Below are 60,948 nucleotides of genomic sequence, written 5' to 3'. Positions count from 1 at the left end.
ATCAGAGCTGTAGCCACCATCCAATGCCACAGCCACAGCAACTTGGGATCTGAGCCATATCTGCCACCTACACCACAGCTCATGGCAATGCCAGAGCCTTAACCCCCTGAGCAAGACCAGGGATTGAACTTGCAACCTCATAGCTCCTAGTTGGACTCATTTCCGCTGCACCACGACGGGAACTCCACATCAGTATATTCTTTTGAACTTCAGGTGGAAGTTAAGAAGGTTAAAACCTTGGGGTTCCTCCTGAACTCATGGAGATTCAGGGTCCCACAATCTGTTTTTATTCCTTAATGTTGTAGATAGACACATTTAAGGGGTTATATCTTTTTCTGTGACCACAACTTGTACAGGAAAGGGTTAACTCAGCAGGTCTGGATGGCTCACACCCTGAACATTCTAAGCAAAAACCTGTGTCCGGAGCTGGCTGGCTCCAGGGAGATGACCTCTGAGCTCCTGGAATGTTCTGCCTGATAAGAGCTTTTTTTTTTTTTTTTTCTCCTCCAAGCCTAAGGGCTGGGCCATACCATGTGACCACATAAGTTTATCCTGATGTGATGGATAGTAAACACCCATTTTTTCACTCTGGGTTGGGGCTGGTGTGTGAATGCCTGAGGTTAGTCCCATGGGCCCCCACACACCTCCAGGATGCATCCCCAGTAACATCCCTGGATACAGAGGCTGCTGAGCATCCCTGGATGGCAGCACGTAGCCTGCATTGTGCACATTGTTACTGGAGAATTAAGTGTATTCCCTTGTGACACCACCAAGAGGGGGCAGGTGGAAACTTGAGCCTGGTTTCTCCTGGACTTTACCCCACATGCCTTTCCCTTTGCTGATTCTGTTTTCTATCCTTCTGTTGCCATAAACTGTAACTAATGCTCTAATAGCTTCTGAGCCCTGTGAGTCCTAGGGCTGAGGGTGGTTTTGGGGACCCAAAACCAAAACCCAACTCAGATGCAATCATTTAGAAGTATTGGTCTTGAAAACAAACAATTATGGAGACCAGAGCCTGTGAAGGTGTTTCAGGGGCAGAGTGCAGTGGGTTTGAAACCAAGCAGAGCCCTGTGGGGCTCCTGGACACACAAGCCTTTCTTGTATCCCCATTTCTTATTTTTAGGGAATAAGCTTCAGCCTTGACCTTCCTGTGTTCCAAAGGGCAGGTTGGAAGTGTTGCTAATCAAGGGAGGGAGGGCATGCAGAGAATAGTGAGGAGCAGTCAAGAGGCACTGGTGCAGCCTTAGGGCAGGGTCCTGGTTCCTCCTCAAGAAATATGCATAACAAGGAGTTCCAGTTGTGGCTCAGCAGGAACTAATGGCTAGGACCCATGAGGACTTGCTTTGATCCCTGGCCTTGCTCTGTGGGTTAAGGATCCAGCATGGCTGAGAGCTTTGGTGTAGGTTGCAGATGCAGCTCAGATCCTGTGTTGCTGTGGCTGTGGTGTAGGCCCACGGCTACAGCTCTGATTCAACTCCTAGCCTGGGAACTTCCATATGCTGCAGGTGTGGCCCTAAAAAGACACACACACACAAATACATATTCACACACACACACACACACACACACACACACACACAACATCTTTGAGCTCTTCTGCAGAACCAAAACCCCCAACAAATGAAAGATGTTAACTACTTGATGAAGCATTTTTCATTCCAGAAAGAAGGAGAACCACCTAGAACCAGCCCTGGGGCCATTAAATACCAGCTTTGAAAAACAATACAGGCTTGCCTCTACTCTGATCCTTATCTGTGGCCCTATTTTCCACTCCCCAGACTATAAAACCACCTCCTAATCTCTCCCAAAGGAGAGCACAGTCTTTATTGCCTGGCAAAGCATAAAGCTGTCTTTTTCCCCTTCACTGCAAACTGTCTCCACCTTTCTATTTGGCCCTGGTGGACAGAGGCCAAGTTTGGGCAATAGGTTCTGGGAGAAGGTTGGGTCTTTCCTCTTTACTGAGATTAGAGATGATTAGAGCCAGAGTTGACATGCTGGGGAAAGATACTTGTCTTCTGAGGCTAAATGTATCTCCATGTTCCCAAGGGGAGGGGATGAGGTAAATAAGAGGTAAGTATGTAAAACTGACAGTTTTGCAGATTTAGGGTTCTAACCCTGCCCGAGGCAACTTGTCCATCAGCCTTGCTGGGACTGGTCCCTCTGGGGATCAGGAAAGGCAGACCTGCATGGAAACAAGGCAAGAGCTGGGCCTTTCTCATCTCCTAAGACCAGAGGAATCTCTTTACATATTCCATTTTATAAACAAGTGAAATTAGCACCTAGAATTTCTGAGATGATTAATAAGGTGGATTTTAGACCTGGGACTTCAGGGTTCAGATCCTGATGCTGCTACTTACAGCTGTGTGATTTTGGCAGGTCTATTCCACCGGCCTCAGTTTCCTTGTGTGTTCAGAGCAGGATCTGGAAGCTTGTAATTGCTTAGTCAATGCTCATGGTGGGTTCTCTTCTGGATCATCTGATCAGCAGCTGATGAGCTATCCTAGCTGTGATGATGGGAAAAAGGTTTATTTTGCCTAAAATAGCTTCATGGAAGTAAAAGAGAGAAAGGGAACTGGATATACTGGGTCTGCACTGTGTAAGTCTATTACAGAAATTTCACCTGGATACTAGTTCTAACATACGCAGTTCAAGGAGGAGAATTTCTTTAAGGCAAACATGGTGATTTTTCCCTTTCTTCCTTCCCCACGGGGTCCTTTCTGGACTCTTGCCTGAAGCTTTGATAGGGGCTGCAGGCCTGCCACTGGCCTGGATGAATTTCTTGCTTCAGTGGACAAGCAAGGGTGAGACTAATGTCACCCCCGAGACCAAGAGAACAAATTGACACAAGATGAACTTTAATCATAGGCAAACTCCAGGTTTCAAAGAGTCTCTTCCTTTAACATGTTCAGAATAACCCCCAAAAGAAAAGCTAATTTTTACACAGATGTAAAAGGCCACAGGTTAGCCATGGACTGCAGTATCCTTAGTGGGACGAGGGTCTGATGTGACACGGCTACGTTTATGAAGGGGCTAGGCGGCCTCTCCATGGTACAGTTAAAAGAAAGGCATAAGGAGGCATTTTATTTCTCTGGGGCCATAGGCTCCATTTCCAAACTCTTAAAAGTTATAGTAAAATTGAAATGATAATTCCCAGCAAAATTTCTTTAAGGAAAATTCAAATGATATTCGGCAAAAAAAAAAAAAAAAAAAAAATTGAATTGAAAACAAAATAACACCCAAATGTTGGATGACACAGGCAAATAGCATACATTGCAGAAGAAGCGTGTGGAAGTCCATGTAAATCACATTATATTGATTATATCCTTTGACCCGGGAATTCTGAGACTCTAATACAGGGGTTGGCAAAGTGGTCCAGGGGTCAAATCCAGATGTTTTTGTATGACCAGCCAGATAAGGATGGATGTACAGTTTTTTTTTTTTTTCTTTTTACAGCCACACCTGCAGCACATGGAAGTTCCTGGGCCAGGAGTCAAATCAGAGCTGCAGCTGCAAGCCTATGCCGCAGCCATGGCAACACTGGATATAAGCCACATCTGCAACCTATGTTGCAGCTTGTGGCAATGCTGGATCATTAACCCACTGAGCCAGACTGGGGATCAAGCCTGCATTCTCACATAGAAAACATCAGGTCCTTAACTTGCTGAGCCACGATGGGAACAGCAAATTTTAACCAGTTATTAAAAGAGGAAGGTGAAGAAAATGGGGGAGGAAGAAGAAGACTGCATGGCTCACAAAGTCTAACATTTTTGCTCTCTCGTTCTTGCCCTTTCTACAAATTGGTCTATATCAGATCTTCCTTAAGGAATAATCCAAAACATGGAATATCTACACGAACAAGGATGATCTTTGCAGTAAGTTTTTCAATAGTTCAAAAGATTAGGACGAATTTAAATGCCCAGGAGACCGGAATAGTTAGGAAACTACTAAGTACTCACCTGAGGATATTTGATCACCGATAAAGCGATGGCTTGTAAAGGCCACCGGTTCATGATGTGAATTCTGCCCACCCTAGGAAGACCTCACGGACCTCCACGGCTCACAGATGTCCTTCTCCTTCCTAAGTGCTCAATGCAGATGTTGGATAAAGCGCACATGACAAAATTTGATGATGTTCTGCCTTGAGCTTAAGGAAGAGACCCTGACAGCTCCCGATACCTGTGCTCTGGCTTTTTGTAGCAGGGAGGTGACCGAGGGTTGCACTGCTTATAGGGGAGATGTTCTATTCCTTCTCTCTTAAGGAAGCTTTCCCTTTTTTCTGGCAGCCTGCAGGACCACTTTCCTTCAGCCTCTGCTGAGTATGGTGTAGGTGGGTGGGATTCATGTGCTCCTTAATTGATGTATATGTCTCTCTGAACCTGGATGCTGTGAGGCATGTAATGCATATATCTCATTTCTGTGGCTTTCATGGTTATTTCTGTAAAAGTCTGGCCTCAGAGCCTTGCTGAGGAATATAATCGGGGTCACCTTTTTGTTTTGTTGAAAAACATCAGCTGGAGTTTATATTGCTTGGGAAAAAACCTTAATCATTTCAGTCTTTCCAATGAGGGACTTGAGAGGAATTTTCTAACCCATGCCCGGCACCAGTGATTTCTTTGGGATCGAGCGAGACACAGCAAAGATCTCGATAAGATCTATCCCCTCTGTCACTCTAAACCCTGCCATGGTCCCCTGGTGCCTGGAAGATAATGTCCAAACTCCACTGCATGGAGCTAGGTCTTGTCCCAGTCTCTCTGCCTCAGTGGTATGCCCCCAACACGCAATATACCCTTGCTTTCTTCTGCAATTTTGCATATTTGTCACTTCCTCTGAGAGTCCTTTGTTGATCTGGTTAAGTAGCAATCTATTTTTCTCACCCCCAGTACTTTTTCTCCTATATTCCACATCTTTATTATAATTGGAAAGCTTTTAAATGTCTTAATTACTCTTTATTTTTTTGTTTTTATTAAATTTTTTTTTTTTTTTTTTTTTTTTTTTTTTTTTTTTTTTTACTTTTTAGGGCCACACCGGCAGCATATGGAAGTTCCCAGGATAGGGGCTGAATGAGAGCTGCAGCAGCCGGCCTACACCACAGCCACCGGCCTACACCACATCCACAGTGATGCCAGATCCCAGCCACATTTGCGACCTGAGCTGCAGCTTGTGGAAACTCTGGATCCTTAACCCATTCAACTAGGCTGGGGATCAAACCCACATCCTCATGTATACTAGTCAGGTTCTTAACCTGCTGAGCCACAGTGAGAATTCCTTAAATACATTTTAAATGCATTTATTTTCAGCAAGTGACTTTCCTACTGGATAGAATATTGCAGAACAGGAGCTGGAACCCACTTCTCCAGATGCCTAGTTCAGCGCTGAAGTTAGACCAGAATGCCTTTTCAATGTCATGCGTCACACATTTAATATTGAATTGGAGCTGGGTTTGAGTCCCGGCTCTGCCACTTATTCTCTATGGGACCCTGGGTTTTGGCTAACTTCTCTCTCTCTCTCTCTCTTTTTTTTTTTTTTTTTTCATTAGTAAAACTGAGCAGGAGCAGGGGAATCCCTTTTTATTGAAGGTTGCTGTGGGAATTAAATTAAGTAAAACTTGTAAGAGCTTGGTTTGTTGCCTGACGATTAGAAACTACTCAATAAATGTCAGCTAAATCCAGTTATGGGTGCCTGAATGAGTGGAATTGAGCTGTTGTGGTGACAGGCATTCTTCTGAGACATCCACGCCATAATCAGAAAGGGAGTTGATTTGGGATTCTCGTGAGTGGGTAGATAATAAATGCGTTGAGGAACTTTGCCAAAGAAACAGCTGAGTAAAAGGCTAAGTTCTTGGCTCACAGGGTTTTTAAAAATGGACTTCTGCATATTCCTAAGTTGGCCAAGAATGTGCTCAAAATGGAAGAATGGAAGTTCGCCACGACTGGGAGGGCACGAGAAGAAGGTGGCTGCTGTCTTTCAGGTGCTTTGAAGTTCTGGATGTTCTTGGAGATAACGCAGGATCCTACACTGAGCTTCTCTGTGGACTCATGACGCAGAGGGAGAGAAATCGTTAAAAGTTTAAGCCAAGTCTGTGCAACATTGAGAATCACCACTCCTCTCTGCAGACTCCTGCTTGGAGTCCCTCCTCGTCCCCAGGTTTCTTCGCCAAAGGCCTCTCCGTGTTCCCTGCTCCAGCACAGGCACTCTGCTTTGATACACAGGCACCCACTTCTGTCCTGTTGGAAAATACACATAAGCATCTCAATCATCTAATCAGTCCTTACCTTTCTTTCTTTCTTTCTTTCTTTTTTTTTTTGCTTTCTAGGGCCATACCCGTGGCATATGGAGGTTCCCAGGCTAGGGGTCATATCAGAGCTGCAGCTGCTTGCCTGCTCCACAGCCACAGGAACACAGGATTGGAGCCACATCTGTGACCTACACCACAGCTCACAGCAATGCTAGATCCTTAACCCACTGAGCAAGTCCAGGTATCAAACCCGCAGCCTCATGGTTCCTGGTCAGATTCTTTTCTGCTGCGCCAAGACAGGAGCTCCTCATTTTTTAACTTTTTATTATAGTTGATTACAATGTCTATTAATTTCTGCTGTACAGCAAAATGACCCAGTTATACATATATACATTCTTTTTCTCATATTATCTTCCATCATGCTCCATCACAAGAGATTGGACATAGGTCCCTGTGCTATACAGAGGAATCTCATTGCTTATCCACTCCAAATACAATAGTTTGCATCTACCAACCACCAAACTCCCATTTCATCCCACTCCCTCCCCCTTGGCAACCACAAGTCTATTCTCAATGTCCATGAGTTTGTTTGTGTTCTGTGGATTGACTCATTTTTGTCATATTTTATATTCCACATATAAGTGGTATCATACGGTATTTGTCTTTGTCTGACTTACTTCACTTAGTATGAGAATCTCTAATTCCATCCATGATGTTGCAAATGGTATTATTTTGTTCTTTTTTTATGGCTGAGTAGTATTCCATTGTATATATTTATCACATTCTAATCCATTTATCTGTCTATGGACATACAAGTGCCTGTACCTCTTTGAATGAAAGTTTTGTCCTTGCCTTTAAAAGGCCCTGCCCCATTTCGAACAAAACATGCAACCCAGAGTTTGGGGGAGGGGCACAGGGCCACACATAATCACAGGATTTGCCTGAGCCAAGACTGAATGTCTCTCCTTCTCTGTCAACCTGTGCCCAACCCTCCTTTTGTATTCCCTTTTCTCTTTGTTATCCCCTAGCTTTGGGGCTCATAGAGGTAGGGCTCTCCACCTCTGACCTCTGACTCACTGCTTGCATGCTCCTTTCAGTTCTGTGTATTCAACCTCTTGGACTTGGCCTCAGAATTCACTCCTCTGATCACACCTAACAGCTTGAAGAATAAAACTGGACCTCGTCACACTCATTTCCCTGCAGAGAAGGTGAGTGGGTTGAAGGTTATTTCTGTGCAGTGGTTTACTAGGGGTCCTTGGAAAACATTGCTTTTATCCCAGAACTCCCCAAGGTACAAAACATCCAAGTCACTGCAGAAGATATTCAAGAAAATAAGATCCCAAGATGAAAAGTGCTTTAGAAACATTTAGAAATTTTGCACATTCTCTCCTCCCTCATGCAGAGTCACCGTGCATTTGACCCTATTGCAGGCTTTGGAAACTTCTATTGTGAAGACACTTCTTAATGTGGTATTTCCTAGTTGTGCTTGAGTGAGAGAAACATTTTTCCGGAAAGTGCTTATTAACAACCCAGAGAACTAATGCTTTATGGAGAATAAGCTGATGTCCCAGTGGGGCGAGGGTGGTACCATGGCAGATGCCTGTCCACACAGTGTCCCCACTTTTGAAGGATGTATAGTCGTTTTCCATTTACTCCCTACCCTATCACACACAGAGGTTCCCCCATTATTTACATCACTCACCAGAAAGGTACATTATTTTTAAACAGGGAGGAACCTATATTAACACATCATGGCCAAAGTCCATGATTTACTCAGGGCTTACTCTTGATTTTGTACAATCTGTGGGTTTGGACAAATTTATAAAGACATACATCCATCATTAGCATATCATACAGAGTATTTTCATTGCCAGAGACATCCTCTGGGCTCTGCTTTTTCATCTCTCTCTCCACCCTGCTTCTGGCAACCAGTAATCTCTTTACCATCTTTATAGATTTGTCTTTTCCAGAATGTCATGTACTTGGACTTGTACAATATGTAGCTTTTCAAGTTGGCTTCTTTCACTTAGTCATATGCATTTAAATTTTCTGTGTGACCTCGTGACTCGATAGCTCATTTCTTTTTAGCACTGAATAACACTGCATTGTCTGGATGTACTGCAGTTTATCTATTCACCTACCGAAGGACATTTTGGTTACTTTCAGTTTTGGCAGATGAATAAGTATGCAAGAAACAACTGTGTACAGGTTTTTGTGTGGCCATAAATTTTCCACTCCTTTGAGTATACATCAAGGAGTGAGACTGCTGGATCATGTGGCAAGAGTAGTTTTTAGAGACACCGTCAGACTGTCTTCTAAAGTGGTTGTACCATTTGGCATTGAATGAGATGTTCCTGTTTCTCCACATCCTTTCCAGCACTTGAGGCTGTTGGTTCTTAGTTCCATTGTGAAGAGGACGTTGAGACTCAGGGTGGTGAAGCAGTTTTGGAGAGGTCCTGGTTCTGGTATTGGAGAGACTGGGTTTAATCCTGAGCCTGCTGACATCCCTGTGGGTGTGGACTCAGGTGTTCCTACTGACAATTAGCAGTGAGGACCATGCCATCTTATGTCTAATCTGCTGGTGCTCCCTGGCAGAATAACAGGAAAGGGGCAATGTCACCTCTCTGGATGACTATCTGGGGCTAAGAAGGGAACCACCCCTATGTTATTATGGGGTTGACCTGTGAGTCCAGTCTGCAGAATCTACTTCTAGAGTTTGCTCTTCCCTCTCCTTCCCTGAACACCTGCAGCCCACCTCTAAGACATGTCAGGTGTTTCTTCAAGAGGTTTTGAAAATTCAGACTATTTTTGTCACCTCTGTCTTTACTGCCCTAGCTCAGTTTTAAACTTTGTACCTCCCTCTTCCCCAAGCCCAGGTTTCTCCCCCTCCCCAGTAACCACTAATTTGTTCTATCTATGAATCTGTCAAGCCAACAAATTTGATTGCCAAGATATCATAAAGGTCCTTTAGCTGGTCACTTCCATTCTTACTTTACTACAGTCCATACGGTAACAATAAGAGTGATCTTTTTGTGATAAAAATCACATCATAGCACTTATTTTCTCAAAAAACCTCCAAAAGTTTCCCATCACACATTGAATCAAGTTCAAAGTTTTTATCCTCATCTACACGAATCTGGCCCCTGCCAACATCTCTACTTTCACGTTACTTTCCCTGGGGTTTCCTGGGGCCATCTTGGTTTCCCCCCCAATTTGTGAGCAAGCCCAACCAAGGTCAGCAGAGCCACCTAGCTAAGTCCCCAGGACACGTGAGCAGCACAAGCTCAGTGCTATATTCCAGGGAGATTTCATGCATGTTATAGGCACCATTTGGCAAGAAAGAGCCTATTGTCTATTACTGTACAGCACAGAGAATAAATCCAACATTTTAGAATAACTATCAGTGGAGTATAACCTTTAGAAGTTGGAAGTATCTCTATTGGACACCTGTAATTTACATAATGTTTTACATTGACTCTACTTCAGTAAAAAAAAAAAAAAAAGAATGTAAAAAAAGAACTGGTTGTCTGGCTTCCTACTTCACTCATTTATGTTTGAATGCCTCCTATTCAAAGTGGCTGTTCCGAACAGTTCTGTCACGGTCCATTTCTTTTTTATTATTTTATTTTTTAATAAATAAATTTTATTTATTTTTTGGTTTTTAATTTAATTAATTTATTATTTATTTATTTATTTTTGTCTTTTTGTCTTTTAGGGCTGCATCTGCAGCGTATGGAGGTTCCCAGACCAGGGGTCCATTCAGAGTGTAGCCACTGGCCTATGCCACGGCCACAGCAACACAGGATCTGAGCTGTGTCTGTGACCTACACCACAGCTCACAGAAACGCCAGATCCTTAACCCACTGAGCAAGGCCAGAGATTGAATCTATGTCTTCATGGATGCTGGTTGGGTTTGTTAACTGCTGAACCACGACAGGAGCTCCTATTATTTTATTTTTTAATAAATAAATATTCCTTGATTTATTGTTTATCTATATTGTTTATAAATTTCTCCAGCAATCCTATTTACTTACTTTGCTTCAGTTTCTTTTAGCAGTTATCAGTACCTAAAGCGATAGTACATATTCATTATCTACTTATTTATTATCAGTCTCTCTCAACAAGCGACCAGAGAGCAAGGGTTTTGTCTTATTCATTACTGTGTCCCCAGGCGCCCTAACGATGCTTGTGTGGGTCAGAGGCTCAATAACTATTTGTTGAATAAATGACTGGTTTTATTTTATTTATTTGTTTTATTTTTTTTCTTTTTCAGCTGCACCCACAGCATATGGAAATTCATGGGCCAGGGATCAAATCCCAGCGCTGCAGCCGTGACTTACGCCACAGCTGTGGCAATGCTGGATTCTTTACCCACTGCACCACAGTGGGAACTCCAGGACTGGTTTTAAATCCTTCTATTTCAGCCTAGATGTCACCGTCAGGGGGCCTTCTCTAACACCCCTACTCAAAAGATAATACACTTGGGCTTGGTACTTCTCTTATTCAGTAGTTCTTCCCTGTCTTAGCACTTTCATGCTGCTTGAATATTTATCTGTATCCATCTCTAGACTATAAAATTTCCTAGAGACCAGGGGATCTGTGTTGGTTGTCCTTTTATTCCCTAGAGCTTAGCATAAAGGCTTCATACATGGTAATAGTTGCTAAATATTTTCTGAAGGGTGAGTATATACTTAGCACACAGTCCATTCTGGGATGAATGAGTTTGTCTATTGAGCTAAGGGAGGAAGCAGATAGAGACAAAAATATCCCCAAAAGGAAAATAAGATGTCCTTATGTTCATTTCTTTTATCGGTGTAAGATCTATTTTATGACAATTGAAAATTTTACTTGTAGTTGGCTGAACTGTCTGCCCACAGCTGATTTAAAATTGTCCCTGAAGAGGGAATGACGCAGAAAAACAAGAATAACTGGTGTGGATGTGTGAATGATACTCCTCAATGACACTCAGCAACTTGCATATCAGTTACATCAGGCTCCTCTTAGCTACTGTATTTACGATGTGGACTTGAATTCAGAAGACTAAATATAGCTTCAAGAGCCCCAGGCAGTTTATAGGAGACATTGCCAAATGTTTATCTCATGGTTTCCATCAAGTTCCCATTTGAGCCTGATCTTTTTAATCTGGTTTTATCTGGATAAAACCAGGAGCAAGAAATATTTTATTAAAGATATCCTTATTTAAGGTTAAAAAGTACCTCCACCTGTGACTTATAGTGCAGAATATATTCAAAACTGTTTTTTTTCTGTCATTTTTCTCCCTCCCTTTCTGCCTTTCTCCTTGCCTTCTCTGTCTCTCTTTTTCCCCCTTACCCCTCTTTCTGTTTCTCTGTCTCTCCTCCTCCTCCTTCTTCATGGAAAACTGAAGCCTTGTTAAAAGTGTGGAAATACATCCACGACAGTAATTAGATCACTTGCCAGTGAGATTGCTGTCTGAAGTAAGTCCCTCTTCCAAAGGGCAAGTTGTAAAAGCAAGTCTGGGATGCCTTGCAAGAGTTCAAAGCTTTTATTCAGCTTTGGGAAAAGGTCCAAGCTCATGATGTGAAGATATCATCTGTCCCTTTGTTTTCTAAGTAGAAAGACCCAAAAGAAGACATGAGTAGCTAATGGAGTGATGGATTATTCATATTCGTGCACAATTACTTTTCTGATGAGTGTGGGTAATTGAAGCAGTTGAGGTTAAAATCCAACCTCCTTACATCTGGCTGGGAGAGTGGATGACATAATTGATTGAGATAGTTAGCATAGTGCCTGATACTCAGTGAGTGCTTGATAGATGCTAGCTGCAATGATTTTGTTATTATTGCTACTATTTACTGAGTTCTTACTATGTGCTAGATGCTCTGCTAAGAGCTTTGTATTTCTTCATGCCCTTTATTCTTAGAACAATCTTTTTAAGTAGGCATTCTTCCTTTTTTTCTTTCTTTCTTTTTTTTTTTTTTTTTTTTTTTTTTTAGCAGCCACACCCACAGCATATGGAAGTTCCTGGGCCAGGGATTGAGTCCAAGCTGCAGCTGTAACCTACACCACAACCGTGGCAATGCTGGATCCTTTAACCTACTGTGCCAGCCTAGGGATCAAACCCATGCCTCTGCAGTGATCCTAGTCAGTTGGATTTTTAACCCACTGCACCACAGTGGGAGCTCCTTGAGTAGATAGTCTTAGCACTTCCGTTTTACATTTGAGGAAACTGAGACAGACTGGATGATCACACAGCAGGTAGGTGAGTGGTGAAGTCACATCATCACAAACATTATTATTATTCTTATTATTATTTGGTTCCCTGGGGCATGTGGAAGTTCCTAGGCTAGGGATCGAACCTGTGCCACAGCTGTAGCCCTAGCCACAGGCAGTGACAATGCCAGATCCTTAACCCACTGCACCATCAAGGAACGCCACAAGCACTATTATTATTATTGTTATTTTTTTGTCTTTTTGCCATTTCTTGGGCTGCTTCCTGCGGCGTACGGAGGTTCCCAGGCTAGGGGTCAAATCGGAGTTGCAGCCGCTGGGCTACACCAGAGCCACAGCAATGCGGGATCTGAGCCGCGTCTGCAATCTACACCACAGCTCATGACAATGCCGGATCCTTAACCCACTGAGCAAGGCCAGGGATCGAACCTGCGACCTCATGGTTCCTAGTCAGATTCGTTAGCCACTGCGCCACGACGGGAACTCCCACAAGCACTGTTATTACCATCATTACTTACACCGGCCTTGGGGATTATTGCATAGCTATTATATAGGATAGGGATTTTGGGTGAGAGGATTTTAAAATAAGCTTTATTCAAATTATAACACGTGTTTAAGTTTATTAGAGAGAATTTGGAAAATTAAAAAAAAATTGACTTAAAAAAAGAAAATGACCCCCCCCCCCCAGCTAACTTACTCTAACAAGAAGACTTGGATTATCCTAATGCTGGCTTCAAACAAATTCCAAAAGAATGTATTTAGTGCCTTTTCAAGGATATTTCCATAAAAGTCAGCTTTTTTCATATAGAAAGTACTCCTATACCACATAATTTTGTACATCATCCTACCACTTAATGAATGAGTTACAATTTATCTATGTCTATTTACTTCTACTGGACTACCTCTTCCAGAAAAAACACTCCTTATGGGCAGCCCTCTTGTCACATCATCTTTTCTTTTCTTTTTTTTTTTTTTTTTTTGTCTTTTGTCTTTTTTTTTGTTGTTGTTGTTGTTGCTATTTCTTGGGCCGCTCCCGCGGCATATGGAGGTTCCCAGGCTAGGGGTCTAATCGGAGCTGTAGCCACCGGCCTACGCCAGAGCCACAGCAACACAGGATGCGAGCCGCGTCTGCAACCTACACCACAGCTCACGGCAACACCGGATCATTAACCCACTGAGCAAGGGCAGGGACTGAACCCGCAACCTCATGGTTCCTAGTCGGATTCGTTAACCACTGCGCCACGACGGGAACTCCCACAACATCTTTTCATCCTTTGCTCAGTACCTGCTACATAGTGGGTGCTCAGAAAAGATTTAAATACATACAAACATATTCACAACTATATGCTCAAAGTTTTCCTCTAAGTCTTTCACAAAATGACCTCAAAGACATGGAAAATGCAGGGGTGGTAAAATCTATTATATCCACATTTTTTCTTGCCTATCTTGCTTGTGCAGAAGGAAGAGAGATGTTAGAGAATGCCTGTAGATTGTCATAAACTTAATCAGAAGGTGACCCCAGAGGTACTAGCGTTACCGAAGCAAATCACATAGCCCCTGGCACTTGGTATGTAGTGACTGACCACACAAATGCTTTTGTAACTATCCCAATTTGCAAGAACTCATGGAAGCAGTTTGCTTTTAACTGACAGGGCCAAGAGTATATCTTAGTGTAGGCTCAGGGCTGTGTTAACCCTCCCACTGTCTGTCACAGTGGAATATGCAGGGATGTTGATCATCTTGATATACCAGAGACTCACACACTAATCTACAACACTGGTGCTTCTGGGCCCATTGGACTTAGAAGAACAGGAAATACCAACTACTCAAGACACATGTGAGCCAGTGGGTGGGAAAGAACTCCAATGTCTGATATCAGTAACTGTGTCAGTTAGGATTCAATCATGACAATAGCTATCCGTCATTTTAGCAGAGACAATTTAATATAAAGCATTGGTTAGACAGGAGGGAAAGTTGAAAAGGCTCAAAGGGAATCCTCTATATCACAGAGGTAGTAACTGTAGGAGGTAGTGCCCTGACTTAGGGAACAGAGGAGAGAGATTGGCGTTATTGGAATCTAGAATCTTAGCGGAGGAATCTCCTTGTGCTGGGCCTGGCCCTGGCCTCTGACAAACTTCAGGACTTGGGGGAAGGCCTTGCTTAGTTAGCGATATTCAAACCTCCTATTGAGGGAAGAATGAGAGAAATAATACTAGGAACTATGTTGGACAGATTGTGAGACTAGAAAATGAAGGTTCATTCAAGGTTGTTGGAACATCAATTTATACTTCCCCTGTTGGGAAATTTATTTGACTTGACGTATTTCAGGAATGGGATAAGGAAGTAAATATATAAGATGAGGTAATATTTAATAAAACATAGGTTATATTTCATGCAATCTCTCACTTTCATTCCACTTTAAAAATCAATATTGGCAGGAGTTCCTGTCGTGGTTCAGTGGAAATGAATCTAACTAGTATGCTCAGTGGGTTAAGAATCCAGCATTGCCATAAGCTGTGGTGTAGGTCACAGATGTGGCTTGGATCTGGTGTTGCTGTGGCTGTGGTGTAGGCCAGTGGCTACAGCTCCAATTGGACCCCTAGCCTGGGAAACCCCATATGCCGTGGGTGTAACCCTAAAAGGACCAAAAAAAAAAACAAAAAAAAAACAATATTGGCAGAGATGAAATGCCTACTGAAAACAAGTAGAAAGTCAACAGAAATGCAATGACTGATTTCTAGACCTGAGAGACAGCAAATCTTGAGTCCAGTCCATGGTGGGAAGTATGGTGAAGCATCTGGGCCAGGCAAGACCTTAGTTTGAATCTCAGCTTTATCACAAGGAGTGGCATTACTCACATTATTAAGCCTCCTCGTGCTTTAGCTTTTTCATAATTGTGGTCATTATTACACTATTACACATTGAACTCTAAAGAGTTAAAACAAAATGCTATTGAACCTCCAGCACTTATTATGTGGTTCATTGTGGGTCTGCTCCTCCTCTAAAGGGGATTCATATCTATGACCCACCTGCCTTTTTCTGATCTCTAATAATTATTTATGATGCTCCCTTTTTTTTTTTTTTTTCCTCTAGCAGATGCTGAGAGTTTGGATCTGTTTAGGGTGAACTCCTGGAACTACTTCACTTTCTTGACACACACATGAATTTAGGAATTCTACATCGAATATTGAATATAAAGGGTTAGAGGATGCCAAGCAGATGTCCTCCAGGAGTCCAATAGGCAGAGGCTCAATAAGAGTGGCAATAATAACAACCAGCACAGAAGTGACCCCCTAAAGACAGGAGAGAAGGCAAAGAGTTTTGAAATCAGATGAAGAGTTCTTGTTGTGGCCCAGCAGAAATGAATCTGACTAGTATGTATGAAGATGCAGGTTCGATCCCTGGTCTTGCCCAGTTGGGTTAAAGATCTGGCATTCTGGTAAGCTATGGTGTAGGTCACAGACACAGCTTGGATCTGTCATTGGTGTGGCTGTGGTGTAGGCCAGTGATTACAGCTCTGATTTGACCTCTAGCCTGGGTGCCTCCATAGACCACGGGTGAGGCCCTAAAAAAAAAAAAAAAAAAAAAAAAAGACAACAACAATAACAAAAGAAATAAGATGAAGATATGGAATTCAGAAGATACAGATTTACTTAAACTTTAGAAAAAGGAGTCAGAGAATAAGAATTTGTCTTGGTGACTCTGGGCATTTACCAAAGGATTAGGATTCCAATTTAAAGAGACCAAAATTTTATCCTTTTAGAGAAGGATAGGGCAATTCATCAGCTTTCCAAAGCCTGTTGAGAATATCTGTTTAACTCTTATCTGATACTCATCAGGCATCTGATTTTTTAAACTAATTTGCTTTCCTTAGCAGACTTGTACTCTAGAAAGAAAATGCCCTCTACTAGTGTCGTAGGTCATAGACTAGATCCTTCTTGCTTTATAGTTTAGTAAATAAACAATTGATTTCCTGTTACTTTTTTTTTTTTTTTTTTTTTTTTTTTTTTTTTTGCTTTGTAGAGCCACACCCACAACATATGGAAGTTCACAGGCTAGAGGTCAAATTGGAACGACAGCTGCCAGTCTACACCACAGCCACAGCCATAGTCATGTAGGAGCCTAGCTGTGTCTGCAACCCACACCACAACTCACGGCAATGCTGGATGCCCAACTCACTGAGCAAGGCCAGGGATCGAACATGCATCCTCCTGGATACTAGTAAGATTTGTTCCACTGTGCCACAACAGAACCTCCTGTTACTAATCAGTTTTGTATGAATTCAGCTGATGATGTCATACTGAGGCTTAAACTGGGGCAGGACTAGCATCAAATTTATTAGGGCTAGTTTCCCATATCCCTAGCATATATATGGATATGTTAGGGGATCCCCAAAGTCCTTCTAACCCCAAATTATCTTTCTTACCCACCTTTTATAATACCTGAAATGCTACAATTCGATTTATGCCTTTAGACTGTAGTTCCAGAAGTTACCATCAGGTGAACTCTATTCAAACTCACAAATTCTTATTGGGTAAGTCTTTAGTGCAAAGCATTGCTCTGAGTAAAGGAACAAAACAGAGATTTGGATGATGATAAAGTGAGCTTACCTCTCTCAAGAGCCACGAAACAAAATGTAAGATACAGTGAAAAGTTAATAGTATGTTAGAAAATTCTGAAAGGAATGATAAAAACCTTTATGAAATAGAAATTCAGAGAATCAAGGGGTCCGTGGATATGGGAGAAGACAGTGACTTGAATTGAGACTTCAGAAGAAGAGCGAGTAATCCGTTAGTCATCATCAGCAATTTAGCTTTGATCTATTAATTAGATATCCAGTTTCCCTGGAAAGAAGAGAAGGATATGGGATAGATGGGATGGCCCAGGGGGCTAAACAATGAGATAAATGTGGGTGGAAGGCCCTAAGACCAGCACCAAAGAAGGCTGAACTGTGACATAGCCGGAAAGTTTCCAAGGAGCATTTGTTTGACTGTTTGACTACCATCAGAGCTTTGTTGAACTGTGACCTGAAGTTACTTGGTGCACTTGAACCTCTATTTGAGTAAAGTGTGTGTAAGTAGTGGAAAGACCCCCTGTACATTACCTGGTAACGTCTTTGGAAATCACGAAGTAAAAGGCAAACTGGAAACAATCATGCTTAATATGTTGTAAGTAAATTGTTATTTATGGCATGTTTGTGTCCCTCTCAAATTCATATTTCAATATGAACCAACACCCCAAGGTGATGGTGTTTGGAGGGGGTGCCCTTGGAAGGAAATTAGGTTTAGATGAGGTCATGATGACGGAGCTCCCATGGTGGGATTAGTATGCTTACAAGAAGGGAAAGAGACTAGAGCTCCCCCCACCTTCTCCCCATCTGGTGGGGGCACAGCAAGAAGCCAGCCATCTGCAAAACCAGGAGAAGGGTCATGTCAGATACCGAATCTGCTGGCACTTTGATCTTGGATTTCCCAGCTTCCAGAACTGTGAGAAATAAATGTCTGTCATTTAAGCCATCCTGTTGGTGGTATTTGTTATAATAGCCTAAACTACAACACAAATCAATACCAAACACACTATGAAAGAGACTGCATTCCTTCAACATTTTCCAGAGGCAAAAAAACTCACAATAAAGACTGGCTATGGCTTGACAGGAAGAAAAACTCCTGTTTTTAGTTTTCCAGTCGATTTGACAATGAAATTGGAGTTTTCACACTTTCAGCTTTCTTTGGGTTGAAATCCCCGTTGTCAGGCAGGGGAAGAAGCCATTGTGACCCACACAGACTCAGGAGGGCATCTGGGTCACTCTGCCCAGGCCATTGCCATTCTCTTCCTCCTCCTCTGAAAGGAACAGAGGCTTTGACGTCAGGTGCAGATGAGTCATCTTTCCTCTCAGGGCCTCCGGATGGGATTTGCAGGCTGCCTTTGCAGGAGCTATTCTGTTTGTCATTCACAAAAAGTGCGTTGGAAAAGCTGAAGGGAAATGTTTGGATGAACAAGTGATTAAATTTCTATTTTCAAAGCAGAGAAGCCGCTAGCTTACTCACAAAAGCAGCCTCATCCACTCCCAGGCACCCTACGGGCACACAGTAAATGCTTGTTGATTGACAAAAGCATCTGCTGGGTCCTTGTAAATCTGGGTGTTGAAACTGAATTTTCAGATATGATTATGTGGTTGGAATACAGTGGTTTGTGTTTATTTATTCCTCGGAGCCATGGAATGTCACTTAGATTCATTGGATTTACATAAAGAAGTTAGTAACATTACTGGCCCCGTTATTATGAACATTCTGAAAGGAAAATGAATAAGGACCTTTCTGGAACTTTATCTGCAGGCCACATTCAATAGAAGGAAAAGTGAATTGTGTTCTAAGGATGATTCTTTGTTTTGCTCCAAAGCTCTCATCAATCTTTCAACCTACTTGAGAACCTGTTAGGGAAAAGAATAAAAATATCTCCTTACTTGCAAGCAATGTAGAGGAATGATCAAGAATGAACAAAAGGAAAGAGTGTTAGTCCTAGATTCCTCCATCCTGAGACAGGATATAGCATGATTGCTTTGCTCCCATGTAACTGGTAGGGAATCTGAGACCCAGAGAAGCATGGAAAATTAGCCAGGGATGCCTAGGAACTATAGTCTAAGCCTTCTTTTCTTCTTTACCCTCTTGGGGGACTCTCCATGGCTTTATATACTATACATGTTGATGACTCTTACATTTTTTTCTCTAGCTCTAGGGTCCAACTGTATATATAACATTGTGCTTTACACCTGTATGTGACAATCTGAGAGGTATTCTAACCCTCATAGTCAAAGTAGAACTTATAATTTGCACAACATTGTAAATCAAATTTACTTCAACAAAAATTTTAAGATTCAAAAACAAAAACAAAAACAAAGTGGGACTCATGACTTTTCCCTCCCAAACTTGTGTTTCCGTCTTCACCTTGAGGAAGGACCTCCATAAATCATCTTTGGTTTCCCTGTTCTCATTCTCTACACCCGATTCATGAGCAAGACTTTAAATTTCTACCTCTATTCTTTGTCCCTCATTGCCAAAATGATGGCCACAGAAGTATCTGCTTCATAAAATTATTGCGAAGAGCTTGCTACTCATAAGACATTCCTGGCACAATGGTACGTACTCAGTAATTACTAGTTGTCCCTGTTGTTAACTACATACCTGCTTCACATGTATTCGTTAAGTGACCAATATGTTAATTTTGTGTATTCCAGAAGACTTCTGCTGTGTCAGAGAGCAGCCCTTAAAGTGCACATTGACAGGGGTTCCTTCCTGGGGGCTGAGGGTAAATTCTGTCATTCTCAGAAGTGGTGTGGAAGCTGTCTGGGAGAGCTACAGCTGTGGAGAGAGGTGGGAGGCAGTGTGTTGAAATGGAAAGTGGTAATAATAGAAACTCATGTTTATTTAGGACTTATTCTGTGCTAAGTACTGTGACCCATTTTTCTATTTTTTCCCCACAAAATGACTGATGCATGACTGGGAAGTTATATTATGACGCACATCTTATGATTCCTCAGATGACAGAAGCTGTGTACAGTCCATTTTCCTACTTGAACCCACTTCTCATCCTCTACCCCCGTGCTTAGTTACTGCATCGTTACCTCTCAACCACAATGGCATTTCCTTAGGGAAGCCTCCTCCGACCCTCATGGAATCCTCCAGATCTCTCTGTGATATGTGGTCATGGCATCACCTATCTTTCCTTTCTTGCATGCATGGTAATTTACATTAATCTACATGCCTATTTAACTAATCTGCCTTCCTGACTAGATTCTATACCTTACGAGGTCAGGTTTCTGTCTTGTTTTCCCCACCATTGTAATCTCAGAGCCCAGCCACACTCCTTCCCAATGGTTGGCATGCAGGAAATACCTACTGAAAAAGTGGGCATCAATACTGCAGCAGAATGAAATTCTCCCCAAACCTAACTGTGACTCTTCTTTGGACTCTGAAAAATACAAAAGCCAGTTTTATTTGAATTGAATTTTTGTACTTGTCAACTCCCACACTTCTCATTTCCTTCCCAACTGATTTTCACTCTAGACAATGGTGAAAAACAAAATTTGTCTTAAGCTCTAGAAACAAAGAGAAGTCATAGAAGGAAGGAAATTGAAAAGAGATAGCACTGGGAAGTGAAAAATTAAACTAGGACACTTTCTAGCATCTTTAAACTTTTATTCTATTGAGAATATTTAAGAAAAATATAAATAATTGTATTTTCCTCTTTGAAACTAAACAGACACAGTCTCATCTGACTCCTGTACAGAATTATCTGTGCATTCATAAGAACCCTTTAGAAGAAAAGCTTGATATTCTTTAAAATTTTAAATGGCAGCAAAGAGAGGTTCTGCTGACAGCATGAAACTGTCATAAATGAAAAATAGTACCCCTCCAATTAACATTGTTTCTTGAGTCCAGCTTAACAACAACAACAACAAAAAAACCAAGGAAATTCAAAAGGAATCATCAAATAGCAATATTTTAATATTTTTTACTTATCATTTGATAACAAATGTCATTCAGTACTTTATTATTCCTGTTAAAGTAAGAATGACTTTAATTCACCATGAACCACACAAATGGTTTTAATCATTCATGGCAGTGATTTCCACTAGGACATATTACGAAACTAGCTGGAAGCCTGATGAAACTCAGAGGAAAACTGCAACATCACAATGATGATAATATCACTAGAGATGGCAAAAAGTGAAAAAATGATCAATAGAAACTTGTTTACTCACTCAAGTGATAGTTTATGGAGAGGAGAAATGATTCGGAGGGGAGAGATCAAAACACTGAGATGGTACCTCTGGACAAGTTCAGTTTGATTAATATGTGTCTTGGGGTATTCCTCCTTGGGTATATTTTATATGGTACTAATTGCACTTCCTGGATTTGAGTGAGTGGTTTCTTTACCATGTTAGGGAAGTTTTCGGCTACTATCTCTTGGACTATTTTTCCTGTCCCCTTCTCCCTCTCTTCTGGCACCCCTATAATATGGATGTTTGTGCATTTAATGTTGTCCAAGAGTTCTCTGAGACTCTCTTCATTTGTTTTCAATCTTTTTTCTCTTTTGTGTTCCACATCCATAATTTCCACTAATCTGTCCTCCACCTCACTTATTTGATCTTCTGCCTCCTGTATTCTGCTGTTAGCTGCTTCTAGTGAATTTTTTATTTCAGTTATTGTATTTTGCATCTTTTCTTGTTTAAGTTTTATATCTTGTATCTCTTTGCTCAGTGTTTCCTGTAAGTTATCCATCTTTGCCTCCAGTTTGTTTCCAATGTCTTGCATCATCTTCAGCATCAACAATCTAAAGTCTTTTTCCTGGAGGCTGAGAATCTCCTGATCACTTAGCTGATTTTCTGGGGTTTTTTCTTTCTCCCTCATCTGAGTTATAGTTCTCAGTCTTTTCATTTTTATAGGTTTTTGGTGTTGTGACCTTTTTCCAGATAATAGAGTTATAGCCTCTCTTACTTCTGGTGTCTGCCCCCTTGTGCGTGAATTTGGTATGGGGGGGGCTTGCTGTAGGCTTCCTGGTGGGAGGGACTGATGCCTGCCCACTGGTGGGTGGAGCTGATTCCTATCCCTCTGGTGGGTGGGGCTTTGTCTCTGGGTGACATTAGAGGCAGCTGTGTGCTTGGAGGGACTTCAGGCAGCCTATTTACTGATGGGTGGGGCTGTGTCACCAGTTGGATTGTTGTTTGGCCTGGGGCTTCTCAGTGATGATGCGTGGGGCCATATTTTCCCAAAATGGCCACCTCCAGAGAAAGGCACGCTGATGAATATTCCCAAGAACTTTGCTTCCAATGTCCTTCCCCACAACAACCCACATTCACCCCTGTTTTCCCAGGATGTCCTCCAAGAACTTCAGTCAGGTTTGACCCAGCTTCCTATGGAGATTTTGCTTTGCCCTGGGACCCAGTGCACGTGAAAGTCTGTGTGCACCTTTTAAGAATGGGGTCTCCATTTCCCCTAGTCCTGTGGAGCTCCTGCATACAAGCCCCACTGGCCTTCAATGCCAGATGCTCCGGGGGCTCTTTCTCCCACTTCCAGATCCCCACACGTGGGAGTTTGATGTGGGTCTCAGAACTCTCACTCCTGTAGGTGAGTCTCTGTGAACCAGTTACTTTCCAGTCTGTGGGGCTTTCCACCCGGGAAGTATGGAGTTGCTTATATTGTGTAATCGCCCCTCCTACCTCTTGATGTGGCCTCCTCTTTGTCTTCCAGAGTAGGATATCTTTTTGAAGGTTTCTGGCCCATTTGGGTGAAGATTGCTCAGCATTTGGTTGTAAATTTTGGTGTTTTTAGGAGAGAAGTTGAGCTCCAGTCCTTCTATTCCGCCGTCTTAATCCCATCCTCCACCTCTGGACAAGTTCAGAAGGAAACATGAAAGGTGTGAATTCAAAGACTGTAAGATGTGATCAAGTCTGATTGTGCAGAGGCCTATTTCAAATGTAAAGCCAAATCTCTTGTCTGGAATTTGAATTTTTCCTAGGCTTTAACAAGTTAATGTTTCAAGCAGGGATAAGATTTTCAGAAGTGTGTATGAAAAATATATTTGCCATTTGGGATTAGATGTAAGAACAATAGACTGAAATTACATTATTGATGAAGTTACTGGGAGATCTCTGAATATGAATTGGAGCCAGTAAGAGAAGTTTACATAAGAAAATTCTTTCTGAACCAGTGTTCAACCTGAAAAATATGGACTTATATGATGGGAGGGAAATGGCAGAAAGGAGGGAAATGGTAGAAGAGAACAGGAAAAAAAATGAAAAAATGAAGAACTTCAGATAGGAGGGGCATCTAGAATTCATATTTTTAATTTTTTTAAAGTTCCCTTTTTAACATTTATTTTATTTTAATTTACACAAGCAAGTTTGAAACTTTTTTCTTCTATAGAGATCCTTTTGAACGCTCTATGGAAAATATATTCTTCTTCCCTCACAATTATCTATTTCATTCAGGTTTTTTTGTTTGTTTGTTTTTTGTTTTGTTTTTTTTTTTTTGTCTGCATCTGCAGCATATGGACGTTCTTGAGTCAGGGATGGAATCTGAGCCACAGCTGCGACCTATGGCAATGCCAGATCCTTAACCCACTGTGCTAGGCCTGGGATTGAATCACCTCTGCAGGGAATGGAGCCATTGCAGTTGGATTATTAACCCACTGGGCCACAGCAGACATTGCCATTTCATCTAGTTTTTCAAATGTATTGGATAGAGGTTGGCAAAATAGTTTTATTTTAAAAATTCTTCTATTTCAATGATTGTTTTCCCCAATATCATTCATTTTATATGTTTGACCTTTTTCCCTCAGTTAAGTTAGTGCTTTGCTAATACTGCTGATGTTTGAAAAAATTAATATCTTGTTTTACTAATTAGATATGCTGTTTTTCTGTTGCCTCCCTCATTAATTTCTGTTTTTATATTACTTGTGTTACATTTTGGTTTACTTTGTTGTAGAGGCAATGGTTTTTTTTTTTTTTTTTTTTTTGGTCTTTTATCAGTAGTTGAGAATTTAGCTTTTTTTTAATTCTTTTTTTTGTATTGATAAAATGTTTAAGGCTTCAAATTTTCCTCTACTAGCACCTTTAAACGTATCCTACAGATTCTGAATCATAGTGTTTTGACCAGTTGTAAAGATTAATAAGGGACAGTAAGTCTTCTTTTGGCTTCCCTTACCTATATTTGGCTCTATATAAAAATCTCTCAAGCACTCAGTTTTTTGTGTTTTGTTTTAAACTGGATAAGTTTCGTGGTTTTATTAACACAGATACAGTGTGCACACGAGCCCACTATTCATTTCAACTTGGGGTCTAAGCCGCATCTGCCACAGCTTGTTGCAACACTGGATCCTTAATTCACTGAGGCCAGGGATCAAACCAGCATCCTCATGGATACTAGTTGGGTGCTTAACCTGCTGAGCCACAATGGGAACTTCTGTCTATTCATTTCCTTTGCTGTACAGACGGGGTAGGGATTGATGACCCTGATGGCCAGCTGGGCCACTATCTCCACAGTGGCTTTGTGGTTTTTGGAAGAGACATTGTGAGCAATCTCAACACAGTAAGATTTGTTGCACATCAGCAGCACCTCAAGCTCCTTTACGTTGTGTACCAGAAACTTCCGGAAGCCACTGGGCAGCAGGCACTTTGTTTTCTTTTTGCTCCCATAACCAATATTGGGCATCAAGATCTGGCCCTTGAACTTTCTACACACCCTATTGTAAATGCCTCTGGATTTCTGCCAGTTCCACTTAATTTTGACATATCAGTCTGACTGGTGCCAGATGATCTTGGGATCTTGGGCTTCACAAGGGGTCTGAGAGGGGCCATGATGCCAGGTGGAAGATGGCTGCCACCTCCGCAAGGCAGCGCCAAGGAAGACTCAAGGACTCAGTTTTGTGACCATAATTCTTTAACAATATGGCTTGCAATGTTGATTTAAATATACAGATGCTAGGGAGCGTAATATATTTCTAGAGATTTATGAATGATATATAGGCCCATTTGGTCATAATTTAAAGAGTAATAAATGTCTGAGTCAAAAATAATATTTTTTAGAAGTTCTTTTGTTTCAGCTGTATAGGTCCTTATATCTACTTGGTAGAAGTGTTTTTCAATTCAAAGTTTTTAAAACAACCTTTTTATTTTGGAGTGAGCTCTTATTTACAGAACAACTCTAAAGATAGTACAGAGTTCCTGTATAGTCTTCAATTAGTTTCCCCTATTGTTATTACCTTAGGTTATCATAGTGTATCTGTCAAAACTAAGAACTGACGTTGCTGTGCTATACTGTGAACTATACTGTATGCTTTATTTGGCTTTTTCAGTTTTTCCATTAATGTTCTCTTTCTGTTCCAAGATCCAATCCAGGGTGTCCCATTACATTTAGTTGTTATATCTTCTTCTTCTTTTTTTTTTTTTTGTCTTTTTGCCATTTCTTTGGGCCGCTTCCGCAGCATATGGAGGTTCCCAGGCTAGGGGTCTAATCGGAGCTGTAGCCGCCGGCCTACGCCAGAGCCACAGCAACGCAGGATCCGAGCCGCGTCTGCAACCTATACCACAGCTCACAGCAACGCCGGATCCTTAACCCACTGAGCAAGGGCAGGGACCGAACCTGCAACCTCATGGTTCCTAGTCGGATTCGTTAACCACTGCGCCACGACGGGAACTCCTATATCTTCTTAGTCTGCTCTGGCCTATGGCAGTTAAACAGTGGCTTTCAGATTTCTAGGAGGAAAGGCCTTTTAGCTTTTTAAAAATATTGATAATTACTAATTTTATTACATTGTCATCAGAGAGAATTATTCTTCTTTTTGGCCATGTCCGCATCCTCATGGAGCCTAATCAGGTTCATTAACTGCTGAGCCATGAAGGGAACTCCTGGTGTGTGAGATTTTAATGGTATGCTGTGATACCCATGGATTGCCTACTCGCCAATCAGTGAACTCACTCTGTTCTCCTTGCTGATTAGAGGACAAGTGAGTTAGTTTTAGCTTTTGGCAATTATAAATAAAGCTATTACAAACAACGAAAAGGAGTCTCTAGGTAAAGATGGTGGAGAGCAGTTACAGCTCTGTGTTGGCTGCTTTCAACCTGTCTGCTAAACTTGTCCAGATTGAATATGCTTTGGCTGCTATAGCAGGAGAAGCCCCTGCAGTGGGAGTCATGGCTGCAAATGGTGTGGTATAAGCAGCTGAGAAATGTGTGGTATAAGAAAACTGAAGAAACAGAAATCCATTCTGTAGGATGAGTGAGGTGTACACAAAGTGGAACTGATAACAAAGCATAGAGATTTGGTGTGGGGGGCATGAGACCAGATTGCTGAGTGCTGGTGCACAGAGCTGGAAAACTAGCTCAACAATGCTACCTTGTTAACCAAGAACCCGTTGTCACAGCTCTGCTGGAACAGAGTGTAACTTCTGTGATGCAAGAATATACCCAGTCAGGTGGTGTTCCTCCACTCGGAGTTTTTTTTAAACTTATTTGTGGTTGGACTGACAGACAGCCGTGTTTATTTCAGTCAGATCCATCTGGACCTGACTTTGCCTGGAAAGTCTATCAGTGGGCAAGAATTATGTGAATAGGGAAATTTTCCTTGAGAAAAGATAGAGCAAAAATCTGGAACTTAAAGATGCAACTCAGCCAAATTAACCCTCATGGCAAGCTTTGGAGGGCCAACGACAGATTACGTAGAAGTCAGAATCTGCAGTATAGCCAGGCTTATAACATTTGCTCTAGCTGAAGTAAAGGATGAGTTGGCTGCCATAGCATAATAATAAAGTGACTGAAAAACCCAGAATTTTAGATAATCTATCTACTTAAAGATATATAAAATATACTTTGTTTTGCCAGCTTTTTTGCATCCTTGTTTCTACATAGTTTAACAGACTGTGTTTTTAAAAAGATGTTTATAAATCAGTAAATTGTTAAATTTTATTTAATTGTTGGGTAAAAGTGCCCCACACCCTTTTATACCTCTATTCTCTCCTCTATGGTCTTCCAACTGATTGGAGAACAACTCTGCCATAGTCTATAATTCCTAATTTTAATTCAAAACTCAGCCCTGAAGGCAACTCATTTATAAATTTTTCCTTGAGCCCCTGGCCTGGGGGAGATGTCCCTCTTATATTAAGCCATGTAGCTGTTCCCAATACATTTGGTTGCAAGTTACTTTCCAGCTTCGTCTCTCACTATGGTCCACCATACCCTTATGAGCAGGTTTGCATAGTAGTTAAAAAGAGGACTCTGATAAGGGACTGCTAGGATTAAAATTCTGGTTCTATTATTTCTTATTATGTGATCTTGGGCAAATTTCCTAACTCTGAGCTTCTTTCTTTGTAGGCAATATGGATATTTTAAAATTACCATCCTCTGGATAAAATTGGGTGTCATGATAACATGAGCTAATTTACTTAGTAAGTTGCCTCAAACTTACTAAGCACTATGTATTAGCTGTTATTATTAGTGGTAGTTATGTTAGCACAAGTTCATGTGCCAGATGCACAGTGAGGACAAACAAATTGAAATGTCAGCGTTTGGAGCAGAGAAGGGTTTATTGCTGGCCATGCAAGGAGACAGGTGCTGGTGCCCCCAAAGAGCCCAAACTCCCCAAACCCAAAATTGTAAAACACTTTAAAAGTCACGTGAGGGAGGGGGTTGTCAGGGTGAATGATGAGCTCATGTGAAATCTCTGATTGGTTGATGGTCAGGTAACAGGGTGGTGTCACACAGGTTAAGTATCAATCCTTAGGTGCCAGTAGGACTGGGGGCTATCATGCTCATGATCATCAAGTAGTTAAGTTCTTCCATTTGGTGATAGTTTTACTATCTGTAAAACAACTTGGAAAATGTGCATCAGATACTGTTACCTAGGTACCTCAGAGAGGAGTTAAGCAGAGGATATGGGGTAAGGGCCTGCCCTGGGAAAGCCCCATAGGGTCCTGTTTGGTTACAGTTAGCAACAGAGTATCTTATGCTGGACTTGGCTTGTTTTCCCTTAAGTATGATTCATATTGGAAGCCCCAAACCTGAAGTACAAGAACTTGCTATTATGTTAAAAGTTCAACCTATTGTTAAGTACACAGAGAGAAGGAAGTCAAGATATATATCGTGACATAGGGTGGAATGTAGTGGACTCAACCCTGAAAAAAAATATCAAGAATGGGTTAGAGGTCAGAAAGAAAATCCTTTATTAGGTTTATTCTGATGAAGGTGAGAAGATCAGTTTGGCTGGAGGTGACATTTGCATCAATGCAGGAGTGGTATTAGATGCAAACTATTGCCTTTGAAATGGATAAGCAATGAGATCCTGCTGTAAACACAGGGAACCATATCTAATCACTTGTGATGGAACATGGTGGAGGAGAATGTGAAAAAAAGAACATGTGTAAGTGTGTAACTGGGTCACTTTGCTGTACAGCAGAAATTGATAAACATTGTAATCAACTATAATAAAAAGTTAAAAAAAGAAAATTGAAAAAAACAAAAAAATAAAAAAAAAAAGGGCTTTACCTAAAGAATTATTTCAAGTTATCCTTAGAAGAGGCTTTAGATTAGATTACATTGAGATTTACTTTAAGGGGCTAAAAATTATCCACATTTATTGATTATTTTATTTTACTTTGTAAACCAAATTATAGTATAATATATTACATGTATTTTATGTTTCAACTAAGGAAAAAAACTTTGGGTAATTTTCACACATTTGGATGAATTTTCTTCTCCTTATGCCAAGCATTTATAAAATAAAATGGTTGGATGAGATGATTACTAAGGCAGTCTATAGTCTTTGAAGATTACCTTACCTCTGGCATTCTATGACATTTAAAAAACCCCCTTCTGTTTTCCTTAGATGATTTCTATAGTAGAGAAGGAATTGCAATATAGCAACAATCTTAATGCACTTTTCTCAATGGAGGGTCATTTTGAGTTTAATAGGATTAATTTGGCTGACATGTTCAATTTTAAAAGGAATCTCTGTTCTTGTGCCAGCCAGTATGGATTTTGACAGGCTAAAAGCTCAGAAACTGCCAATGTCACCCAGGAGTATGGCCCCTTAAGCTGTGAATCTGGCTGAAAGCTGCTTGCAGACACTGGTTGCTGAGATGATGACTAGATGGTTGGACAAAACGTTCCATTCCTGGGCTCCAGATGGGACAAATCCTCCTTGTCCTTCAGGCTATCCCAGCCCATTCTCTGGGACCCCCTTCTCAATCTGTACTAAGAGGATTATCAGATTTATAAGGTCATCCACAACACACTTGAAAATGAACTTCACACTAAGAAGGTTCACTCCAAAAATCAATGCAAAATATTTCTGTTATGAAGGCATCATTGGCAGCTCCATAAACTCCCCTGTTCAGCTATCCTCTTTCTGCATCCTTAGACTCACACAGGAATACCTTTCTATTGGTGGTAGTGGTGTTTTCAATAGCAACTCTTCTATTTTCTTCCAGGTCTAGCGGGTCATTTTTAAACTCCAGCTGCTTAAAAAATTTGCATATTAAACTTCTTCATCTGGATTGGAGTGACGTTATCAACCGAGGGCAGGGAAACAATAAAAATAGGGCCAATCCAGCAGAAGCTGACTTACTGGGATACAGAATAGATTACCCGCTTCCACAAGAAAGTATTGCCAGTTAGCCAGATAGGATGTATCTCTATCTTTCCTCCAAAGATGAGGGTGAAGGAGGGAATACCAGAATAAACCAAGTATTGATCTAGGGAACGAATTTCTATGACTAGCATGTTTTTGCACCTTGAACTTAGTTGGTGGGAGAGGACTTGCCCAGGAATAAAGGCATGATGATGCCATGAGGTTACCTTCTGCCCTGGAAGGCAACAGTCATATTGGTTAAGACATATACCTTAGTTTGATTTCAGCCTATGCCCTACTGTACATAGATATGTGACCTGGGCAAGTTAATTTCTCTCTGTGTTAGTCTTCTCTCTAAAGTTAGGGTAATAATGTTTCCCTCATGGAGATGTAATAAGATGAGATGAGTTAATTCAAATGCTTGATACACACCAGTTAATTTAGACCCTAGACAATTTTTTCCCCCCTCTGTATTCATTATCCCCAAATCCAGGCTTCTTGGTCCAAAGTGATATTTTATTGCCTGAATTAGATTGGAGGCAGGGGCAAAGGAAAGCGAAGGCTAGTTTTCAGGAACTTTGTAATTTAAAAATAGAACAAGGTCAGTCCTTTTATGAAAGGTGAGAGGAAACCAGAGTCATTTTTAGTTTTGGTATCAGAGACCAAGAAGATGGTAATACTGGGGAGTGGGAAATTATGAGTGAAAAACATTTTGAGACAGAAGACAAGATTAATTGCTGGTATATACATGCTGAGGCATTGGTAAAGCACCAGAATTTCTCTAGCAAGCAAATTCAAGAATTGGGAAAATAATTTTTTTTTGTTTTCCTCTAGAAATTATGGAAAGATTCTGAGTATAATGTGATTTCGGTGACTTTATTTTCGATATTTTTGCTCAAGATTTTAAATAGTATATGATTTTCTTCCGTCCACCAGCCCTTGAATACACTTAATTTTTAAATTATGCCTTTCTTTTTGGAACATTGTGTGTTTTTTTCCTCTAAAAATTAATCCTTATCTGAACATGTTTTGATCATTATTTTATTTTAACTTAAATATCAGAAGAGTTCATGAACAGAGTACACTTTCTAGAATACTTTGTGGAGTTCTCACTACCCAAGATTGTGTTCATTGCTTACTACCTCATTGAGTCACAACTCAGACATTTATCTAAATGGAAGTCCATTTGGAAAATGACTCCGTTTCAAAAGAGATGTTCTAAGAATAATCCTATTAGTCTAGAAACTTGCTAAGCTTATTAACACTAGACACATTTCTCTACAAAGGAGAAGAAAAAAAATGCAAATAGAATGAATGTGACAGGTAAATCATAGAAAATATATTTAATGTCAGAAAATAATAATTGCATTATATCCAAATGTCAGGTTCATGCCAGGACAAACATGATGAACTTTTAAGATCTAAGCTTGATAAACTTTAGATGAAAAATGAAAATTTCAGCCTCTCTTCAGATATTTGGATCAGTGTGTTTCTTTACATAGCATATGTATTTTTAAATAAGAGAAAAGAATATATTAATATCTGTAATATTTATTGACATATGTTTTTCAGTTTTAATAGTCTTTTTACTTCCTGAAGATTTAGATTTCCATCTCTTCAGGCCAAAGAACTTCCGTTAGCATTTTTGTCAGTGCTGGTCTACAGGTCATGAAATCTTAGATTTGTTGGAAAATATCTTTATCTGATCTTGGTTTCTGAAGGATAATTTTGTTGGAATTTTGCATTCACTATTAAAAAATGTCATCACTTTTTTTTTTTAAGTTTTATGGCTATGTCTGTAGCATACAGAAGTTCTCGGGTCAGGGATTGAATCCTAGTTGAGACCTATGTGGCAGCTGCAGCAACAGCTGGATCCTTTAACCCACTGTGCTGGGCCAGGTATAGAATACTTGCCTCTGCAGCAACCCAAGACATTGCAGCCCATTGTGCCATAGCAGGAACTCCCTCCAATTTTAGCACTTTAAAGATAATCGTGTCTGATAAGGAGTCATTGATTCTTGTTCCTTTACATGCAATGTGTTATTTTTCTTTGTCTACTGGTAAGATTTTCTCTTTGGTTTTCACCAGATCAGCTATAATGGGTCTAGGAATAGTTCTTTTGGTATTAATTCTGCTTGGTGTCCACTGTAAGTTTATTACCCTTACCAAATTGGAAAACAATTTAAACTTTTTTTTTCAAAAATATTTTCTATCCCATGCTATCTTTCCTTTCATTCTGGGACTTCCATTACACATTTAATAGACATTTTTATATTGCCCCACAATTCCCGGAGGCTTTTGTTGTTTTCCATCTTTTTTTCTACTCATCTTTAGGTAGGATCACGTCCCTTGATCTGTTTTCAAGTTGGTTGATCTTTCCTCTCTTATCTCCACTCTGATGCTAAGCCCATCCAATAACATTTAAATTTCAGATATAACATGTTATAGGTGTAGAAATTGTATTTGAGTCCTTTTTATAGTTTATTTTCTGAGATATTCTAATTTTCACACACTATGACAATATTTTCCTTTATATCCTTGGGCATAATTATAATACTTGCTTTAAAAACCTAGTCAGCTAATGCCAACATCTGGGTCATCTCAGGACCAGGCTATATTGTCTTTTCTTTTGAGAATGGGCTATGTTTTTCTATTTATTTGTATGTTGAGCAATTTTGTATTGTTTCCCGGACATTTATAGAAATGCTTGATTCTATTATGTTCTTTTGAAGAATATTGATTTTTTTAAAAATCAAGTTGGTAACTTGGTTGAACTGAAATTGAACATTTTCATCTCTCCTACAGTAGGTGGCAGCTCAAATTTCAATTCAATCCCTGAGACTGCTATCCTACAGAAAGCTATAAAAATTGGAATTTTACCCAGTGTCATTTTCTTTCTACAAACATCGATTTACTTCATTTTTATGCCTGCTTTTGTTCACTCTTCAATACCTCCAGTTAATTGTGTTTTATACCTTGTCCAGAATTTGTAGTTATTATTTATTGGAGAGTTTGTCTGACAGGAGCCACTCGGTTGTACCAAAAGTAGAACTACACTATTTCTTTCTCCATTGTCCAGAAAATGGAATGGCTGTTTGCAATAAATTCATTGTTGGAGCACTGCTGTTCTTCCCAATATTCCCTTTTCCTTTTTCTATTGCCTTCCTGAAAGTAGAGAATGTTTTTTTCCCTTAATTTTGTTTAACTATAGTTGATTTACAATGTTGTGTTAATTTCTGCTATATCACAGTGATTCACTTGTATATAAACATACATATTCTTTTTCATTATGTTTAGTACATGATATTGACTATAATACCCTGTGCTTTACAGTAGGACACTGTCTATCCATCCTATGTATAATAGTTTGCATCTCCTAATCCCAAACTCCCAATCCATCCCTCCCCAACAACCCTCCCCCTTGGCAACCACAAGTCTCTTCTTTATGTGAGTTTGTTTTTGTTTCATAGATAGGTTCATTTGTGTTGTATTTTAGATTCCCCATATAAGTGATATTATATGATATTTCTCTCTCTCTCTCTCTCTCTTTTTGCCTTTTAGGGCTGCACCTGTGGCATATGGAGGTTCCCAAGCTAGGGGGCAAATTGGAGCTAGAGCTGCCAGCCTATGCCACACACAGCCACAGCAACACCAGATCTGAGTTGCATCTGCGACTTACACTGCAGCTCACACAACACCAGATCCTTAACCCACTGAGTAAGGCCAGGGATTGAACCTGCATCCTCATGGATACCAGTCAGATTTGCTTCTGCTGAGCCATGACAGGATCTCTGTCTCTCTTTTTGACAAGAGTGCTCTTGTACAAGTGAAGAATAAAACCCTTGAGAAGATGAAAAGAAAGTATCACTTCTTTTCATCTTTTCTCCACATTATTAAACTGTAGGAAATTTACCTACATACTGGCAAGTAACACCTCAAAAGGGAGGGCATTGATCATGTTACGTAGATAGAAGTAAATGGAAGTGCAAGTCTGAATGGCAGAGATTATTTGAAATTGGCTGAATTTATTTATACTGGGAAGGTTACAATTAACTTTTTGACTGGAAGACCATAGGTGATAAGTATAAGAATATTAATTTATAAAAAATGTTATATTAAATATATTACATGAATCACAATTATCAGCATTTTCCAAATTTTGTTTAGATGACCATGTACCCCAAAATAAATCTTGGGGAAAAGGCCATGTGATTCAACAAATTTGAAAAGAAGAATAGAAATTTGGGTTTACTGCCTCTTATGAATTATAGATTTATCAAGGTTGGGAGTACAATAAAGTCCTCTTAGAGCTGGTTAACTATTCTGAACATGAATAGTTCTTTCTTGGATGATTCAGAAAGTACATCGAGATCTTTTCTTGTCTTGCTTTCTCTTTCTACATTCTCTGCTTATGTATTCTCATCCATTTCTATTGCTTTAAATGCCATCTATGAGCTGATGATTTCCAAATTTATCTTTTTCGTCAAAACCTTTTCTCTCAGTACATTCAGCAGCCTTCCTGGCAGTTCTTTTTTGATGTTTTATAGACATTTCAAGATCAACATTCCAATCTAGGACTTTTAATTCTATCCCTGGCCACAAATATATTCCTACTTAGTCTTTTTATTTTAATAAATATCATCAGCATTGACTTATGCTGAAAAGTTTGAAGTCATCATGGATTCCTCTCTTAGATTAGTGTGTCCTATTGGCTCTTGGTTCTCTGCCAAAATTTACCTTGAATCCATCTGCTGGTTCAAGACAGTACTATGAAGGAGAAAATTTTTGACATGTTATTCTCTGAGAACTAAAGTCCTATGGATTATTCTCATACCTAAATTTTACTGTTTTATATTTTCATTTTCTCATTACTACCTGATTAATGAAAGATAGTACATGTAAGATCACCTGTAATAGTTTAGATGAGGGGAATCAGAAAACTATGTCTATGGGCCATCTCTGGTCTACCGCATGTTTTTGTAAATAAAGTTTTATTGAGATACAGCTAAGTCCTTTCTCTTCAATACAGTCTATCGCTGCTTTAGTATTATGATAACAGAACTGAGTAGTTATGACAGTCTGTAATGACTCACTAAACTCAATATATTTACTATCTGATCTCTTATAGAAAATGCCAATTTACCAATTCCTGATTTAAAGAAATGCTATAATACTTTAGCAGTTGTGAATATTTAGTGTAAAAATTAGTGAGTCCTTAGGTAATTATCACTTTTTTTCTACACCAGATGAGGTTACTTTTCTGAGATATCAAGGCATGTATATCATGAATGGAAAATAAAAATCTTGAGCAGCTATTTGATTTTCTATCTATCAAAAGTAATTTGTACGTCCTCCCAACACTTTTAGGTAATAATGATCAATCAAATATTTTATTTTGTTTTATTTTTTATTTTATTTTTTAAGGGCCACACTCATGGCATATGGAGGTTCCCAGGCTAGGGGTCTAATCAGATCTACAGCTGCTGGCCTATGCCATAGCCACAGTATCATAGGCTCTGAGCCATGTCTGCAACCTATACCACAGTGCACAGCAAACTGAATCCTTAACCCCATTGAGTAGGGCGAAGGATACTAGTCAGGTTTATTACCACTGAGCCATGATAAGAACTCCAGATCAAATATTTCAAATAAATGTGAATATATTCAATATTTGAAGACAAGGATATAACAAATGGCTATAGTTAGTCCTTATCTATCAATAATTACTTTAAATGTAAATGGATTATTTATCTAATCAAAACACAGAATGGCTGAATGGATATTTAAAAAGACCTAGCTATATGTTGCCTGCAAGACTCACTTCATGGAGTTCCCCTCGTGGCGCAGTGGTTAACGAATCCGACTAGGAACCATGAGGTTGCGGGTTCGGTCCCTGCTCTTGCTCAGTGGGTTGACGATCGGGCGTTGCCGTGAGCTGTGATGTAGGTTGCAGACACGGCTCGGATCCCACGTTGCTGTGGCTCTGGCATAGGCCGGTGGCTGCAGCTCCGATTCGACCCCTAGCCTGGGAACCTCCATATGCCACGGGAGTGGCTCAAAGAAATAGCAAAAAGACAAAAAAAAAAAAAAAAAAAAAAAAAAAAAAAAAAAAAAAAAAAAGACTCACTTCACCTTTAAGAACACATCTAGGGTGAAAGGAAAGGGATAGAAAAATATATTCTATGTAAATGACAATTTAAAATGAGTAGCGGTAGCTATACTTATATTGGAGAAATAGACTTTGTATAAAAATTGCAACAAAAGACAAAACAGGACATTATATAATGGTAGAAGGATCAATTCAAAAATAGGATGTAAAAATTGCAAATACATATTCACCAAACATTACAGCACCAAAATTTATTAAGCAAATACTACAAAATCTGAATATAAAAATATACAGTGATGCAATAATAGTAGGGGACTTCAACATACTATTGTCAACAATGAATAGGTCATTTAGACAGAAACTCAGTAAGGAAACACTGGTCTTAAACTACACTCTAGACCAATGAACCCACCAGACACTATAGAACATTCTATTAAACAGTAGCATTAATATACATTCTTCATGAACACACAGAGAATATTCTCCAGGATAGATCATATTTTAGGTCACAAAACAGAATTAACAAATTTCAGATTGAAATATCAACATTTTTCTGATCACAATGGTAAAAAACCAGAAATCAGGAGGAAAACTGGAAAATTCACAAACATGTAGAAGTAAATGATACACTTCTGAATAGAGTCAAAGAAGAAATCAAAAAGAAAATTGAAATTATGTTAAAAAAACAAAAATGGAAATACAACATATCAAAAATTGTGAGAGACAGCAAAAGCAGTTCTAAGAGTGAGGTTTATAGTGATATATTATTACGTTAAAAGAAAATAAAGATCTCAAATAAACAACTAACATTTATACCTTCTGAAGCTAGAAAAAGGAAGAACTAACTAAGACCAAAGTTAGCAGAAGGAAGGAAATACCAAAGATCAGAGCAGAAATAAATGAAATAGAGACTAGAAAAACAGTAGAGAAGATCAGCAAAACTAAGAGCTAGTTTTTTTTTTTTGAAAAAATAAAGTTGACAAGCCTATAGATAAAGTGACTAAGAAAAAGGGGAGATGATTCAAATAAATAAAATCAGAAATTAAAGAGGAGATATTACAACTAATATCATAGAAATACAAAGGATCGTAAGAGACTACCATGAACAATTATACACCAACAAATAGAACAATTATACACCAACATAATTGAACATTCTTTCATGATAGAAATTTAACAAATTATGTATAGAAGGAATGTACCTCAAGATAATAAAGAGCATACATGACAAATTCACTCAATAGTGAAAGTTAAAAGCATTTACTCTAAGATCAGGAATAAGACAAAGGTGCCCACTCTCACCACTTTTATTCAACATAGTAAGTCTTACCCAGAGTGATTAGGCAAAACACAGAAATAAAAAGCATCCAAATAGGAGAGGAAGAAGTAAATAATCTCTGTTTGCAGTTGACATGATCTTACATATAGAAAACCCTAAAGACTCCACCAAAAAATTGTTAGAACTAATGAATTCAGTAAAGTTTTAGGATAAAAAATAAATATACAAACCCCAGCTGTGTTTCCATTTGCTAACAATGAACTAACTAAAAGATAAGTTGAGAAAACAATCTCTGTAATAATATCATCAAAAAGAATAAAATATTAGGGATAAATTTAAGCAAGTAGGTGGAAAAACCTGTACACTGAAACATATGACATTGATAAAAGAAATTGGAAAAGACACAAATTAGTGTCATATGTTTCAGTCTGTGTTCATGGATTGGAAGAATTAATATTGTTAAAATGTCCATACTACCCAAAGCAATCTATAGATTTTATGCAATCCCAACAAAATCCCAATGGCATTTTTCACAGAAATAGTCACAATACTCCTAAAACATCTATGAAACCACAAAAGACTGAATAGCTGAAGTAGTTTGGAGAAAGAGGAACAAAGCTGGAGGCATCACATTTCCTGATTTACAAATATATTGCAAAGCTGTAGTAATCAAAACAGTATGGTACCAGGATTAAAGCAACACATAGGCCAATGGAACAGAATAGAAAGCCCAGAAATTAAACCCACATACATGGTAAACTAATCTTTGTTAAGAAGTCTAAGAACAAACACTGGGGATAAGGACAGTCTCCACAATAAATCGTATTGGGGAAACTGGACAGCCACATGCTCAAGAATGAAAATCGACTCTTATACCACTCATGAAAATTAACTCATAATGAATCAAAGACTTTAAGGCCAAAACCATAAAACTCCCAAAAGAAAACCAGGGAAAAATCTCCTTGATATAGGGAACAAAAGCAAACATAAACAAGTGAGACTACATCCAACTCAAGAGTTTCTGTAGAGCAAAGGAAACAATCAACAAAATTTAAATAAACCTATGGAATAGGAGAAGGTATTTGCAAGCCATACAACTGTTAAGGGGCTAATATCCAAAATGTATAAGGCACTCAAACAACTCAAGAGCAAAACAAACCAACCCCTCCAAAATAACACCCCACAACCCCAAACATCAAGTGATCCAAGTTGGCAAATAACCTGAATAGACATTTCTCAAAAGAAGACATACAGGTGGCCAACACATACATAAAAATGTGCTCAACATCATTAACCTTTAGGGAAACACAAATCAAAATCATAAAGAGATAGTACCTCACACCTGTTGGGATGGTTGTTATCAAAAAGACATCACTTAACAAGTGTTGGTGAGGATGTGGAGAAAAGGGAAACTTTATTCACGGTTGGTAGGAACTTAAATTGGCCCGGTAATGAAAAACAGCACAAAGGTGCCTGAAAAGATAAAAACAGAACAATTGTAAGATGCATCAAACCTACTTCTGAGTTTATATCTAGAAAATATGCACTTCTATGTTTGTTGCAGCATTATTCACATAGCCAAGAAATGGAAATAACCTGACAGATGAATGGATAAAGAAAATGGGGTGTAAATACATACAGTGAAATATTATTTAGCTGGAAAAAAGAAGAAAATCTGCCATTTGTGACAACATAGCATTATGCTAAGGGAAATAAAGCAAAGACAAATACTGTATGATCACATTTACATGTAGAATCTTGAAAAAAAACCACGGTCAAGCTCATAAATCTGAGTAGAATGGTGGTTGTTAGAGGTGGGGGAGGATGGTGGGGAGATGGTCAAAGGATACAGATTTCCAGTTATGAATAAGTTCTGGAGATTTAGTGTGCAGCATGGTGACTATAGTCATAACATTGTACTGTACCCTTGAGATTTGCTAAAAGAGTAGATCTTAAACATTCATAAAACACACTCAACATAGCTTTGTGAGGTGATGGATATATTAACCAATCTCATTATGGTTATCAATACATAATACATATTTATCAATTCTTCAAGTTGTACACTTTAAATATATACAATTCTATATGTCAACAGCCAGAAAAAAAGAAAATGTGTTCTTATTATCTTCGTGGTCTCATTTTGCTTTAAAAAGATGTTTATTCATTACAAATATGAATCCCAAGTGTTTGGATGGATGTAAGAGAATGAAATGCTACAGAAATTTAAGACTATCTTTTCTTCTAACATCAAAAATTTGACATTTTGTATTTCATTGAATGAATTATGAAACATTTTCTAGACCCTGCAGTTGTATTTTATGGTGTGGCTGTGATACATTTGCCATGATTGGCTTTTTGAAACAGTTAATTTAACTTATTTTAATACATATGAATTTTTATGCCCATAGGAAGAGAGAATAGATTATTTCATTGTATTTATGAGTTTCCTATAACATTAATAAATTCCACAATCAAGGAAGATGTTTATTTGGAAAGAAAAACAGAAGAAAATAAAAATTCCTTGGCTTTTGAGAGCGAACGTCTTTTTAAATTGGATCCAAAGTTACAGAATCAAGAAATGTATTTTATGTTGAAGAATGAATATATTAACAATAATAATAGTGTTCAGTAAATTTACTTCTCAACTTTCAAACTGAATGTCATATTGGCTGATTTTGGTGCTGAAGCTCTAACAGCCACAAACTTTATCTTATGACTCATTTCCTCTAGTTAGTCACTGAGTCATAACTCATCTTTGTTCATCATATCTACGCAAAAGGTCTCAAGATGAACTCCAAAGTACCCTATGTTCTTTTTAGCTAAGTAGGAAGGTATCTAAGTACATCTCCATTTTCTTTCAAATATATACTAAGTGACTCTTATGTGCAGCATCATGAGTTATCATTAAACACTGACTGGATGGGTCAGGCTTTTTCTCATCACTTTCCTTTCTTGTTACCTTGTCCTCCTTTAAACTTTCTCTAATATTCACACTCCCTTTTCTGCCTCTAACATAATACAAGTAAACTAAATTTGTACGTGTAACTGATTTGAAATTTTCCCATAATTGAGATAAAGTTTTAAAACTGAGTCAAAAATCCACTCCCTTTCAATTATTACTTTCCTTGAGTTACCTGACAATTTGCCCACACTTCCTGGATTGAGGTTCCCCACCCAAACAATCATTTCCTCCTCTGACACATTTTAATGCTCTTCTATCACCTAGAAGGGCTAATTGCTGAGATGAGATAGCAGAGTCATTATTAACAGGACATGGTGGCTGGATTCAAAACACAGAGGCAGAAGTCTGAGATGCAATGGACTTGAATTCATTTTCATTCTCTAATCAGGATAATAAAGACTTAGCTCGATATGTGTGTGCAGACTGACTCAGTCTCCATTTCCTGTGTTGGAGAGAAGGAAACCTTAGAGAAAATTTGGTTGAATGACCAGGAACAAGTTGAAACATCGTATGCTAGATTTTATGGAATTGTGAGACCTCAACAGATGCTAAGAATAGATTGGAACATAAGTTCTAACAGTATTTATACTTGTTTGTAATGATTAAACCCTATGAATTCTTAACCAGAATGTATGTTGTTTGGAGGTAAGAAAAAAATCTCTGGGAAAGAACAAGACTTTGGGTCCACATAGCTTCTATCTTGGTTTGTTCAAAGAGAGCATTCAAAGTCATTTTAAAGAATACAACTATGGTTTCTCCTTAAGATCGTTATTATATTATTTACTGACCATTTAAAAATCTGTTAGTGAAAATCAGAAGCATTTCTAGTTGAAGATCAGGTTAAAATAGTCTTTCTCCTTGAGCACATTCTACAACTGTAGTCCATTTCAACATTTTTTTTTTTTTTTTTTTTGGCTATGCCCACAGCATCCAGAAATTACCTGGGCCAGGGATCAAACCCATGGCACAGCTGTGACAGTGCTAGAATCTTAGCCCACTGATCCATCAGGGAACTTCTCAATAACATTTTTATAGAAATATGTTACCTAAAGTTAACAAAACTATAATTGTGCACTTAATTTTTTTTGAGAGGGTAGAGCTCTTGTGTTCCTACTACACACACACATCAAAATAAAAACAAAGGAAAAAAAAACCCAAAGAAAACCAAAGGGGCAGGAGGAAACTTCTTAAGGTGTTGGACATGTTTATTATCTTGGCTGTAGGAATGATTTCACAGGTATATACATATGTCCAAACTCATTAAATTATGTACATTAAATATATGCAGTTTTTGTGTACCATTATACCTCAATAAAGCTATACAAATAATATACTTAGTATATTACTGTGTTAATATACTTATACTAAGCTGTGCTCAGCTTTAAAGTAATAAAGTTATTACCGTGTTAACTTAGTGGGGAAGACTATTCTGAGAACATGTTAGAAAAAGCAAGACTGTGAAATAGAGAGAAGGTATGTAGTTAGTTATGGGGAGGGGAGCTATACATAGGTTGCTCCCCCCAGCCAAGGACACATATCTCCTGCCCTTTGCCCCACCGGGTCCCAAATATTGCTCCCCTTGTTGCTAGGACCTAATTATGCCTTAAATTAGATCATGTGGGTACATGGTATGGAGGTGATTTACCGCCTGTATCAGGAGAACAGTGGGAATCAGTACTCCCATCACAAGTGGTAAAATGGTCCTTGGCCTCCCTCTCAGAGTTGACCTTGGAAATTGCTGTGTCAAAGAGAATTACGCTTCTGGCCTGCAAGCCCAGGTGGGTGCTGTGCCATGCGTCTTGGCAGACAACGTCTATCACCACCCTGTAGATAATTTTTTTCTTTTGTCTTTGTAATATGCACTGTTTTTTTCCTATGCTGAGTAAAACACATCTTCCAGCTTCTCTGAGGTTATCTCGATATTGATGAGAAAGAGGTTTGTTTATTTAAAAACCCCAGAGGCCAAATCATAGTGTTCCTTAGAATGAGTCATAAAAAGAAAGCTAAATGCATTACCTGTTCCTTAATGAAAAGCATGGGTATGAGATCTCCCTGAAGTTCATATGATTCACAAGAAATAAATGAAAAGGATAGCCTTGTGGAACAGTATCAATTCAATTGATCTTTCTTTCTCATAATTACAAGGCCTCAATTTCTTTTGGGTTCATCGTGTTTAATGAAGGAAGATGAATTGCTAAGGCAAATCATTTCACTTAAACAGAAAAACTAGTAACTGAGTACCAGTTACTAGCAATGACAAACATCTTTTATCTATGGAAATTATACTCTTCATTTAGTTATTTTTAAAAAACATGCTACACTCTCAAAAGCATTCAATGCCCAAAGTGCTGGTGAGATGGACAGCTGTGATGGATGTTCCTCCTTATTTTAATGAAAAAAAATTTTTTTATGGCAGCACTCTTGGCACATGGAAGTTCCCAGGCCAGGGGCTGAATCTGAGCCACAGCTGTGACCTATGTGCCAGATCCTTTAACACACTTTACTGGGCTGGGGACTGAACCCAGGCTTCCACAGTGACCTAAGCTACTGCAGTTGGATTCTTAACCCGCTGTACCACAGTGGGAACTGATTTTAGGGACTGGGAGCCTAAGGGAAAAAACATTGTAAAACTTTATCAAATAGTGGCATATGTGGTATGCACAATGACATAACGTTAAAGCTGTGGACTTATCATTAAGTTCCCCTGAATCCTATCAAAGCCTTTAAAAAATACATTTCATTTGAAACATTGCTACTACCTCAGTTGGTATTCACCAACTCTTTCCTCCTGTGTTTAGAGATTCCAAGAATAGTTCCAAAAGGCAAAGGATTTTCATGATTAAGATAAAATTTCGTAATTAGAAATAGTCTAAGATATTTAGCTGTTTCTCTCCCCTTTTTCCAGGATGAATAAATCTAGAATGCTAAGTAAAAATTTGATCAAAATGTGCAAAGTCTGAATTACTGTGCATGATTATGGTGACTATTATGTTTGTTACTTCTTCTGAAACTGTGTGAATGTGTCTAAAAAGTTTCATTCCCTTAGAGAAGTATTTTTTCATTGTAGAAATTCATTTTAACTGTCAATCAGGGTCACTCATCAGAAGCAGGGGGAGCAAACAATTTGTGGATGAAATAACCAACTTGATATAGAAACGCTGGATGAGTAGACCACTCTTGCTTTGTGCTAAAGCATTCATGTTAGACAGGAAGATTCTAGGAGATCAAGGAAGGAATCCACATTTTTGTCAAGTTACACATTCTTTCTGATTAGATGAAATGAAATGTCAGTGACCTGAGGGCTGAGTAAGTACCTTAGTCATTGTTTGAATTACTTTAAATGTGGAATAGAGGAAGGGGCAAGATTTCCTTGCCTCACTGAGAGTTGCTGTTCACAGTGAGAGTTGTTTTTCAAGCTGCCCTTCATAGTCTGGGATTATCAGCCTTAGATCTCATAAGATGTCTGTGAAACTTCAAAAATGAAAGTCTGAGGAATTCCTGTTATGGTGTAGTGGGTTAAGGATACCACTGCCGTGGTTCAGATTGCTGCAAAGACATGAGTTCAATCTCCAGCCTTGCGAGGATTCAAAAAGGATCTGGTGTTGCCACAGGTGCAGTTTGGATTCAATCCCTGGTCCAGGAACTTCCATATGCTGAGGGTGCAGCTGTAAAAACAAAAACAAAACAGAGGTCTGAGCCCCATGCAGATGTACTGAATCTGAATTTCTGGAGCAGAGTCTAACTTCTGCAGTTTGGGAAGCTCCAGTGGTTAACCAGAAGGGCAGTCTGGGTTGAGAATGGATCCCTGGAGTTTTATGGATGGATGTGGGCAGAGACCTACTACCCTCTCCTTTTTTCTTTCCATCCTAGCACATCTAAGTATATGTGTTTTTACATGTTAAGTTTCCTTGTGTAGAGGCTACAAATCATTAATGTGAGGGGTCCATAGCTTCCCCACTCCCCCTTTCCTTCTTGGATTCTTCCAGCCCCCCTCATTCTCTTAGGAGAGAAAGGAAATCACCCAGGAGGGAACATTGTCCTCCAAGAGAGGACAGAGCATTGAGAGAAGGAATGAAGGACTCAGGGGACCTCAAGGTGGAGCAGGATGGTCTAGATAAGGGGGAAGAAGAATGAAAACCCTCCAAGATTAGACAGGGCAGAAGTGGAGGTAGAGACTGGGGCACAGGGTTTATATGTTAGGTTTTGTAGACTACTCTTGGACAGTATTAAATGTTTGAAAAAGGAACAAGACTTCAAATAGGTCATGCTTCTTTAAATATGGTTCTCCTGTGGAATGAATTATGGAGGGAGGTGCTTTATCAGTTAGGAATGCTGAAAGCATTTCTGGGTCTCTTAATATCAACAATCCAGGGTTTTTCCATTGTTTTACTTTACCAGCTATGGTATGCTGGTCTTTTGTCTTTACTCTTGCTCTTCTGTTGTCACAAGACGGCATCATAGCCAGGTTCAAAGATGCAGGAGGAACAGGAAAGGGGTGAAACCAGGAGCATAGAGCTTGTATAAGTCCACTTTATAAAAAAGTCAGAGTTCCCCAGTTCTGTGCTTAAATATATAACTGAATCATTTTGTTGTATAGCAGAAATTATCACATTATAAATCACCTACACTTTGATAAAACTTAAAAAAAAGGAGATCCCATCATGAATCAGTAGAAACGAATCTGACTGGCATCCATGAGGATGCAGGTTTGATTCCTGGCCTCGCTCAGTGGGTTAATGATATGGGTTGCCTTGAGCTGTGGTGTCGGTCACAGATGTGGCTCAGATCTGGTGTTGCTATGGCTGTGGCATATGCCAGTGGCTCCAGCTACTATCTGACCCATAGCCTGGGAACCTCCATATGCTGCAAGGGTGGCCCTAAAAAGACCAACAAAACAAAACAAAACACCAAACAAACAAAACCTTAAAAAAAAAAAAACTGGAAAAAAAAGGAGTTTCCCAGTTCTACTAGCAGACCTCCCCTTGTGAGTTATTTGTGAAACTCGGTCATAGTGCCATCATATTGCTAGTAATTGAGAGGGCGCCCACAAAAGTGAATATCCAGCTTTTCTGGCATCTATCTTGGAAGGCAATAAGGGAAAAGAGGCCAGGATTGGCTGCTGAGTAAGCCAACCAATAGCATGTACCCTGGTGTGTCACAGGCCTTGCCCTTGGGTGACAAAAAGTGGCCAAAAATAAGCCCCAGCAAAAGAAATTGAGAAACGACTGTTATAACAGTTACTTTCAGTTTTTTTTTTTTTTTTTTTTTTTTGGCGTTTTAGAGCTGTACCCATGGCATATGGAGGTTCCCAGGCTTGGGGTCTAATCGGAGCTGCAGCCACCAGCCTACACCACAGCCACAGCAATGCCAGGTCTGAGCCATGTCTGCAGCCTACGCCACAGCTCATGGCAACGTTGGATCCTTAACCCACTGAACGAGGCCAAGGATTGAACCCACACACAACCTCATGGTTCCTAGTAGGATTCGTTTCCATTATGCCACAACGGGAACTCCTGTTTTCAGTTTTAAGAGTCGTTTAAAACTCACTGAAAGCAAGTATCTGGACCTCAGTACTACAGACGCTGATTTGGGAGGTTTAGGGTAAGATCTGGAGGTTTGCCTTTTTAATAATCTTCCCAAATAATTCTGATGCAGGAAGTCTGTGGTCACACCTTCAAAGTAATGGTTTTGAGAGACAGGCTAAAGTTAGTTCAGTGGTTCTTACACTGGATGAATATTGGAATCCTTGGGAAGGTTTTTAAAAGTATCAAAGCAATGCTTATGCATGGGCCTGTTTCCCAACTAATTAAATCAGAAAATCTGGAGTAGAGAGATCAGAATTATTTACATCTCCCAAGACGATTCTAATATGCAGTCAGGGATGAGAATCACTGACAAGCTTTTTGTACCGAGTAAAGCCAGGGATAACAGGATGGTGGAAAGGCACACTGACCTCTCCAGTCTGGCTCTTGGAAATCTTTGAAAGGAGAGGGTAGAGAGGAGAGAGTAAAACAGGCTGGTAACCTTAGGTAAGGTAAACAGCAACTGATGTGCAAGAAATAAAGAGTAGAATGTGAGGCATCTCAAATAGCTCAGTCTTTCTTGCCTGTACTGATTTTAAATGACAATTTCAGATGCAGGCATTTAAGTGCTGCTTTAAAGGTGTTATATCATTTGCTGTAATTGTCCAAGCTCTACTTGCCTGTTGCATGTAATTTGTCCATAAGCACAAAGTTATTAATATTTATGTAGATGCTGTGATTTTTTTGTTGTTGTTGCTTTTTAGGGCCGAACCTTAGGAGGTTTCCAGGCTAGGGGTCGAATCGGAGCTACAGCTGCCAGCCTATACCACAGCAACTCGGGGTCTGAGCCATGTCTGTGACCTACATCATAGCTCACAGCAACACCAGATCCCCAAGCCACTGAGCGAGGCCAAGGATTGAACCTGCATCTTCATGGGTTCTAGTCAGATTTGTTTCTGCTGTGTCACAATGGGAACTCCTTGTGATTAAGTGTTTATTTATTTATTTTTTTTTAGAGAAAGGAAACAGTGTTAGACATAGTAGTTTCTGGGATCTCTTCTTCAATCCTTCCCTGTAGAGATAAAACTCCCTAGTTGTCTGAGATGCTACTATGTAGACTAGGAAAAGCTGTACGGCACTGGCTCCTTAGAATATGAAGTGGCACTTGTCTTCAGCTGCAGTTTTATCGAATTAAATACACAAATTAAATTCTTTACAGTAAATCTAGTGGCATTTTTGCCAGTAGAGCAAGACTTGAAGCATCTATGTATAATTACCTATGTAAGACACCAGCCAGGTATTCTAGACCATTTGTGAGAAATGTCTGTGCCGATATGGGGAAGCTTTGAAAATATCAGCCAAAATGTTAAGTAATGTGGTTAGTTCACGCTTGTCACCCGCTCAGCTCCATGCCGGGGAATGAACACTTGCTGGGGTGTTGCCAGTTGTGGCTTCTTGGTAGAAAAACAAGAAATGAAAAAGTGACTACACGAGAATAAAGAGATTAAAATCCTGTTCTGCAAACGTGAGTGAAGCACAAAATGTGTCAAGATGTTACTCGTGAAGACACAATGAAGATCAACAAGACATAAATCCTACCTTCAGCAGAAAAACATACAGGGTGAACCACTAGGAAACACAGAAATGGTTAATATACCATAAGACACTCAAAAATCATTGGATGTAATGATTGCAAATTCAGAGGAGAGGAACTTCCATCCAGTTAATTCAGAGGAGAGGGACTTCCATCCTGCCTTGGAATTTGCTGACATTTTTCAATGAACAATCATTTTTGATGTAAGAATTGAGTCCTGGTACAATTTTCAAAAGTTACATAGTTATTTATATAGTGATAAATAGGAATTTAATATTTGTCTAAATCACAATGCCTTATGTATGTTAAGATTGCTAGTAACAAAAAGTGCACACATCTCTTATTTAGCGAACAAAAAATAATTCCTTCCTTAATTAGAAAAGGTTCTTTACTGATAAATGTGTTTTGGAAAGTATCACATAACTTGACTGCTTCAAATAAAGATTTTTTATGCCATCCTTATTTTTTATTTTTTATTTTTTTTTTGTCTTTTTGCCATTTCTTGGGCCGCTCCCACGGCATATGGAGGTTCCCAGGCTAGTGGTCTAATGGAGCTGTGGCTGCCAGCCTACACTAGAGCCACAGCAATGCAGGATCCGAGCCATGTCTGCAACCTACACCACAGCTCACGGCAACGCCGGATCCTTAACCCACTGAGCAAGGGCAGGGATCGAACCTGCAACCTCATGGTTCCTAGTCGGATTCGTTAACCACTGCGCCATGACGGGAACTCCTCATGTCACCCTTACTGATTCCACTCCTGCCCCCTGAAAAAAAGAATTGGGACATGGCGTTATGGGTTGAATCGTATTCCCCAAATTCATATGTTGAGGTCCTCAGCCTTAGAACCTCAAAATATGAACTTATTGGGAAATAGGAAGGATGCGGATGTAGTTGGTTATGATGAAGTCAAACTAGAGGAGGGTGGGGCCCTAAAGGACTATAACTGGTGTCCTGATAAAAAGGGGAGATTTGGGCACAGACACACATAGAGGAGATGTTGCGGGAACATGAAGGCAGGGGTTGGGATGATTCATCTACAACGAAAGGAGCCCCAAAGATGGGCTGCAAACTCCTGGAAGCTGGGGAGAAGCCTGGCCCAGATTCTCCCTCATCGGTGTCAGGAAGATCAAACCCTGTCAACACCTTGAACTCAGACTTCTAGCTTCCAGATTGTGAGATGATACATTTCTGGTTTTCTAGCAGCCCCCCAGTTTGTGACACTTTGTTACAGCAGTTCTAGCACACTAATACACATGATATTGTTCTTTTCTGTTTCTTTTTTCATTTTATGGGCACACCTGTGGCATATGGAAGTTTCTGAGCCAAGGGACAAATCAGAACCACAGCTGCCAGCCTACACCACAGCCGCCAACCTACACTACAGCCACAGCAACACCGGATCCAAGCCACATCCGTGACCTATGCTGAAACCTGCAGCAATCCTGAATCCTTAACCCAGTGAGTGAGGCCCTCACGGACACTATGTCAGGTTCTTAGCCTGCTGAGCTACAACGGGAACTGCTGGATATTGTTTTGACAGACAATGGTTAGGAAAAGCATATACTTGGCCGGAAGGGTATGTTTGGGGAAGATCATGAAGACCTGTGATTCCTTGTTGAGGATAATGGACCTTTTCCTTTGAGGAGCTGTTCAAGGTTTCAAGTGGATAGGGTAAGACGTCTAGAGCTATTTCAATTATTTTATCCATATGAAATACATTCGGAAGAAAATACCAAGGAAATGCTCATATCACCCAGTGTGATGTAGCCTGTATGTGATGTGGCCTTACTCTGTCTGATTCTGCCCAATTCTATCTAATACTCACACATTGCTGTCTTACAGCTCACCTTTAGTAAAGGTCACTGCTCTGCTTGGCAGGTGGTCTTTCCTAACAGATCCACTGTCCCTCTGTTGTACCAGAAATTAGTTACATAGACATTTCAGACTCCTGGGTCCCTGAATATCATTGTCAGATGCACAGAAGAATCGACCATTATAGGAATTTTAAAAAAAAGTGGAATTGTTTGACGGACTGAAAGCAACACTTTTGTTTGTGGTATACCTCATTTTTTCTCAGGGTGATGATACAGTAGAACCCAACTCATGTGCTGTTGTGAAGATTAGATGAGCTGATGTATGTAAGGTGCTTGGCAAGTGCTCAATAAATGTTAAGTATATTCCTGGTAGGGCTGGAGGAACTGGGTTCCAAATCCCTGTTTTTTGACTCCTCTGCTCTGTTTTCCTAAGTGGTACTGATGTGTTGCAATAACAGGCTTCACACTTCACTCCTGGTGGTTTCTTATCATCACTTTTCTCTCTTGATACATGGTAGGCAGCAACTTCTTATGCAAATGACTCATCTGTGACAGACGTTGACAAGACCCAAGGGTACTCCTGGCCTCTGAGGAATGGTTGAGAGCTTCCAGGGCAGTAAACAAGTGGGGGTGGGCTGCTGGTGCCTCATAGAGCAACAGCATCCATGGTTCTGGAAAAACAGACTCGCTGGAGAGTCTGGGATCCAGGCATAGTCACAAACTCTCCCTTGAGAGAGGCTTGCGCTTATGGCACCTCAAGAAGACCTCACCCTCATGAGCCTTAGGAATGAATTGTGGCTGGAAAATAAAAACAATGGAGCATCTCATTAAACGTGAAACAGCATCTGGCAAGAGATGTATTCCTGCCAGAAGTGCTCCAGTATTTTCCTCTACAAATGATATTTGTAATTAGAGGATCTGTGCAGAGCTTCCTTGCAGATGGTTCATTGCTTAAAGAATTTTACATCTGTAATGACCAGAGTTCATAAAGAAATCTAGTAGTTTGATTATTTATTTATCTATCTCTTTTTTCTATTTTTAAAGTTTCATTGAAGTATAGTTGGTTTACAGTGTTGTAATAGTTTCTGTGTACAACAAAGTGATTCAGTTACACATAAACATACATCCATTCTTTTTCAGATTTTTTTTTCCCATACAGATTATCACAGAATATTGGGTAGAGTTCCCTGTGCTATGTAGCAGGCCCTTTTGCCCAGTCATTGCACATACCACAGTGTGATTATGCCAATCCCAAACCCCCAATCAATAACTTCCCTGCACCTGTCCCCTTGTTAACTGTAAGTTTGTTTTCAAAATATGTAAGTCTGTTTCTGTTTTGCAGATAAGTTCATTTGTACCCTTTTTTAGATTCTACGTATAAGTGATGTCAAATGATGTTTGTTTTCACTGTTTGACTAACTTCACTTACTACGATTATCTCTAGGTCCATCCATGTTGCTGCAAATGGCATTATTTGATTCTTTTTTGTTGTTGTTGTTGTTGTTGCTATTTCTTGGGCCGCACCCGCGGCATATGGAGGTTCCCAGGCTAGGGGTCGAATCGGAGCTGTAGCCAGCCACCGGCCTACGCCAGAGCCACAGCAACGCGGGATCCGAGCCGCATCTGCAACCTACACCACAGCTCACGGCAACGCTGGATCGTTAACCCACTGAGCAAGGGCAGGGACCGAACCCGAAACCTCATGGTTCCTAGTCGGATTCGTTAACCACTGAGCCACGACGGGAACTCCTATTTGATTCTTTTTATGGCTGAGTAATATTTCATTTTGTGTGTGTATCATATCTTCTTTATCTAGTCATCTATCGATGGACATTTAGGATCCATGACTTAGGCTCTGTGTCTTGGCTATTGTAAGTGGTGCTGCAATAAGTAGTTCCTTTATTTTAAAGCAAACACTCTACCATCAATTGACCTCTGTATCAATCAGGAGGGGCTAATTATATGTAGTGGATAATAAACATTCCCAAAATATTAGTGGCTATGACAACACAATTTTATTTCTCACTCTTACTTGGCAAAATTCCACCAAATTTGTATCTCTCCCCCTGCCCCCCTTTTTTGGCTGCCCCATAGAAATATGGAGTTCCTGGGCTAGGGATCATATCCTAGCTGGAGTTTCGACAGTGCTGCCGCTGCAGCAACACCAGACTTTAACCCACTGTACCAGGCTAGGGCTCAAACCTGCATCCTGGCAGGGCAGAGACTCTGCCGATCCTTTTTTTTTTTTTTTATTTTTTAAATTTTTTAAATTTTTTTAATTTTTTATTTTTTGTCTTTTGTCTTTTTGTTGTTGTTGTTGTTGTTGCTATTTCTTGGGCCGCTCCCGCGGCATATGGAGGTTCCCAGGCTAGGGGTCGAATCGGAGCTGTAGCCACCGGCCTACGCCAGAGCCACAGCAACTCGGGATCTGAGCCGCGTCTGCAACCTACACCACAGCTCACGGCAATGCTGGATCGTTAACCCACTGAGCAAGGGCAGGGACCGAACCCGCAACCTCGTGGTTCCTAGTCGGATTCGTTAACCACTGCGCTACGACGGGAACTCCTGCCGATCCTTTTGAATCACAGCAGGAACTCCAGTAATATCTACTTTTTATTGAGTATCTACCATGTGGCGATCATGAGACTAGTATTTTGCATATAATGTCTCCTTTAATCTCATATAATATTCTGAGGTTGGCATTATTATCTCCTTTTTGGAGATATGAAATTGAGATGCAAGTTCAGTGAGTGAGTGGTAGAATGGGTTTTGGATCCAGATTCTTCTAATGCTAAGCCTGTTATTTTTAACTACTAAGTTATGCCACTTTTTCAAACAACCTTCAGCTGTAATTTTTAAATGTAAATTTGCTAATGTTATCATTCCCATATTCCTAGGAGAAAGGAAGATTCATAGATTGGCAAATCAAGACATGAGAGATTATGTACTTCATCTATGCTGGCCAAGACATTTAGTGACAAAGTTGAAAATAGAATCTGGAGCAATGTACTCACATCGGAATTGCCTTGTGTACTTTGTGATAATGCATATTTCAAAGTTCTCTTTGCTGGTCCTGGGTGATTCTCAGTCTGGTGGGGAAAAAAGGCACAGCCAGAATGACTGACTTAAGTCTGCAGCTCTCAGTACTACTAGCATTAGGCCATGTTGAAAGTTGAAAAAACATGGTTAAAATTTGCAACTTTGCTAATGCTTTTGCCCGGAAAGATTGCCTGAACTTGGTTGAATTTGAGCGCGTCATGGAATGCTGATTAAGCTATGTGGGAATAAACTGCCACTGTCTACAGTATATTCATATCTAGATTTCTGAGAAGGCAGTTAGCCTAATTAATTCAGTGATGAATAATGTTATTTCTTATTTATCATTTTAGAGTCCACAGTACCAGTTTACGTCTGCCCCTCAATTTTATACGTCATTTGAACTGCAAGTGCTGTATGTATAACTCAAACAACTGCTCAATTAAGTAGGGTAGGGGACAGAAAAACTGTTGATTCAAGGGCAAAAATATCTCATGGATTATTTAAAACTTCCCTATTTCAAATGTGGCTGCTTTAGCACTGTGGCAAGATTGCTTAAAAGTAAAGATTGCATACTTTGATTTTTTTCCTTTTGCTGAAATGTCATTAGATGATTACAGAAAAGTTTACCAAAATTTGATTTGACTGTGTTGTTTTTATATCTTAAGCCATTGTTTCTGAATTGGCTTTCCATCCATTTTTCAAAGCTGGGGCACTTTAAAACACTGTAGATTCCCCTGATGAATTCTGGGAATTTGTGTTTTAATCTATCACCTGGGTCACTTTTATGCAAGCAATTTAATCCTCACTCATAGCCCACCACCTACCTATGAACTAATGACTCCCAAAGAGGGGACAACTTCACGCTTTTAGGTCTTGGAATGTTCACCTGTAAGGGTTGGGTTTGCCAGATTCTGTCTACTCTTATACTAAGTATCCTTCCTCAGAGCAAAGGCTACAGATTTCATTTCTTTGTTATCTCCCCAAAACTCTAATTTTGCTTTTCCAGCAGGAGTGACCCACTGTGACCTAATATGCACAACTTGGCTGCTCCTCCGAATTTGAAAAAAGAGAATATGTTTCTGTGCTCAGCAGACCAAACAGATTAATAAAGGAAATCTTTGGGAAATGAGACTTTTATCCCAAAGTCACCCCTTTACTTGGTGACTGTAATGGATGGAGTGGGATTTGAGACAAGTGGACATAGCCTGTCCAGCAATTTTTTAGCTTTACCCTTTTATCTTATTAGCAAAATCACTGCTTTCTGCCTTTTTGATATTTTCTCATATTAGGAAGATAAGGCACACATAATCCGTCATGTGGGAAATCAAAAGCAGGTCACAGCTATAACTTCCCTAATTCTTTCCCTAATTGAAGAGGAGGCTCTTCCACCACGGGTTTCATATTTCAGAGGCACAGTAAATCACTTCTTCGAACATGGCTTCATGTACATGATTTTATTTTCTTTAAAATTCTACACCAAAATATTTAAATGATTGTTAGAACCCCTGTTTTTTATATCGACAACCTAGACATTATACGTATAACATGAATAATATGATATATACTAAAATAGAAAATGTTAATATAAAACACATAAACTAAGAAGAGGTGGGAGAGGAGAGAGAGAGAGAGGCATTGATTTACTCTAGGAATTGGCTTACATGATTACAGAGGCTTTGAGGTCCCATGGTCATCTGCTGCCTGCAAGCAGGAGAACCAGGAAAGCTGATGTGAGTCTAAAGGCCTGAGAACCAGCGAAGCCAACAGCTCAAGTCACAAAGTCTGAAGACTCTAGAGCTAGGAGTTCCAAAATCTGTGGGCAGGAGAAGGTGGATGTCCCAGCTCATGCAGAAAGAGAGACAGAGAGAGACAGACAGAGAGCAAATTCATCCTTCCTCTGCCTTTTGCAATACTTGGGCCCTCAGTGGGTTGGATGACATTCACTCGCATTGGTAAAGGTGATCTTTACTCAGCCTACTGATTCAAATGCTAATCTCATCTGGTGACAGGTACATCCAGAAATTATATTTTACCAACTGTTTGGGTGTCCCTCAGCCCAGTCAAGTTCATGCACATAATTAACCATCATACATGGTAACTCTATGTGTAATATTTGGAGAATTGAAAAACTGTTTTCCAAAGTGGCTGTGCCATTTTACAGTCCTACCAGCATGGATGAGGGTTCCAATTTCTCTACATTCTCACCCACACTTGTTATTATCTGTCTTTTTAAAAAAATTTTAGCCATCCTAGTGTGTGTGTGTGAAGTGGTATTCCATTGTGATTTTGATTTGTGTTTTTTTAATGACCAATGATACTGAGCATCTTTTTATGTGCAAGTTTGCCATTTGTATGTTTTACTTGGAGAATTGTCTATTCAAGTCCTCCACCCATTTTTAAGAGGTTTTTTCCCCCTTTTTATTTCAAGTTGTAAGAGTTCTTTGTATATTCTAGTTAAAATTTTATCAGATACATAATTTGCAAATTTTTCTTCCATTTTTGAGGTTATTTTTTTACTTTCTGGTGGTGCCTTCTGTAGTACAAAGTTCTAATTCGTTTTGATGAAGTCAAATTTATCTACTTTTTCCTCCCTCCCTTCCTCCCTTCCTTTCTTTCTTTGATTTTTTAGGGCCACATATGGAATTTTCCAGGCTAGGGGTCAAATCATAGCCACAGCAATGCCAGATCCCAGCCGCATCCTTAACCTACACCAAAGCTCATGGTAATGCCAAATTCTTAACCCACTGAGTGAGACCAAGGATCAAACCCACATCCTCACAGGTACTAGTTGGATTTGTTACTGCTGAGCTACAATGGGGACTCCTATCTATTTTTTCTTATATGCCTTTGGATATGTCATATCTAAGAAATCATTGAGTAACCCTAATTCACAAAGAGTTGTTGCTGTTTTATTCTCAGAGTCTTGTAGCTCTCACATTCAGATCTCTTCGATTTCAATCAAGTTAACTTTTCTACATAGGATGAGATAGGAGTCCAAATTCATTCTTTTGCACTTAGTTATCCAATTGTCCCAGCATCATTTGTTGAAAGGCACTTATTTCCCTATTGAATTGTGTTGTCATACTTGTTGAAAATCAAATGAACATAAATGTAAGGGTTTATTTCTGGGCTCTCAATTCTACTGCATTGAGCCATGTCTATTCTTATGCCAGTATCACAATGTCTTGATTAGTGTAGCTTTGTAAGCCTTGAAATCAGAAAATGTGACACAGTCAACTTTGTTTTTTTTGTTTTTGTTTTTTGCTATTCTGTGTTTCTTGCATTTCCAAATGAATTTTAAGATCAGTTGGTCAACTTCTGCAAAAAAGGCAATTGAAATTTTGGCAAGGATTCGTCGGATCATTTGGAGAAGCAAAATCATCAAAACGATATTAAGTCTTCCATCATGCATGTGACATGTCTTCCATTTATTTAGGTCTTTAATTCTTTCAACAATGTTTCATTGTTTTTAGTATAGAATCTTTTGTTTCTTTTAATAAATTTTTTCCTAAGTAGTTTATTCTCTTTGATGCAGCCCCAGTACTTTTATAGAATATTTCCTCTTTCTTGTCATATTGAGAAAGTTTCTCCTTACCCTAAGTGTATATAAATTTTCTCCTTTATATTCATCTAGTAATTTTTGGTTGCATTTTGACATTAACTTTTTTTTTTTTTTTTGTCTTTTTGCTATTTCTTGGGCCACTCCGGCAGCATATGGAGGTTCCCAGGCTAAGGGTTGAATCGGAGCTGCAGTCACTGGCCTACACTAGAGCCACAACAACACTGGATCCAAGCCGCATCTGCAATCTACACCACAGCTCACAGCAACGCTGGATCCTTAACCCACTGAGCAAGGGCAGGGACCAAACCCGAAACCTCATGGTTCCTAGTTGGATTCGTTAACCACTGCGCCACAATGGGAACTCCGACATTAACATTTTTAATCCCTCTGGAATTTATTGTGTCATGAGAAGTGAGATAGGAAAATTTTTTCTCATTTTATACTTTTCGGAGCACTTTAACATAAATTAAGTCATTTTATACTTTCGAAGTAAATAAAAGATATACACATTTCTTTGTTTTAAACATGTGAACACAATAATTCAGAGATTTCAAGTGATTTGCCTATGGTAAAACATTTAGCTAATGGCAAAATCGGGCCTGGAACATCGGTCATTGTTATTGGCTCCGAATTCTTTTTACCCCATCATTTTGCGTCTCAGTTGGTGTTAGTTACAGGTAGTTCTCTTTTCTGTGTTACTGAAACTGATAGCACTTATGTCTTGAACCTAGCCAGAACACAGATTGGGACTTGAACCCACAGTTTTTAAATTAGAATCATTCACCCAGTGTCTGGACTTACTAAGGTTCAGGTTCTTCGTGCCTTAGTGCAGAAAGAATTCAGTGAGAGACAAAGCGATAGGCAAGAAGTAGATTTATTAAGACAGGATTCTTATGAGAGATGCAAGTGGGCAGACAAGGAGGCTCTGCCCCCAGGATGAGGTGGGCTACCAGTTTTATCATCCAAGGGGAGTCGGGGAGGGAAAAGACTGCCTCTTCCTCTTCCTTCAAGAAGTAGCTCCTCCTTGGTATCAGGTAAGAGGGTATTTGACTCTATAAGGTCAAACTAGGACTGGCATGGTGCTTATTCAAAGCAGCAGAAGGGTGGTCCGAAACTCTTGCCCTTTGTCTGAACCTGAATGCAGGCTTCACCCCATCTCTCACCCAAAGACCTGAGGCATATCTCGTGCCTCCACTAGTCAAGTGAGCCTTCCTTGTTCTGATGGCCCTCTCGAGCTGTTATTAACTGACAGTAATCTCCCAAAGTCCTCTAGGTTTCCCTCTCTATCTGTGGTCTCTTATTGGGACTTCTACATCTACCTGTGCCCAGTCCACCCCATCAGTACTATTTTATTTTATTTATTTTATTTTTTGCCTTGGCAGGTAGCAGCTTGATGTGGGCTCACAGACCAAGGATTGAACCCAGGGAGCAGTGGTGAAAAGGCCAAGTCCTAAACACTAGACCACCAGGGAACTCTTCTGTGGTACTTCAGTTGTAAGTGAATTTGGTCATCAAGTTTATTAAATAATTACTGAATGCAGCTTATTACATTATCATTGAGAACTGAAGCTTTTTGAGGTCCCTGGTCTGCCACTAACAGTGTTACCTCGGGCAAGTTGTTTCATCCCTAATAACGATGTAAATAATTATTGACATATGCTGACACTCTCCATGTGCCGTGTGTTAAGCTCTTCACATGAATTATCTATTTAATCTCACTGAAAGCTCTATGACTAGGTACTATCATTGAAAATACATAACATCTAGCACACCAGCCATTCTCTGACTTTGGGGTTTCCAATTCCCCTTTGTATTCTTAAAACTTTTTGAGGACCCCAAAGAGCCTTTGTTTATGCTTTATATCTATCAATATTTATCATGTTAAAAATTTAAACAGGAAAAATAATATTTACTTACTATTTCCTTTGAAGAAGGAAGTATGAAGATAAACCCACTTTTGTCAATAAATCATTTTTTTCAAGTGAAAAATAGCTACATTTTCCCAAAGGGTGGCATTTTTTCACTTTTTGCAATGTCTCATGACAACTACCTTTATAGATGACTGCAGGATTCTCATAATTTTTTCTCCATACAATTTGTGGCAATATCATACATCACACAACCTCTGGAAAACTCCCAGTGTAAAATTCTTGAGAGAATGAGAGTAAGGAGAACAAATGGTATCTTAGTATATTTATTAAAATAGTTTTGATCTTGCAGAACTTCTAAAACTCTTTTGTGTTTCTTAATGAATAGCTATCATATAATAACAGTGGATGAAGAGGGAGCTGCATGCTTGGCCTTGAACCCCAGCTTCACTATTTACTTCTTGTCTGATTTCGGGCAAATTATTTTGCACTTTTTACCATAGTTCCTTATCTATAAAATGGGTATTATTGTAGCTAGGATTAAATTAATACAAAATATCCAAATATATGAAAGGTCTGGAAACACAAAAGCACGTTATGTGCAATTGGTGCCATTATTATTATTATTTTTTCCCTTTTACACTGAGAAACCTGAAACTTAGTGAGTGGGTTCCTAGACTGAGATTTGGGCCTCATCTCTGTCAGTTTCTAGAGCTGGCATTTTTTTTTTTCATTTTTTGAAGCTTTATTGAAGTGTAGTTGATTTACAATGTTTTGACAATTTCTGCTGTTCAACATAGTGATTCAGTTATATATGGACACATATCTATTCTTTTTCAGATTCTTTTCCCATCACAGACTACTGGGTAGAGCTCCCTGTGTTAAACAGCAGGTCCCCACTGATCAATCGTTCCATACACTAAAGTATGCCTATGCCAATCCCAACCCCCTAGTCCACCACCTCCCCCCAACCTGTTCCCTTTGGTAACTGAAAGCCTGCTGTCAAAGTCTGCATGTCTTCCTCTGCTCTGCAAACAAGTTCATCTGCATCTTTTAGATTCCACCTATGAGGGACATCATATTATTTTTGAGATCTGACAGTTTTAACCCTTGGAAGCCTTATATTCCTCACTTGGAAGATGAGAACAAAAAAAAGTACCTACCCCAAAGGACTGGAGTAAGTTTTTTTTTTTTTTTTTCCCTTGTCTTTTTAGGGCCACACCCACAGCATATGGAGTTTCCCAGGCTAGCGGTCAAATCAAAGCTGTAGCCGCTGGCTTATGCCACAGCGACAGCAATGTGGGATCTGAGCTGTGTCTGCGACCTACACCACAGCTCATGGCAATGCTAAATTCTTTACCCCCTGAGCGAAGCCAGGGTTTGAACCCACATCCTCATGGATGCTAGTCGGGTTCATTAGCCACTGAGCCACACTGGGAATTCCATGGATTGGAGTAAGCTTTAAATGAGACTTTGAATGTCAAATACTTAGCACAGAGGCTGCCATCACACTGTTCATGATGACTATTGATATAATTATTATACTATTAAATAGGACCCTTTATGTTTCTGTATGTATGTACATGTCCACACTCTCAGAATAGTACCTAATGACCTCTGGTGACAAGCGTATAAACCATGGAGGGAAACAAGTTGATCAGTTTAATTAGATATCTGGTCTGCAGATTGTCTGTTTTTAGCTTAGCTAGGATGCTTTGAAATTGACAGCCAACCTTCCATTTTATTAGTGTTCTGAGGCAGGAACCTATGGATGCTTATCAAATAGGAAACTCTTAACAGCTATACTCATTTAAATCCTCGTAGATCTCCATAAAAAGCTGTTCTATTTTCCTTACTATTAGGAAGCTCTGAACTGTTGCCTGTTGACCCTCAAATCTGAAAACTCCAAATCCGATGTGGCTTAATGGCTGACTGGTCTTTTGAAATGACAGTTTGGGAATTAATTAAAAATTAAAGCAGCATGTCGTTTCACATATAAAGCTGGAAATGCTCCATCTCAACCTCTTTTTCTGGTAATTAAAAGGTTATGTGTAACCCCAATTGATTGAGTTTGGTTTTGTGTGTTTTTGTCATAGATGTTACCTCAGGAAGTTTTTCTCAGTGCAAATTATAAATACTTACAAATTTTAACTATTGTAGTTTAGCCTTTTTAAAAAAGAAGGGAAATAAACTGTAGCACCCTTGTTTTGTGGATAAAATAAATTCTGTTTTACAATATTAAGAATTACTCACAGACTTTGAAAACACACTTATGGTTACCAAAGGGGATGGGAAGAGGGGGCGGGGATGGCCTGGGGCTTTGGGATTGGCATATGCACACTGTGGTATATGGAATGACTGGCCAATGGGGACCTGCTGTATAGCACAGGGAACTCTACCCACTGTTCTGTGATAATCTATACAGGAAAAGAGTCTGAAGTAGAATGGATGTGGATATATGTATCTGAATCACTTTGTTGTGCAGCAGAAATGATCACAACATTTAATCAACTATGTTTCAACCAAAATTTTAAAAACGAAAAAAATAGAGACAATATATTAAGAATTGTTTTGGTGGCTCTTTGAAAAGTGCTAGGCTAAGATGGAAACTTCTGTAAAATCTTCTGTAAGATTTTGGATAAAATTTAAAAAATATGTCTTTTTCTTCATTTTTTTAAACACATGACTATATTAGACAGGTTTCTTCAGAGAAACAGAACCAATAGGGTGTGTGTGTGTGTGTGTGTGTGTGTGTGTGTGTGTGTGTGTGTATGTGGGCTTTAAGAAATTGATTCAGGCAATTGTGGAGCCTGGCAAGCACAACGTTTGCAGGGCTGGCTGGCAGGCTGGGGATACAGAGAAGAATTGATGTTGTACTTGAATTGCTAGACAGTCTGACGGCAGAATTACCTCTTCCTAGGGCAAGTCAGTATTTTTCTTAAAGCCTCAACTGATGCGAGGAGGCCCAATCACATTACGGAGGGTAACCTGTTTTTCTTAAAGTCCACTGATTTGAAAGTTAATATCATCTAAAAACACCTTTACAGCAACATCTGGACTGGTGTTTGATCAACTATCCAGGCACTGTGGCCTAGCCAAGTTGACACATAAAAGGCACATGTGCTAGAGTAGTAGAGAGTCATGTCATAGGAGCTACCTGTTGAGTATTGCTGAACCTGGTCATGGGCTATGCAAGGAGAGAGGACAGTGCTTTTTTGTTTCTACAATTACTTTTATCTTTTTTTTTTTTTTTTTTTTTTTTTTTGCTTTTTAGGGCCACACCCGTGACATATAGAAGTTCCCAGTCTAGGGGTCCAACTGGAGCTACAGCTGCTGGCCTACACCACAGCCAGAGCCACATCAAATCCAAGTCGCATCTGCAAACTACATCACAGCTCATGGCAATGCTGGATCCTTTACCCGCTGAGTGAGGCCAGGGATCGAACCTGCAACCTCATGGTTCCTAGTCGGATTTATTTCCGCTGCACCATGATGGAAACTCCTCTACAATCACTTTTAATTCGACTTTCCATTTAGTATTTTACAAAATATTTTACTTTGGTAAACTTTTATTTTTAATCAATTATTTGTTTATTGACGTATGTATAGTTCATTTACAATGTTG

The 60,948-nt window shown here is 39.6% G+C and overlaps 1 long non-coding RNA gene and 2 pseudogenes across 1 annotated transcript; 1 reads left to right on the top strand and 2 right to left on the bottom strand.

The window, feature by feature from the left end:
- Positions 16,471-22,715, bottom strand: LOC102160902. Its single transcript, XR_002339065.1, has 4 exons — positions 22,665-22,715; positions 20,342-20,413; positions 19,627-19,803; positions 16,471-18,875 (listed from the first exon to the last, which is right to left on the bottom strand). It is a non-coding gene; the product is annotated as an uncharacterized LOC102160902 (long non-coding RNA).
- On the bottom strand, positions 23,941-24,803 carry LOC100620456 (annotated as a pseudogene).
- On the top strand, positions 26,025-27,866 carry LOC100620359 (annotated as a pseudogene).

This window comes from Sus scrofa, chromosome 15 (genome assembly GCF_000003025.6).
Source record: "Sus scrofa isolate TJ Tabasco breed Duroc chromosome 15, Sscrofa11.1, whole genome shotgun sequence".
Taxonomy (NCBI): domain Eukaryota; kingdom Metazoa; phylum Chordata; class Mammalia; order Artiodactyla; family Suidae; genus Sus; species Sus scrofa.
Note: the sequence above shows the minus strand (reverse complement) of the source record. Positions and strands in the feature narration are given on the sequence as shown.